Here is a 72,089-nt window from a genome sequence, read left to right on the forward strand (position 1 = left end):
ATGAACCGAGAGTTCACCGAAACGTGGTCGCAAACGTTAAAAACCACGTGGTTAACCCTTCCCCCCACCATAGCAATCTAATAAGCCACATAAGGCTTGCGAGTTGCAGGTGAACGCAAAACAAAGAATTTTTATATTAAATCGAAACATTAAAAAAATATATAAAAAAATATTAACGACGTCGTATATTAGCGACTTGTCCATTGCGGATACTATAATTGTACACGACCGATTCGTTTGATTATCTGGCAATTAATGTGTGGACAAAGTCTTAGTTGTTGTTGAATATATAATATTGTATACCAGAAATCGTGCTGATCGTGCGAAGATTTGGGCGAGATATCGGTCTCCGAGACGTCGAAATCTATACTCAAAAATCGACAGGCATAATAATATTAATGACAAAAATCAATAATACCAAAATGCATTCAAAAACGATTCCAGCGGTTTCGTGGGTACAATACTGTCCATTTTTTTATCACGATTTAGTATAGTGACTCACGCGAGTTTATCCTCATATTAGTCATAAACACTACGTGCTGTGTCACGCTCATAATATAATTTAATATGCAATAGGTATGGACTTTTATTTATATTCTCAAAAAGTATTCTATTACTATTTATATGTATATATTTTTATTTTACTCCTTAAAAAAATTCTCGACGAGGACTGAACACTTGAAGATTGGAAAAATAATTAGGCACGAAATTGAATTATCTGACCGGTAAAATATTTAAATAGGTAGGCACCATGCAGATGAACCAATGTTTTTTATTACAGAGTTCAAAACTTTTTTAATCATTTATATGATTGCGCGCAGAATTTAGTTTTCTTTCTGAACAGTGTAACAATTATCATAATAATAATATTAATATTTAATCTACAAGTCCACGATTTACCGTCAGTCTTGTTAGTTTGTCAAACATTCACCGACGGATTTACGTGAAACTCTGACATTTATTTTTTTCCCTCGTTCGTGTATGAAAAAAGTTGAACAATTAAAGCTATTTTTCAATCGACCTGAATTATTACACCCCTCGTTCGCTATTTTCCGACTGGAAATGCAATAAATTGTTACACCACTAAAAAAAAATCTGGTTTAAAAATCTGTGTACCGTGAAAAATGAAGAAAGAAATACACACCAAGTCGCAAATGTTATCGTTCGTGTTTGTTTTTTCACATTGCTTTTTTGGAAATCGATAAATATAAATTTTTCCAGAACGAAGTTAATTTCAAAACTTACTATGTATTTTATACAGTAAAGTACCAATATTCGAAAACGAAACATATTTCTGTGTGTCAATAATTTAACAAAAAATATATCAGTCGAAGTTTCTGTTCAAATATATATAATATGCAATAATATAATATGTATTTTATTTACGATACGATTACCGTATGGTTTGTTGTAAAATAAAGCACACCAATATTATTAAGGAAAAATAATAAATCATAAAATAATATTTAGGATAAAATTTCGATAAAACCCTAAGTATAGTAGGAAACTAGGATAGTAAAATACTATTAAATTTAAATTTAATCTATTTATCTTAGTCTTCATGGTTAATAATTAAACAATTTTAACATATTTTTCAATCAACATAATATTATTTTATTCAGAGAGAATGTTTCTATTTAAAAAAAAAATTGTATCTTCTTGGCCTTTTACATGCGTTATTGCTTATTGGAAAATAGTGATTGTTTTGAATTAATATAGAGTTAAAACAAATAGGTAGTCAAAATAATCACTAATCCAATTTCAGTTTTAGAGATACGATTTAAATTTATTAGGCACACCTCTTTTTAGGAAAACCCGAAAACAATTTCAGTTTATTTTTATTTTTCGATCCAAACGGTAGTAAAATGGTTTTATTTTATTTGATGGTGGAATGAAAACATGACAAATTTATGATCGTCCGTGATATTGATCGGGAGTAAAATTGAGAAGAGAATTAATACATCTTTGCAAATTTAATATTTATAATCGAAACCAAATCGGTATTGAGTAACTTTAGCTAAAAATGATTGTACCCAACTTATTGAAATACTATTTAATATTATGATTCTATTTGGAGAAAAGATAATTTCTGAGGTATCTCTTTTTGATATAAATATGGTCTGCAGTACTGATAAATGTACCTTAAGTAATAATTTTTTTTCAAAATTATTTTACCTAGACTATTACATTGTTTATTATAATATATGTTTTATATTCTATACTTATATCCTATACAAATTTAAAGAAATACAATAAAAAAATAATGTCTATCTACATAATAATAACACATAATAGATTAATAATAATTTCCACTGATATAATTTCAAGCACAGTTTAATTTATATCAGTTAGGTACTGATCACAAGTCTGCTTGGATGTTATTCAACCAAGTAGACTTAACTAAATCGGCGCCCTTCTCGCCAATCATGTAGGTCGGTGCAACAGTGTGGGCGCCCGTAATCGTGGGCATTATGGAGCAGTCTATCACCCTCAGTCTATTCACACCGTACACCTTCAGCTCAGAGTTAACTACGGCGTTTCGATCCCATTCCGGTCCCATTTTGCACGTGCCACACTGGTGGTGCATCTGCATTGTCATCGTCTCGACGCAACACTCCCAGTACGGATCGCTGCCGAATTCCAAATGCCTGCACCCGAGCAGGGGTGTTTTGTGTAACCGGGAACCGTACTTCTGAAACGCCTTGGTCTTGCTGAGCTCGATTGTCATTTTGATGCCTTCCACGATCCGTTTCAAATCCATACGGTCGGTGAAAAAGTTCGCGTTGATCACCGGCTTGTCGAATGGATTAGCACTGCGCAGCCTCACCTACACACGGACAACGTTTACACCGACGATTAATATTTTCGTACATACCAGCTAATATATTAATACATGTCAACAAAACATCATACCTGTCCCCTGCTCTCCGGGTACATCAACATAACCCAAATCGACCACGTGTCACGTGCCAAAGCGCCGTTATACGTCTCGTAGTACAGCCTGTCGGGTACACCCATCGATCTCCGTCCAATACTGGCGCCCAAACCCCCTTCACCCGCCAAACTGGTAGACAGGAATATATACTCGATATCGGGTATGTCTCCTACATCCGTGTTGTACTTGGTTTTCACGTAGCCAACACCTTCGGGTGGCAAGGTTGTCATGAAACTCTTTTTTTCGTTTATTTTAAATGCTTCGTTTATTAAGTTACGATATATTCTGTCCGGAACAAACGACACAGTTTCGTTCACTAGAAAAGCCAACCCGGCAAATGCTGGATGTTCTTGTAAGTTGTCCCCCACGCGTAAATCACTTATGGTCTTTATACCTAAAGGACCCAGATGTTCTTTAGGCCCAATACCTGACAACATTAACAGTTTAGCCGAGTTGAACGTGCCTGCTGATACTATCACCTCTTTTTTAGCCATAACTCTTCTTTTCTTTTTATTCTTCATAAACTCTACTCCATACGCCACTTTTGTTCGGTCGTCTATCAATATTTTTGTGACATACCCGAATTCGACTATATGCAGATTATTTAAGTTGTCGTGGAGATAAGCTCTTGCAGAAGTGATTCGTCTGCCACCCGATGTTGTACTTTGAACTCTGGAAAAGACAACATGACTACCCGGAGCGTTATAATCACCAACAGACATACCGACCTCAGGTGCTGACTCCAAGAACGCCTCGACCAGTTTCGACTTAAATTCAGGATAGTTAATTGGCAATGGTCCTTCAACCCCGTGATAGGGGGACCTCTTTAGTTCCGGTACGTTTATGTTTTCGTTTTTTATGAAATACGGTAGTATATCATTATAAGACCACCCTTGATTTCCTGCTTCCGCCCAACGATCGAAATCTCTTACATTACCCCTTGTGTACATATTGTTATTAATTATCGTGCTTCCTCCCAATCCTTTACCTGCTGGCCAAGGACAAGTCTTGTTTACAAGTCCTTTACAAGCATGTAATTCCTGTTCCGTGTGGTATGCCCAATTGTAATTAGTAAATTGTAAATAGTGAGCAATACTTGGAAGAGAAGTTATCAATGATTCTTCTCCGCCAGCTTCCAATAGTAGTATGTTCCATTTTGAGACCTCCGCTAACCGTCGGGCGACTGTCGCTCCTGCAGCACCAGCTCCTATCACTATAAAATCGTACTCATCTAATATTTTTTTATTTCCAAATTGAGGATCTTCGCGGAATTGAATTAAATTTTTACGATAAGCCTGACCCAAAAATCCAAAGATATTTATTGAAAAACATGGACTAGAAATTAGTAGAAAAATCCCGAGAACGATAAGTCTGACAGTCATGGTTGAAACTGTAGGTATCTGAAAATACAAAACACGTATGTTATAAGTTCAAAATTAGATTTGTTATGAAGCACTAATTTATATGATTTTACTTAAATTAATTATTTTGGTTGCAATAACACATATAATCACTGCATTATATTATAAATAATTGTAATATTAACCAGTTTTAAATGTTATTTAGAATATAATAAAAGCAGTATCTGTTTATACTATATTATGATATATTATGTTGTGTCTATAAGTTGCCATAAAATCAAAATAAATATTTATTATGGGTATATTTTAAAGTTATATAGTGAAGTGTGTAACGTGATTTATAAGGTATAGGGTCAGTTTCAAGCTGTTGTCATATTGTTTAAAAAAATTTTAATTTGTTGAACCTTATTTGAAAGTTATATGGATACTTTTTTGATGAATAACTCGAACACCCAGCTCAATGTCGTAACCATGCGCTCACTTATCATGTACATATTCATGACCATATTACGATAAACTTGAAAATAATATCACTACCGATTTAAGATGGGTATAAACTTACGTAAACTATCGGAAAAAATATGATTTAGTTTATCCTTTACGCATTGTTTGACTTATCGCATTTGATATTCGGACTTGAACTATACCTACATATATTTTCTTAAAGTTGGATACACATTCGGTAATAAATATTTTCTTAACGATTTAGTACAATTGTAAAGCTGATTCTTTTTTTTTTGAATGTAGGTATAAGGCATTTTTATAACTATGTATAACTTTTAATAACTATTTATTGCAGTATTCTTTGCTGATATTTATTTTTAATATATGAGTCAAAAGCCAACCTAGAACATCATAATAACTTATAAGAAATGTATTTTATCTTATTGTATTGAACTTTTTACAGTAATATAATACCTTATAACCAAACATAAAAACATTCTCAGATAGACGGCAGTGCTTATTTTCTTCACCAATTGAAATTGAAAAATAAATCAAATGTGTAAAAAAAAAAAATCATATTATCACTGATTGCTATCATTTCATAACAATAGCAATAAATTAAAAATCTTAAGGAATACTATGCTTCTCAATTATAATGAATAACTTGAAAAATATTTTTCTATTTTTGAATCATTATTTTATTTGTACTCATCACATTTATTTGACACTGCATGGTTCCCTTTACTTGATTGAATTATATTTAGTTTTAAATTATTATACAATACATATTTTATAGTGCATAATTATATTTAAAATTATAATATTCATCATAACGATAGCAAACAAAATATGAAATTATGGCTCGGCGCGGCGCAGTGGTTTAAATCAATCACGCGATTTTATTGAGGTAAGCAACGAACGCTGCCACTAGTTCTCGGATGGGTGACCACCCAGGTTCATAGTTCGCAAAACCCTTGTCATACATACACGTGTTCCTAACTGACCGTACCAAACATTCCAATCCTACTGTACCAACGCCCTACCAACCTACAGGCTAATGACTTCAGTCGTCGAAGCCTAAACCTCTTAAAAAAAAAAAAAAATATGAAATGGAAACCTATATTGACTTTTGAGTTTTATGATTGATAGACATAATCAATAGTAACATTATCTCCATAAAAATATCTATGTACCTGCTTAACGTCACTTGTCATAACATTCATAACTGTAATAATTTTAAACCGAAATTTTTAATGCATTTGTTAAATATTATACACATACAATTTATTAGTCTTGGATAAATTTATATTATCCGGCAAAAAATCTAAGAAATGCAATTCGCTGACTGTATTTAATATATAATATTATAGTATTAACTTTGTTTTATTTTTCTTTATTTCACTGTAGTAAAAATAATTTAAGCCACAATGTTGAATTTAAAAAGCGTAATTAAGATATAATTATTTCATTAAATTAAATTTTATTGTTTAAATAAGGAGTAGATTCAATTTTTTCTTAAGAACTTTCCTATGAAAAATAATTTTATAAATTTGAAAAAATATGATAAAAAATGTTGGTCAATATTGTTATCTAAGATAAATGCATAAAATGTATAATATCATAAAAAAAAGTCGATGTCGCTCTGCTGTACAATAGGTTACAAGTGAGTCACTGTAATGGATGGTGTTAAATTTAAATTCAATGAAATAATATCATTGTATAAGAAAAACGATTCCGGGCGAAAACAGTCAGTCAGCCTATGATATTACTAAGTATAGGTATTTGATGATATTATTGTAAATAAAGTAATTTATATATTTACTTATTTATGTAGAACTTTGTTTTAAATTTTCAATCATCAGCTATAAAAGTTGAAAATTTTATAAATTTTTAACTACAAAATAATTATTAAATTTTAAATTTGATAAATTTTGTCAAAATTCGAACTTTAAATGCTTATAAAAAAAAATTGTGAATATGGATTTTTTATATTTTCATTTTCTATTGAAACAATATACTAGGAGCCTTGTATTAAACTTTCAAGCTTTTTTAACCAACAAATAAAATTGTATTGATATTTATAGAAAAAAAAAAAAATGGAAACTGAAAATATTCGTAAACAGCTCAAAATAAGTCAAAATATTTGGAAAATGTTATAGTGTATAGAAAATGCTAATATAAACATTCCGTCAAAATTTCAGAATCTAAAAGCACAGTATACAGAAATTCAATAATAATATTACGTGCATTGGTTATATGATTAGGTAATAGATTTAATTTTCAACAAAAAACCATTAAAATAATATTAGTTGAATTTAAAATTTTATATTGCAGAATCTGATGGATAATATTATAAAATGTGTATTCTATATAATATATGGTAATTGGTAATATGTAAAATAAAACAAATTCCTCACATTAGAGGAATGTCATTTAAATACCAGTTTGAAATTAGAGTTTCAAAAGTATCTACAGTTTTAAATTTTTTAATTACAACAAAAAAACAAAAGATTACAATTTGCTGAAATCTTGTTTTGATCAAAAATCCCCGTTTCTTCTTATTATTTAAAAAGAGTTAGGAAATTTTAATTTTGTCCACCCATAATATCAACTATAGATCTGATTTTCTACCAAGAACCATCCTCAAAGTTACAGATTTAAGCATTTTTCTCTTACTAATATTTTCTATAATTTGTCTTCAGACTCCGTTTTTTTAAGTGCACTTAATAATTGTTATAAAATCAATTTGTAAAAATTCATTGATCCTCTCAAAATCTAAAATAGAAAAAAAAAATGTTGAAATTATTGAGAACAAAAAAGTAAACCTCCAAATTCACCAAATCATATATTATAATTACGTTGCAACACACGTATTAAGTAGTTAGAATTAAAATTTATATATTTTTTGACTGAAGCTAAAGAGATGCAAATTTGAAATTTTATTTTCATATTTTTTCAGACCATTCCGACCATGGAATATATTAATTAGCTTCTGTATATGGAATGTTTGTTACTATACTAGCAATGCTGATAAAATGTGATCAAGGTCCTATCCTTGTAAAAAAAATAGTTATACAAATTCCAGACAAGTGATTTCAGATACTCAGATAAGATAATTATTAAATACGATAGAAGCACTATACATCCATTATTGTGAACGCATAAATAATTTATTTTGTATATTCGTTTTTGATTAAAATCAATACGCTGACGAACTCAGAAAATTGAACATTCCACCCAACATGAACGAAGCATTAGGGCCAGGCATCGAAAACATATCAAACATATAAGCTTTCCTGAGGAAGACCAAACTATACAATAGAATTTAAACTTTTTTGTTAATAACAATCAGAAACCATCTTATTATGTATAAAAACTAATAACCTTTGTTATTGATGTTTTTTTTTTTGTTCAATAAAAAAAAAAAAATGGAACAAAAAAAAAATTAATTATTTTATGTTATATCTTAATTTTGGTTTTGTAATAATAATTGTAATACTTTGAAAACTAGTCATAACAAAGTCCGGTACCTATAGGCTCCATTTAAAGGTAGATTGTAGATATACATTAAATTTTAGAACAATCCAAACATATTACGCAACTACGCAAGTATTATTTAAAATCCTTTCTAATAGATATCGAGTCTAAATGAACATCTGAAAAGCCATCATTGTATTATTATGGCCTTATTTGTAATCATTTTATTTTTTTTTTTTTTTTATTCCTTTAATTATGATTTTAATAAAGTAATTTTAGACAACTATAATTGCCAATTTTAGCCATTATTATATAAAATTTTAATAATTTTAGCCATCGAATGCAGTATTCATAATTTTCAAAAAATGCAAAGTATAATAATATATATTATATTATTTATAAAAGAGGTTTAAAAATCTTTGTCAAAACGAGTAACGTGAATGATAAACTATTATCTGCACAGAGTCTTATAAATATTAGGTAAATTCTATTATAGTGGTTTTTACTTCATGATAAATTAATCAAAATCTGTATTTTATTTAAAATTAATCAACTACAAAGAGAAAACTTTTTAGAATTACTTTTGAATTTTCTAATTTTCTGAAAATTTACATTCATATATTTAAAGTAGTAGGTTTCCAATAATTCATTATAATTTATAAACCAGTAACTTTTTTGGGTAGAGTTTGCATTCCCGTAAATTCCTGGGAACGAACCTTGTAAGAAATATTCTGATTTCTGGGAATTCTTGGAAATTTTGGGTTTGGAAATTCTCAGAAATACCAAAAACTGTCAAAACCAAAAGTTTTCCTATAAACAGTCATATTTCTTGTATTTATTTTTACATAATCCTGATATTATATTATTAAAACCTATTATACGTTCCCATACTATAATAGAGTATAGACCATCATAGTTCTGGAAAGATATTCATCAGTTTAAGTTAAGCCATTATCGTTCGAAGAAAAAGAGGATAGTTATGTTCTGATAGTAAGTAGGTACCTATATGAATATAATAATATGAACTGCTCAACTACAGTTTGAAAATGGTTATCAATAATTATTTTTTGTTATCATAGGCAATCACATTTTTTTTTATGTGTTTATTTTTTTACATTTGAAATACCTACCTATACTAAATATAAGTATAACTGTATTATGTTTGATGTTATAATAATTTCAAGTTATGTAAATTATCAAATCATCCTATAGTACAGGATAGTTATTCATTATTAGACACAGACGTAGGTATAGTTAATATTTTTAGCATAAAAAAAATGATATTTTTAGAGCAAAAATCTATATTGCTATATGCATTGGTATATAGACGGGGGACGGAATTATGCCCTCCCACCATTTTCCGTATTATTATTATTATTTGCTTTTTTTTGGTATTTATCAACTGTAGTAAACTTATAAGCAAGGACATATCACCATACTGTTTCATATACTTGTTAACGGATTAGCTATATTATAACATATTGCCAACATAAACCAAAAACATGAATTTGACAAAATTTGAAGTTGTAGTTACAACAATATTCAAAAGCCTCACACAAACGTCTAAAATCACGATGCATGACAAAACAAAAATAAAATTGTATTTAATTGTATGATAAAACGTTATTTTTCTTCAAATAATAATATACTATTACCTATGTATATTTTTTTGTTTTATAAGAACTAATAAAGTCAAGCCTATATAGGTACTTTATTTTTCGTATCTTACCCCGTGAGTAATGAAAACTGTGAGTAATCGTTAATTTTTAAGCCCCCCACCTCTCTAACGAAAATTCTTCGTGGTTATATTATGTTACACTCGACTACAACTACCAGCATCATTTTTTTAGCTGTTTTACGATTCTGGTAGAAATGACGAAACCGGAAAAAACTTCAAACACATTTTTTATCGATTATTCATTGTTTGACTGCACTGGGAACGCCAACAAAATATTCATAGACATAAATAATAATACATCTAGTATAGAGCTTATACCATTTATTTTATCTGTTCACTATAGATACCATGGATGCCGGTGTGCAGTTATATACGTTTTACCTTGAGTTACGTAAATTATTTTAGGTGGGGCTATAATATTATGCAGGTTTAGGGTGCTCAGAAGTTCCGGTCTCCCGAAAACCTTTATCGGTATAATAATATCAATATGTCCCGGTAATTTAACTCGTATTATAAATTCGTATTTCATCATTTGAAAATGTATTGACATTATTCATTTATGTATTTATTTATTTATTTATTTACCTTTATTTACCTTTCTGTGGTATCTTCCGTTTTCGTCTAACTATTTATTAAACAGTTGGATTTTGATTGTTTAAAATTGTTTAAAATATTGAAGAAATAAAAAAAAAGTAAAATGTGTTAAAATGTAATTTAGTATATAAAATGTTTATTGTACGTTTGTTTATTAAACAAACACCATAGCACGCTACTCGATATTTGTCCTTTATATTTTAGGTTTTTAATAACAATTAACCAAGGCAACGATAACCATACGAAAAATCGGTGAGAAACTAAAAATCTTGTACCAGCCCTAACACATATTTATGTTTAAATTTATCAAAGAAATGTTATATTTAATTAAATACACCATGCATGATTTAGCCTTATTATGCCTGGACTACAGTTAGTTCCCGAAGTTTTTGTGTTCGACCCACGCGTTTCCGTGAATTTTTGGGAATTCGGAATTCGGAAAACGGGAATTCCCGCCACACTTAGCTATAGTGAGTTCCCGAGTATTGCCCACCCCTAACAGCTGTCAAGCTAAAATTATGGATCTTAAAAATATATTACCATACAATATGACGATAATCTTTACTTACATTACCACTTTATGTATTGTATACACAACTGCGTGAGACTTACATAATCTGGAACAAAGAATATTCAACAGCGATTAAGAAAAAAAAACAACTTTAAGCGCACAGCGGGCACATAATATGGCACGGTTAACGAAACATAGAGACAAATAACAATATATACCTCCTTGTTAACTCCTTCAGAAATGGCTGATTACTGCAACAACTTATCATCGAAAATGACCACATGCCCATGCGGAATCGGCGAATGTAATTATAGTAAAAACCAGTTTCTTTAAACCGACACAAGTTCAATACACCAACAACTGTGGACGGTTCGTTGACCTTCAAGATGGAACAAAGTTTCGTGGTTATACCGTTGTTTTGTGAACAATTATAGGTTAATGTAAATTTTACGATACATATATGATGCGATCGTACTAAATCTGTTTTAAAATAGTACCCACGTAGGCATCAATATATTTTATACTGTACCGGTACGATTTTATATTATATAATTATATAACTCGTTCGTAACAGTAACTGTGCAATGTATTATTATAACAACTAGGTAGTGGTTTTGACCTCGTCTCGTATTTGGATGTGCTATAAAATTAACCGGTCTGCCTCTAAGATTTACAATTTAAAAAAACCACGTGTAAACAAAAGTCTGAAATAATGTAAATGTTTTTTATTCTCCAGCGGATCCAACTGGACTATGTGCAAGAATGAAAATAATAAATAGGTTTATTACGATTAGACCAACATTTAGATGCATTCAAAGTTTTTTGAAATGAATTTGTTAAAATTATCAGCGCGAAGACCCTACACAACGCTGTAACCATTCTGCGATTCGACGAAAATTTGTTTTGGAAAAGTCCATTCTATCTTCAACTCCCGAGTGACGGACACGTAATTGGAATTTCCACAATTTGGAACCAATTTTTGTCAACTTCCACTTTAAAAATATATTAACTACTTACCTGAAATTTGAAAATTGTATACATGTTATTATAACGACAGAACGAGAAAAATAAATAAATGAGAAATACATTTTTTTTTAACGTCATGACTCTTTATACACCCTAACTTTGATTTATTTTTCCTCACATGAATAATATTACCGAATCAATTTAAATACAATATAATATAAACATTACATTTTTTAATAACTTTTATAAGTTAAAATCTTTCATTGTATAATTGTGTTTAAATCATCTGCTGAGTTCTTACTCTTGAATTCAGTATGAGTGAAAGGCCTATATGATATTTCGTTGTTCATCGCTCAAAAAACACTACTCTACCACCCTTAAAAAAGTCTATGGCTAGTGTATTTACAAAACTACACGTGAAGATTTTTACAATAATATGCAGTAATACATTGTTATCAAATATACTAATAGTTATTAGAGTACAATCTTAAAATGTCTCTCCGAAAACATCAATGCAGCAAAAATACACAAAACAAAAATAGTTTCAAAATATAAACTTAATTATATTTTTGAGTCTTTTTAGACGTTTTTATATCATCTGCATCGATAAAAAAATAATCATTTACTTACAACTTCGCACACAATCTTCTTGTCGATCATTTTTTGGACAAATGTGTATATCTATTTTCGCATATTATTAACTATTAAGGAATTTTGTCAAATTGTACGGAAAATAATCATTTATAGCACGTAAATAAAATATGTATTACGTTCCACTTATTTTGAGTTACTGCAGATAATTATAATTTATTTAAGTGATCCTGTAACATTAGTATTCTGTGGTAATTAATACTCTATTATCTTCTGTACGTTCACTAAAAAATATCAGTTTTTCCGAGGTCATTAAGGAATTATTACAGCAAAATAAAAAGCTTTCATGCTAATTTCAAATGTTAGCCATTATTGAGTAAACAACTAAAATGTTAGATAACAATATTATAAATTTAATATGAATGAACTTGAATCATGATCAGTTTTATTTACAAATATATACATAGAGAGTAGCAGAAAGACCTGACAAATAAAATAACATATTAATATTATTTTCTAGTCAATATTTTTTTATTTAATTTTTCTATATAATTTATTGACTCGTTTGCTACACATATAATGTAACATTGTATATATTTGTTTTCAAACTGAAAATAAAAAAATAAAATTAGCCAATTTGTAAATCCAGTTTTTAGACAACTTTTGATTGTAAAAACATTTATCTAGCTAAGTCAAGTTGTTTATTTTATGTAATTTTTTTTTTAATTTCAAATATAAAGTAAGGTTTATTAGTTGGAAAAGTAATACCTTTTAAAAAAAAATACTTAGATTTTAACAATAAGGTACATACATAATATTTAACAATTCTTATTTTTTAAAAAAGTTTCTACTTTTTGAATTTAAAATGTTTCTTACGACTGGATTAACTTAATTTAATTAAAATTATGAGATTCAAAAACTACATGACTATTAAATATATGTAAAATAAATCAAATATGCTTGTGAAGCGAGCGTATTAAAGTTATATGATATATAAAAAAATAAAAATAGCGATTAGAACAAAAGTTATTTCGTTTATTATAGATCTTTCTGTAACACTCTGTATATTATGAAAAATATTAAGCCGAAATTCCCCACCTTCTTACTCACACACAATTCCTATACTAACTGTGCGTCAAGATGAATTTCAAGAGGTTAGGTTGAATTAGTTACATATGTAACTAATTTATTCAGGGTCAATATTCAACATCGCTCTATTTTTAAATATCTATTACAATTAGGTATGGCGTTACGTTCACAATATTACTAAAAATTGCCATGAAATATAATTACCTATATATTTTAAATAGTTAGTGGAAATAATAATTTAACTGTTCTTGTTAATTATTATACCAACCATGTATTGGAATGTTTTGAGTTCTGAACTATAACATATAATTTAATGGATCGACAAGTCTATAGATAATATAGGTACCTAATAAATTGTGAAAATAATTTACCAAAATATTATAAACTCAACAGCGACACTGTTTATTAAAAAAAAAAAAATACAAAAATACATAAAACAATGAATCAAGATGTTCAATGAAATATAACATTACAGGTGAATGTATTATATTATTATAGTATGTCGCCGGAGGTACTCATATTTTGCCCACTCACACAATTTTCCCCTTCCCCACTGTACAATACATAATATTATCATTACATTAAATGAAAAAATAATGGTGGTGGAACATTGTCCTTCGTTGCTTAGCTCCTTAGACAAAGATTGGGGACTATTGATAGAGGGAAGAGGCGGTGATTAGTATTTATAAATGTTATAACTACTGCTTAATATACTGTTTAGATGTATGACCGACAAGCAGAGAGTGGTGACAGTAAACGGTTAGATTGTTGGCATTTACCAATCGATTCGGTAAATGTTGTAAATTGTTATAAATATCTCAAAATGAGGACATTTAACTGGTGTTTGTTTACAATATGCACAATTATAGTTATTTAGTGCACGTTGACATTTACGAATAAAAAACATAAAATTACAATTATTTGTCTATTAATAAGTAATTAGAGACACAAATTAATATAGATATAATATAATAGACAATCAATTAGATAAATAAATAACTATAGTTTAATATAGGCAATAACTAATTTATTATGATGTATACCAGCTAATTATATTTTATTAATTAGCATGGCATCTTACAAATTGTATAGGTAGGTACTGTCTAACTCGTAGGCAAGTAGAGTAACATCAGTTGTCAACTGACTAGCGTCCGTAAAATAATTTTAATAAGAGGAATATGAAAAAAGTCAGTTATTTGTAAACAATATTTAAAAATTAATTTATAAATCACCATGACTAGGAAAATCAAATGTTCAAAATAATGACCCAACGTGATGGCAGTGGCGCTAACCTAAGTAAAAAAAAGTTAGAAGACACTTACGTATATTACATGGCTTGAAACCGAAAATATTTTTTTCAATTTCGTTTTCGGTTTCGGTTATCATCGATATTTATTTTTACCGATTTTGATTTCGATTTTGATTACCGGTATTGATTTTTTTCAAATTTGTTTTCGGTTTTGATATAAATTTCAGTTTTTAATGGTTTAAACTGGTATTCAAAATCGGTATTCAATATGGGTTTCAAGTCCTGAATTATTATTATATTATTATAATGCCCCAGGCTTGAAACCGAAAATATTATTTTCCAATTTCGTTTTCGGTTTTGGATATCATCGGTATTTATTTTTTTCTTATTTCGTTTTTGGTTTTGAATACCGGTTTTATATTTTTTGATTTCGATTTTGTTTACGGTTTCGGTATCAATTTCGGTTTTTAATGACCAGGGCTTGAAACCGAAAATATATTTCCCGATATCGATTTCGGTTTCGGATATCATCGGTATTTATTTTTTCTGGTTTTGATTTTTAACGGTTTTAACCGGTATTCAAAACCGGTATCAAATATTAACTTCAAGCCCTGGTACAGAGTAGTGCACCATTGAAAAACCATGCTTATTTGTGCTAATCGATTGGCTCGCTCTATAGGACAGAAAGCTGAACATATAAGTTCATACAAGGTGTCAATTGATCTATTGTGCAGATGGGAATGGGGAACTCACAAGCAGATTGGTTGGATGGCTTAAAAATTACAACCAACGATGTTCAAGCACTTTTAAGTACGGTTTTTCGTACCTATGTGACGAAAATATCGTAAAATATAATATTGTCCCCCCCCCCCGAACTGCCGCTTATCCATCCCACTAGTCTCGTCAGCTGCGAAAATTAGTAATGCAATATAAATAATAGGAATATTAAAAGGAATAATTATATATAATATTATATTATTTATACAAACTTGAAGCACGTTATTACTTATTTATAGTCACATATAGCAATGACTTACAAATAATAAGATATCAAGAAAAAATTAGTGACAGATAACCACTCCGTCAAACTCAGTGTAAAAAAAACGGCTCTAAAATTAGTTGTGTCGTATATACGCCACGGTAACGCTTGGCGTATTTAACAGATATATTTCGATTTCCGATTCTCAAACCGTCAAACGAGTAAATTATCGATACCTGCTATAAAAGCTTATTTAAATTATCCATTTGGTGACCACGATAATGAGTACTGCACAAAAGGATAATTATTAAACAAAGTCAACAACTGACCACGATAACGGGTACTGAATGTTCAAGGGTGAAATATCTTTAACCTAGACAAAGTCTTACTCTTTCTTGACTGACCACAATAACGAGAAGTGGAAGAGAAAGTAAGTACTAAAGTGTCTCGCTACCTTTTCCAAAAGTGTTATTCAACACAAAATCCTGAAATAAAACGTAAGCACAATTTTCGGACAGAAACACTTCGCAAGCATGAAACAATCATAAAATAAAACACTTAGCCCGAGTTACAGCTGTTGTCGCTTACCCACGTGCAACCATCGCACCTACGCCTCCGCCGAGTTCCACGACGACGGCAATACTGTCTCGTGCCTGCGAATTAAGCGGTGTTATATGTACAAATATTATAGTGTCGCCTCAGCACATTTTAGCTTCGTTGGCCTGAGTAATAACTAATAATTTACTTATTTGCTTAATTATATTTCTAAATTAATACTATGTAAATATATTAATTTCTAAAGTAGAATACAGTTGTGATATAATTGTATAGCTAAGTCTTTGGACTACAGATATAATTTATAATAAAATAGTCTCCTAAATAATTGAACTTAGTCTAGCGACTTGAATTAAAAATTTGAAAATACTATAGAATAATTAGTACATATGCTACGTAATAATAATAGTCTACTATCATTGAAATAGGTCGCCAAGCTAAGTTCAATTATTTAGCAGACTATTTCTACATAAATGATAATTATAGTTTAAAGACTTAGCTATAAAATTATATCACAACTTTCAGATTTTTATACTAAGCGTTTTTTTTTTTTTACACGGAGTTTGGCGGAGTGTTTTGTTGGGATAATATATACAGACACCCAATACAGCAATACCCACGATAGACCATATAGTATGATAATATTAAGATAAACTATAGCAAAGTATAAAATATAGTTAATACATATGTATCTAGTCAAGCCCAGTTTGGAAAGTCGTTAGATGCAGTATCTGCTTTAAGATCCAAGTCAAACAAACGGCATTTGAAACATGTTTTCCATCCTTTTCCTAGTTAAATCTATAATTTTAAATTATTTTTATTTGCAAATAATATGTTACTTACTGGTATTCTAGCTTAGTTTTGAAATTCACTTGCAAAAATAAAAAATGTTCGAAAATGGCAAGAGCAAATGTCATCCCAGCACTTGAATAAAAAAAAAAAATGTCATTTTTGTTATTTTATTTGGAAACATCTTCATCGTTCTTTAAATGAATCGTTAAGCACAGTTTTGAAGGTGGTAAGTCGTTCCTTCTGCTTTAATATCTAAGTAACATAAACATCACCTGAAACACGATTTTCCATTTTTTTTTTTGCAAAAAATTACTAACCAGTGTCTTAAAGTTTCTAGCTTTGTTTTGAAATCCTCCCACCGCAAGATTCAAAAACAACTAAATAATACAAGGAAAAAAAACTAACTAGTAACATGTGTTTCACCAGCACCCATAAGTAAAAAAAAAAAATTCTTTTATAAACGTTTAGCTCGCGATTTATATGAATATTTAATTACTTGAATACAGTAAGTTCAATACCTATATATTAATGATTTACTGTTGGTATAGTTACTGGTAGATATTAGTTTATGCATTCTTCTTATTATTTATTATTTATTAACGGGTGAGCTCTTTACAACAATTTAATATTTAAATTACAATAATGAATACAATACATAAAATAAATACAAAATTCATTACATTAGATAGATTATAGTAAAATATAATAATAGTACCTAGCCTATTATAATAGTGATACCTAATTCCAACAGTATTAATGAGTGCTGCTCTTGTTGTATATCATACAATCTAAAGGATTATTCCTACCATAATTTGTAGTGTCGGCAGAAACTACATAAGGAACACGATATCTAGTAGGACGAGAAGGAACTTAAAGTTCACCAATGAAAGCAGGGAGGGAGCATCAACACGACCATCCACTAGCTTTCGCGAGAACTCTAAGTTAGCGTTTACTATTTTGTCTGCGGACGAGATAAGGTAACGTTCCCGCATAATTGGGGAATAGTCATGTAGAGGATGACACATTTTAAGTATAAAAGCTACAAAAGATAAAAAAAAATGGATAAAAATGTATTAAGTACATTACTGGTATTAGTATGCCTATCTATATTCTATATTATGATTAAGTGAACAAAAATTATAGTGTTATGTTATGTTATAAAATAGATACCTACTATTTTGTCTGATTTATCTACAGTAAAAAGGTCATTAGCGAACAATAAACTTATGTTATACTAAATATTTCAATTTTTAAGGTTACATTATAATAAGTTGATTTTCTAAGGAGGCAGACTGACTAGCAGTAAAAAAATTGAAGATGAGCTACCTATGAATTATAAAATATGACGCGCAAAACGAACGATTGGATACACACAATATTTTATACCTACTATATAATACTAAATGTAATAATGGCACCCGAGCGGGGAGCGATGCAATATATCATTGAAAAGGGAAATTCATTAGGTAGTTAATAAATTTCAATGGTTCCCGAAGGATCGCTATAACGCATTGTATTTATATATATATATATATATATATATATTATAATAATATAAGGCAATATAGGATGGATTACGATGGTCAATTCCTATTTGGATCTTTAGTAGCTGTATTGGTCACTACTCACTATTATATATTGTACCTCTCTACAAACATTGTAAGTTCAATGTTGATAGTTTGTTACAATGGTATGTCGTTTATACAATATAATAAAATATAAATATAATAAAAATAATAATAAAATAATATAATAAATATAATTATATCATATTAAAACAATCAAATATAGAACGTTTAATGCTCATTACAATTCTATAGGTGTTCATTATACATATCATTATACAACGCGATGGTATTTAATCACTTTTACAATAATATACAGGTGTACTTCAGACATATTTTCTTATAGGTTGAACATGTTTTTTTTTTTTTAGTACTAAAATGTAAATAGGTAGCTAGTTTGATAGTTTAAAAAATAATGTAAAAAATTTTGCATAAAAAATTGGCATAATGTCAAATAACCCGAGGTACCTATATTTTAGACATAATAGCCACATTTAATATATAACCTTTAAGTTTATGTTTATATAACGTACACCTACATCGTAAGTATCTTATCTATAGCTATTATGATCATGCAGTAATAGCGTTGAAAGTTGAAGTCAAGTTTTAGACAAATAATTGTATACAAAAATATTATTTATAAAAGAAACTATAATAGCATTAAAAAGGTTGTAAATAATATGTAAAAATGGCGACAATGCACTTTTGGAACTACATTTTAGTCATGCGATTCTTCAACACAAAATTAAAAATATTTCTCATGGCTATTATAATAACTTAAATAGTTTGAAGATGTTACCATGTATGGATAATGAAAATATAAAGACTTTGTGTAATTTCAAGAGTTTTCACTACGGATATTCGTTTTGGATATACAACAAAATATCAAAATCGAGACTTCGTAAAACAGAAAAAATTCTGATCTCGAAAATCAGAGCATTTTTACTACTTTAAATATTGCAGACCGACCGAAAAAAAACCCACACCATTGTAAATATAATAAATTCATTCGCTCTGCTCAGAATCTAAAAGTATCAACTATCCAACTAGAATCTATATTAAAAATATAGTAGAGTGCAGAAGCCGTGGTTATCTCTTGTACATTTTCAAAAATCTCAGGCCCCCAATTATATTAGAATTTAAGCAACCTTTTTATATTTTTGTTTTTATGATACAAAATAACTTACTATAATTTAACAACCCGGCACAAATGTTTAGTTAAATAATGAAGTTAGAAAACATAATAATAATCATATGTCGAGTTAGGATGTTGATGACTTTTACATTTTTTTTCCTTCGATTCTATACAATGCTATCCTAGCTAAAAATTTGTTTCATGCTCCCTTGATGCAGAATATTCTAATTTTATTTTGCTTTTTTTTGCATTTTTTGGCATTTTTAGCTATAAATGCATTTTTTTGTTTTTTAACGTCATTTTTCAACATTTTAAAGTCATTTTTTCATCTTTTAGGATATTTTTTGTACTTTTTGTACAATGTGGGGCATTTTTCTCAAATTATAGATTTTATGGCAAATGTTACACCCAAGTTTGGAAACGTTTGAATAAGTAGTAAAAGATAATTTTAATATTATTATTGTGTGGTTTTGTTGTGATTACATTTATCGAGATTTACTCTTTGAGTGTTTTATATTAATGAAACAATTGTACAGTGCAACAACCCAATTTGAATATTATTATCACATCAGTATCCTAACTCTATAATTTTTTTTCATTTATATTTTACTTTTTAATTTATTTTTAATATTCAAATTTATTTATAAATTATTTAAATGTTTAATATATTTGAGGGGCGACATTTCAAAACGTACTATTTCCATTTTACACTTTTTTCAGAAATCACGATTTTCTGTTCCGGATTACTCGGAACTCGTGGAAATATCGTAAAAACATCAAAAAATTAATAACAATTCGGCGATTTTATTTATGATATCGTTTTTGGTTAAAATTTTAATTTTAATGAAGTAATTCATAATTTAAATTACTGAATTGCATCATAACGTCCTATTTCCAACAAATAGTACGTTTTGGTCTGATTTATGGAAATAGTTCGTTTTGCTTTCTATATTTCTATATTCTACCATAACGTACTATTTCCTGGAATATGATATTTTATATTGATTTCATATCATCAACATTCAATATACATGATTATTTACCCTTTATTAAAATTATTTTACTGGGAACCTATCTTATAACATGTAACATAATAATTGTCATTGTGATATAAAAATTAATGAAAAAATACTTTAACATCTTGTTAAATAAAACCTTGTTTATTCATAAAATGTATAAATCATAAAAGTTAATAAAAATAATAATGTTGCATAATAATACATTTTATAATTCATATTTTAAATTACTATTATCCATATCTCTAATAAAAATATTATTCATAAATACGTTTTTCCACTTACTTAATTAGTTTATTAGATAATTTTTAAGGTCATCTTTTGAAGTTTTTAGGGCATTTTTGCACTTTTTAGGACATTTTCACATTTTTTTTACGGCATTTTTGTGTGTTTTTTAGGTCATCAACATCCTAACTCTAATCATATGATATTGATTAAACTATAACAATATAATATACAAATAAGTAGGTAGATATTTGGAAAATAATATTTTTTTTCAGATTTCTATGTTATATTTTATTAGAGCTTTTTTCATTTATTAGTTATTACGCATATGCCTATTATATTCTACCTCTGTGCCAATGACTATTTCCATTAAATATAATCACAAACCGTTAATTACAACGTATTATGTTCAGTAAAAATTGTATTTAATAAATAATTTTCATTAGAGCAAGTAAGTCGCTGTTGAAAAATTAAAAATAATAATTTATCACTCGTACTTTTAGATTCGGTATGGTGAAGGAAGAATGATTTGAACTACCTCATTGTGTCTGTGCGTCCGTTCAACTCTGTTGTGACTTTCGTTGACATGTTTCTCTAATCTCTACGCCATTGTTTATTTTATAAAAATACGATTTTACAGTACAGTCAAAACTTACAATTCTTAGAGTCATTGTGTTTGAAATATTAAAATCATTTTTTTTTTTTTTTTTTTTTATCATAGAATTTATAAAAGCGTAAACAATTGTTTTGTCCTTCTAGTTACATTATTTTCCAAACAATATTCATAAACGTGTATAGTTAAGAAGTGTTTACTATTATGTTATAGTCCTGGATATTTGAAAATATTGAATAAAATAATTTCATACATTATGTAGATATTATATAGGTACAATGATTAAATTATTTTTTTTTACATTAATAAACGACATTTATTACATTTCATATTTGATTTCTAGTTGAAACATTGTTTAAACACCAATGATTTTAAATATACAAATTTGGATACACTTTTAAAATTTGTGTGTTACATTAATTTATAATACAATCTTTAAATTACCTAATTTTTTTACAATGAGTACAAGCGCTGTGGGAGTTGATGGGTTGGAGGCTTGAGAGAAGAATCCATCCAGTGATGGAACTTCTTGACAGATTTAATTTTTTTTTTATATATATATCTACATAGGAAAACTATTAATACTGTACAAACGCTTTTCAGGGGTTTTAAATAGGCAATTTAAGACAAAATTAATGTATTTATTTAAGTACAGTAACATTAATGTATTATTCTATCTCAAAAATAAAAACGCTGATTGACGGACGAATTTTTTTTTTTGCATTAATATTTAAAATTATTTTTAAAATTAATCTATTACCTTTATGTTTTATTAGCAAATAAAACTCGTCGGAAACTTAAAATCTACGAGCAACTAAACCAATGAGTGATAAAGCACCTATAAAACTGCAGATAAGTTGTATGATATTTTCTTATAAATTATACACAACAATTAACTGTGCCACAAGCATAGGCGCAAATAGTGGGGCTTTAGAGGCTATAAGCACTCCCAAAAATGTCCATAGCCCCCCCAAACATTTCCTACATTTTGTCTTAAGCTTCTTCAATATTATCAAAATAAGGCTTTAGCCCCCCCTCCAAATCCCAAACGATATTTGCACCTATGACCACAAGTAAAAGTTATAATATTTTTTTTCTAAATGTGTGAAATATGACTATTATTAAAATATTTTAAAGCTCAGCATTAGTTTTTATGACTTGTCAGTTAAATGTAATATATTTTTATTCGTATCCAACAAGACAGTATAATACTTTCAAATATATAATATAGTTTTTATTCAATAATAATCATTTATTTATTTAACATCATGACAAGTGACAACGACATATTTAGTTGCCTAACTTGTGATAAATGGGCGTCACCATGATTGAAAAACGTAGAAAAAATGTATTTATTTTAAATAATAATATTATATTATTTTCCAAATAACTAATAAAATACTTTGATATTTACTTAAAAAACGAATATGAAAAATAATCTTTAAGAATAATTTCACCAATTCTATGAAACTACCTCACATCTTAATTTTTAATTATTCATAATATTGTAGTAAATGTTTTGTGGTATACTGTTATTTATAATAATATTATAATATAAGACTGTTTGCTTATCAATAATTCAGTTTAAATAACTGTTATGCGATATAATGAATTCCAGATATTTTATGCTTAACAAATTGTTATAATTTTATGGGGTAGGTAGATAAGTACAGACATGAAATCAGGCAACTGATTGTCACTCAAAACAATATTTTTGTTTGCACGTTAATTCAATTTTTTTAGGTGTTCGAGGACGATGAAAAGATAAAATAGAACATGGACTCCCTGTAGAGTCCTCTTTCTACTTGAAATTATAATAACAGACTACTCTAAAAATATTACACTATTGCGTAGATCTAAAGAAAACGTACATTTTTAGTCTTCAAATGTTCAACACATAATACAAAACCTATTTGGAATAATAATTAATACAGAACGGTGCGTTTGCAAGTCACAAGGGTGCGGTTTTCGCAACACGGCAACAAATCAGTGTAGGTGACGGAATGGTGACGGAAATTCATCCCTTTTTACCGTCGGTATTATGTCGGTATCATGATGTCTCGTTCGTGTACTCGACGTGTAGCGTAATTTGATCGAGTCCCGGACGAAAAGTCCAAACACACTTTTTGAGTCAGAAAAAAATCCAAAGTAATCCATTAACGAAATTTTAATTTTAACATTCTTAGTAGTCGCTCGATCTTAAGTGATTAGAAAAATAAAATAATTAATGTATAGACTAAAGATTTATCGATTTTCCACCGCCACCAGGTCCTGGTCAAAGGAACTGAGACACTTTCTTGGATCTTAACTAAATTGTTTTAACATCCCCAAACTAAGGCTAAAAATTACCCTATTGTTTCCCTGCAAAAAAAAAATGAAAGTGGTAATGTGTACAAGAATAATAATGCTATTTCGGGAAAAATATGAATATATTGAGATTGCAAATTTAGATATAGGTAATTTAATCAAAAAATTTTTTTTTCATTTTAAATTGTTGGCCATTGACTGGAACTGAGTAAAACTATGTACCAACTAACTATTTCCTAATAATAAGACCTACTCATTTTGAAAATATAATAATTATTACGAATTTCATTGTTGTTATCAGAATATAATATTTCTCCACAAGTTATTTTCGCACTTAAAAAAATGTAGTGCTGTGCATTGTTGTCTTCGCAAATGTATATGCATGTTAGAACGTAGTGACAACGTAATATCTTTCATAGACATTTTGTACTATAATAACAATCGACTTTTTCTTGACACGAGACATACTTAAGCTCTTACCACCACTACCAAATAAAACCAAAATTTCTTCTAAATAAGTTATTATTAATGCCGATTTGGGCGTGTGGCTTATGAATAATATGAGACGACACTAAGCCTTCAAATATCCGTAAAATCCAATCCAAAAAAAGTCTATCACCATACAAACGACAACTGAAACCCCTGCGTCTATGCCACCAAACACAAATTACACAATATTATTAAATTTTGATTTCCGGAAATCATCTTAAATATTAGAACGGTGGCGGTCGTAGAGGTTATAAATAAGAACAACAAATAATTAAAAACTGTCGATAAATATGACGTTATGATTGATTTACGTTATTTTTAAAAAAATTAACTGCTTTGTCTATTATTATTTCAATTATTATTATATATCATACAATTATTATTTATATGTTCGTATACGTATATATTTCAATATACGCGTCATGTTGCATGTTTTATGTTACTCAGTGCATGCAGATTTATATGTCTGTAAATTTTTTTTTTTCATTCATATTCATATTTATATACCTATGACCTATATTGTATTTATCAATGAATTTAATTTTACATTTTAATAATTATACATTTCAGTAAAAAAATTAAAATGTAGACACATGCTGTAAAATAAAAAAAGTAAGCTAATATTGTAATTGTTGGTAACGCTTGTGTACCTATATAATAGTAATTAAATAACATGTACAAATCAAAAATATTATGTATTTTTTTTTTACGTCAAATAATGTTCATTAATATTGTAATTATTGTCGTAATTGTTATTCACATTTTATGTACTATAACTGATGTAGGTTCGGTGAACTTATGAGGTGAATCCCAATTATTGTAATTTAAAGTGTAACGCAGAAAACCAAAGTTAATATTTAGATGGGGCACAAATTACATATTCTTTTTTTTGTATTTCCTGCCAATTACACACGTATTTAAATGTACCTATTTATGCAGACCCAAATTACAAGTAGGTAGGTACTCAAATTTTCGCAAAATAGCATCTCTCATGGTCATGGCTGCAGAGGCTTCGTTACTTTGTCCTACAAAATTGATTCTAATTAATAATAATTAATAGATTAGCAATTAAGATTATTCGGTAAAATGTTATTATTTTAAAATTTAAATGAATGATTTTCTAAAACTTCAATCGTTCTATTCAGCATAATATTAAACTATATATTTTTATACCATATTTAAATAATTATATACTTGCAAGCGAAGCGATCGCCTTTTTTTAAATGTAAAAATCACCTATCCGTCCCTGTAGATGGTAAATTGGCAAATGTCGACATTGGTCTCGGAGTCAGCGATCGAAGATTACAGACGATATTACCAAGTATAAATACTTAATATGCATATGAGTACCATAGGTATTTTATGAACCTTATAATATTATGATGTACCTTGTAGCTTATAACAATAGGTATTTGATACTTAGAATTTTGCGATTTGTTATTAATACTAATTGGTATGACGTACTCTCAGTTTCTAACTAAATTACAATAATCAGGTATCACAGCTTAAAATGGTTTTTTTTTTCAACATGGATATGTCTTTGTGCTGAGTACAACTTTTTTTTCTAACCTGCAATATTCACGAGACCGATTTTCGTAACATTTTGTACGTTGTAAAACTGTTTAACCGTCTTGTACAATTGTAAACTAATTATCTTTGTCGTCGATGTTTTAAATGATCAATACAAAAAGTTATAATTATGAATATAACGGAACTATATTAAAAACGGGACAAAAACGGTTCACGTTCGAAGTTTGTGGGGGGGGGGGGGGGTGGGGGCCGGGCAACTACTGAAAAAGAGACAATCTAGCTTAACTTCCGTTGGAATGTATAACACCAAGGTATCCTACCTTAACCGGGAAGTAGGCAGTTTTTGCCGTCGACTACCACAAATCACAACGGCCAAGACGTCTACGAGCGGTTCGTCCTCACAGTGACTGCAGCCTTTGGATGATTTTCGGAGTTCTCAACTATGCTGATGGCTCCAGACGACGATTTGCAAAATGTTTCGTGATATAGAGAACTCAAATTAAAAATTTTATTTTGCTTTTTCTTGCATATTTTTCGATTTTTTAGTTTTCAGTGCTTTTTTTGGATTTTTTGAGATTTTTTTGGATTTTTACCTATTATGAATCGAAATCGGTCATATTTTATGAAATTATATTTTAGTAAACGTGTTTTTGGATTTTCTTCAATCGTATTATTACGATAATTTCGTATTAGGTATTTGATTCTTTGAAACTTTTAATTTTTGTTATCTGCTGATTTTGTTGGGTTTTTTTGTCAATTTCTACTGTGATTATTAATCGCCGATTATCAACAAACGAGCGTTGAATGCGTTGTATAGTTAATTCATTTGGATTCTAATTAGAATGACCAAATTATTTCAAATCTTAAGTAACTACCTATAATAATTTATAAGTGATTAAAAAATTATTAATTAATAAATTTTCTTTTTTTTGCATATTTTGTTGTTTTTATTGCATATTTTTAGCGCATATTTAGCGATATTCAAGGTAATATTATAGCGCATGTTTGTGTAATTTTAAATGCTATAAAATCCCAACCCTGGTTATTACTAACCCGGGAGTAAAATTATTATTAGTAAGTTAATCTTATACAGTTATACCATAGAGTAACAATAATAATGCGGCCAGCATTAGAATTTCGGGCCCGTTTGTTTTTCCAAACACCTATTATTGATATACTATTATTATTATTATCTGCGTATAGGTATAATATAATACTATCATAATACCTTAACGCAGGTTTAAAATATTTAAATAAACGCGTAATCGTAATATACAGAGTGATTTTTACTCACTCTTATTTTAGAACGAAGTGATAAATATGTATATTTATTTTATAATGATGTGAGTATTTTTTTTTGTTTGTCATCTTCACTTTGCAAAAATCAGTTCAGGGGGGTCGATTCCACTATTGAATTAGTGCGTGTTATAGTCGTGTTATTATTTTATGTCATGCTTTGTGCTATTCTACTAATTCGTGATGAGCAGACGTGATAGAATATGCACTAATAATTACGCCGGAAAAAATAATTTGTCGTTTTACACGTTTGTGATGTAATATCGCCTATAAAGCGGATTCTTTATCAATAATTAGTATATTGTTTTTGTTTTTCAGTATTGATATCATAATAATAAATATGCCTACAATATTTTCAAATATTTATTGTTTTTGAGATTTTTTTTATTAAATGTATGGTTGTTTCATATTTGAAACGTGAAACGCAGTAATTTTATTGTATTATTTTGTGAAAAATTTCAAAAATAATTTATTTATCACAAAATCAACATCATATTTGAATTTCTAGCATAAATTCCCACCTGTTTCAGTCAAAAGAAATACTTAACATTTTAAATTAATTAAAAAAATTACAAAAGCACAAATGCTTAATTCCCCAAAAAATGATTTTTTTTTTAGTTAAGTTTTGCTTTTTCCAATAGCAAGGCAGAATAATACTATTCATTAAATAGTAAACTGTATTTCGTACAGCCCACAGACAACAATATTGATGTTTAGTCAAACATTTACTTACAATTTTATGAAATAAAATTGCCATAAATTTTCATATTATAAAAAAAAAATTAAAAAATAAGCACATGCCTTACTCACATAAATATTTTTATAAAATTGTGCAGGTCGTGCCTAAAGAATTCATAACGCATGTCGATCATTAAAATTATAATATTATGTGAACCTTTAAACATATTAAATTTAATTAGACATTATGTATTAATTCATTAGTAATAACGATGTATACGCACATTTTTAATGCATTAATTTTAATTTTCTCGTTCTCATAATATTTTGACCTTGATATTCTTAACAACGGAAATCAGCCACTCCTCATACCACGTGACTTGCAGCAATTTAGACATTATTACTTGAAATGAGTTTTAAGAGATCCCTAGTTACTATACTGTCTAATGCCTGTTATTTAATATTTTACACGATGTTATTATCTGCTCTACTAAGAGTGTCTTATGATGTAGAACACATATTTATACGTTAATGTAGTAAAAATTAAAAAAAACCATAATAATTAACACTAGTTGCAAAATATGGATACTCTTAGTTTCTGTGTTGGGTTAATAACAATAATTATAATCGTATTCAAATCTGATGTCGTGGTAGATAATTCTACATCGTCTTTAAGAAATACAGCAACGCTAAGCACTGACTGAGTTGTGATTATCAATTAATGCGGTGGTTGTAAAAAATAAGACTGATGACAGTTTGAAAATTCATTATAAAATAATAATATTATATATTATTTAGTTTGCATTAATCTGGCCGAGTAATTGTTTTTAAATTAATTGGGCAAGCGAAGCATAATCAAGAAATTCATTAGGCCAAACCGGTGTGCGAAGCGGTGTCTTCCATTGATTAGGTTCATTACCCCGGTGCAAATTTTTTTTACACTGGTTTGGACCTAAGGATTTCTTGAATATTATTCATTAAATAACAGGTGTCTACACACTACGGTATGTATTGGTATAGCTGTATGATAGCAGCTGGTGGTTGAAATCGAAATAAACGGAATGCCAATAAGAATCTAACGGTATATTGTCAACATCTATACGGTAATTATATAAACAACGACCGGTGTAAACGTGGAAAAAAGTGAGACACGGAGCGACAGGTAGTCGATCAAATTGTTATGTATTTGTTATTTGTTAAATAATTTATTAATCAAGTATTCAGCATCTTCTCGAACTGGCTCATTACGGTCTGATTGATTTTTTGCGTTGCTATCGTTTTTTGGCTAAAGGTTTGGCCACCTATATGTTGCCACATCTTCGATTTCTCTGGCAAGACATATTATATTTTATTTATTTATTTATGTAAATTAATATCGAACAGATTACTGGGTCTCACTGAGAAAGACCCGTGTAGATGCTTTGCGTTATTTTACTTTATAAATAAGTCTTATTGATATTGATACATATTATAATATTATGTTTTTGAATAAAAATAAGTATGTAGTTTTTTCATAATAAATCACATAAATAATTACGGTAACAGCGTTATTTAATATGTTACATTGTTACAACAATATTAAGTTTTAGTCATCTTATCCATATCGGAGCAAGTGGAAAATTTTCTTTTTTTTAAATATATATAATAATATATTGAATAATATTAAACAATATTATATTACTATATAATAATGTTATAAATAAAAAATATAATAAATACAATATAGCTAATATTAATATTTTTTTTTTGAAGATTTTACACATGTTAAATTGACGATAGATCACTAAATAATAATTATCTATATCCAATCATAATGATAATTTTATTTTCTGTAACCAATGGCAACAATATGAATTGACAAAACATATTCGATATCCGTTTGTCGAATAAAAATCTTCGTGTGGGCCCATTATAAATTTAAAATTTCTATAAATAATTTATGGGTACCCATATTGTGGTAAGGAGGTACCATGAAAAATTAAAGTCTCTAGATACCAAATAATTTTGGCTGTACCTACGCTGGTTAGTCAGTTAGGATATCTTATTTGTTTGTGTAGGTGAGAAATCATTCTTAATAATTACTCAATGACAGTACAAAGGCCAAATTTAATCAATGCGCCCTTTGGATATAAATGAATATAAATTTCAAGTTTCACGAAGATTGGTCCGGTAGTTTTGGAGGAGATGGCAATTACAAATTGCGTCACACTGCAGGATAGAAGTGCTATACGTTTCGCCCTGTCCAATAAATAATAATTATCGTATCAAATCACGTCCATCGATACACATCGAGAGAAATACTTTGACGCTGCCGACGCACCGTATACGGCCAACAAATATTTAAGTATTGAGAAAAAAATTGTCTTAATACATGTTATTAAAATTATTCAGTCGGTCGTCTTCAATTGAAACTCACGTTTTCCACGATACTTACTCAAGTGCTTACATTATGTGCTACCCGTTTACAGCTGGTGCCATATAACATTGCTATAATAGGGACACAGCAGTGACGCGAGAATAATATTATTATTATGTCAATTGTACAGTGTTGCAGTAGACGACACTGCAGCCGAACCATAAATTGTTCATAGGTTTTATTTTTTTATACACAATTATAATGTATATTCCTGTACTTGCGTAATGTTATATGATGTGGAATTTTTTCTTCTTCACATGATTGTGACGAAGCGCGATAGGCACCTATATTGGTCACACGCAATCATATTGCATTTGCCGAACACTTTCGTTTTTGTTTTTATCATACGATATAATATTATATCAATACGCGTCTTAAGGGGATAAGTTATAAGTTATAACTTTTTACGGAGTTCGACATAGGCACTACTTGTATATTGAACAATATGAGAGTACGAGCTGATTTCTGTTTTGTATATGTATAGTTAATGACAATCCTATCATGAAAAATTATTTCAGCACGCACTACGTCACTACCATTATGCTGACACGTTTGGGGGGTTTTGATTTCATTAAATAAATTATTGAAATTCATTATATTTTAAGATCTCAAAACAAAATGACTTATTAGAGGTTAAAATTTACATTTTAAAAATTGAAACGTCGTCATCGAGTGAAATTATAGACAATTATATTATATCGACCGTTTACAATCCCGGTAGTGTATATAGAATTACACATATCACGTCTGCTTGCTTTTTGGATATCTGCGATCAAATGGATTCGTAAAATGTAACAGGTAGTTTGTGTCTTAATATTTTTTATTGGAAACCCTTTTAAGACGTGTATAATTATATTTAACAAAACTCGGATTTTTTATGATTTTATTACGTCCAAGTGCTTATAAGTATAGGTACTATTATATAGTGAACGCGTGACGAATGCGTATAAAATAATTGACATCTATCCGCATTATACAATATTCCTTCAATGTTTAACATACTATAAAACAATAACATTAAAAAATACGCGGTCACGGTAGTTTTGATACTTAACGTAATAATAATAATGATAATAATAAAAGACACATATTATTATCTTTAGGTCCTAATGACGTGGGTCACGATTCACGACTTATATGGTAGGTAATATATTGTAAGTAGCGTAAATACATCGCGTAATCAACGTTAACATTATTCACAATTTCAACGTAGAGATACATCTTAAAGTGGGTAATAATTGCAGGGAAGCGGAACTCAAGATGATAATGTAAAACGATATATCGTCGTTTCCAAATTCATTGGGTCATTGCGGTCGAAATTAATTTTTTTTGTTTTGTTTGAAAAAATTTGATACACAACGAATATTGTATTCGTTTATTATCCTTAGTATTTAGTAATATTACTAATAGTGTTCGGATTTATATGCATTCGAAATTGGTATAACACCATTTTTTCCAACGTAATTTTAAAAATGTTTCTAGTAGTGTACGTGAAATATACAAAATAATATAATATATAAATATTTTGACAATTATTATAATTATAATAATAATAATGTTGAAACAAATGTCCCATTTTTTATTTATGTATATACTATAACTGTAGAAACGATAAATACCTACATAATATGTTACGTGGTATATTTGCAAAATAAGTATTGTAAAATTATCAAAATGACCAAACTATCATATTAAACGCCTACCTACCTATAATTTGAATTTCAGTGATTTTTTCATTGAAGAAACCCATTTAATAGTGTATAATTATTTTTAAAATGCTAAGGATTAGTATGATCGTATATGAATAGTATAACCACAACAGCAAATATTAACTTATATAATAATTAATTTACTTTATTTATTTATTCTAAAATTATAATAATGTGATTATAATCATTCATTTATTGAAGGTTTGAAAATTATTTGTTTGGTTCACTTTGTAAATTGTATTATATTTTTATTGAATATTTTAGCATATTCTATAAAAATCAAATGCATATATCCTGTCCCTAATAATCACATACTATTTTATTATGTTGAAAATATTATCTGATTTTAAAATGTATAATAAGGCACCAAAACCATTTACACATTGTACAACGATTGTATTTTATCTTTTAATTCTTTAATATATTAATGTTTTGATTCCATCGAAATAAATTATGCACAACTAAAATAAGAAAACGACGACGTAGGACACGTATAGGTACCAATAGCGTAGACCGTAAAAGGACGATTTTCTGAGAAGAAATCAAAAATAATAATATCAATTGAAGAAATGCGCTCGCCGTTTCATTTTAAATTTTCAACGGTTGTAAAACATCGTTGCGAAACCGACGGTGGACATAAGCCAAGAAAGCATCTAACCGACCAATAATAATTTTGTATTCTTATTTGCTGAAAATCCTAAGGAAGGTACCAAGTGCAGTATAGTATCCAGACAAGGAGGATTTTCGGAGAAGAAATCAAAAATAATAATAATAACTCAGGAAACGCGGGAGCTAGTTAGTTTTAAATTTTCAACGGTTGTAAAACGTCGTTGCGAAACCCGATGGTGGACATTAGCCAAGAAAGCGTCTAACCGACCTATATTGTTTGTATTCTTATTTGCTGAAAATCTTAAGGAAGGTACCAAGTGTAGCATATTATAGTATCCGGACAAGGAGGATTTTCTGAGAAGAAATCAAAAATAATAATAACAATAATTCAGGAAACGCGCGAGCTGTTTAATTTTAAATTTTCAACGGTTGTTATAGCCAATAGGTATATCTAAGTCACGTCGTTGCGAAACCCGCCGACGGACATCAACTAGGAAAGCGTCTGACCGTTAAACTGTAATATTTTTGTATTCTTGTTGCCGAAAATCCTAATGCGATCACGTAACGACGTGTAAGATAATAATGATTTTACCACGCACGTGCTCAAACGTGATTGCCGCCCAAAATGAAAGCAATAAATATTCTGGAAATACATAGACATAAGCCTACCGGCTCGCAATTGGCCTGCCACGCGTCGTGTACAACACCCAAACAATTATATAGTTTCCGTAGGTGTACATTATATAGTATACAGGACGATTCACAAAGCACGCTCACTCCCTTTTTTCTTTCTTCAATAGTGCAGTCACCTGTTCAAAATCTGAATTTTGGAACCTAGACAATATATTATACCCGTACCTACCTAGGTATATAATACTTACGGGGAATACATTTTCAAGTTCTCGAGACTTATCGTGTAGGTACTACTCGATGAGCGTCCCGTGGAGTTACAAATCTCTATTTTGCCCACACCCGCGCTTTTCTGTTGTAAATTATTTAGCAGCCGATGGTAATAAGTTTCAAATTTCGACGATATAAAATGGAGGCCATCGTGGTGATTTGACAATTCCAGCAATAACAATATTAAACTATGAACATATTTACAATTAATTTAAAAATGGCCAAAGTTATTAGATCCGATATTAAATATATTTTATGTTTTATGTAAAACCATTTTTAAGGACTATACTATTCTCAGTATAAACATTTTTAATAACCGAGAAACCATACTCGTACGGAGTAATTTATTTTTAATGAAGTGTATCAATATTTTCAAAAAATAAAAATGATCCATTAAATAATGTGTGTGGCGAAAGATGATGGTTCTCATTTGAAAAACCGAAGTTTTTATGACCACAAAAGAACACTCACGAAGTAATACAAAAAATCTCTAGAATTCAAAAATTCTTTCTTTGAGGTATATGGTATAAGGTATATGGTATAAGGTATAAGGTCTTTGAGTATATTGGAAAATGTCAAAAATTATTATTCGAGGAAAAAATGGGTGTTAACACGCTTGGTGAATTACTCTGTATATAATACTATAATGTAATTAAGTTTTACTGAATTCGTGCGTCACTCAAACAGCATAATATATTATGATTATTTTAAACCGTTTACGGATCACTATCGTGTTTTATTCCTGGTGAATCGATAGGTACCTATCATAATAGTATACATTATAATTTGGTGGCTAGTGGCTATCTACGTGCGATTAGGGACACCCGTAATAAGTGCCTGTATAATAGTATTATAATAATAATATAATACAATAATATTATTATTATCGCCAACGGGTATAATATTGTAACCTATTCATTGTACATCGCGCGGAAATAATTTGAACGCGCGTTGTGAAAATCGAGTTACCTGCACAATATATAACTCACAAACAGACATTATCATATTATTAAACGTGTGCATAGTGATATTATATGTAATCACAATGTAGCCATTATTGAGGCAATAATAGCTGTCCGAACAGGAAAACTGAAAACGATGTACAGCAGCGTAGTTGTAGCCCGTAAGTGGTAGTGAATAATAAATGACCGTTTTAAAGCTATCAAAGTGAACTATAATAATATTTAGGTAAGTACAACAACATTTGGACGCGTTTGACGCATTCTAAAATAATATGTGTTTTATACCTAGGTTATAGGTACTTACGTATCGACGACAATAATTAGATGAGTACATGACAATAATCTCGTTCATTGTTTTGGCTTGGTGTGGAGCGGTCAGCACACTCAACTGCGGAAATGCTCCGAGTGTACGTATCGGCCGGTGTTGCTAGCACCCGGATGGGTGACCACCCGAGATTTTTAGCTTCATATCCTTGCCACATATACAAATGTGTTTCAACCAACCGTTCCAACCGTTCCTCCCTGCCCCCCACAAACAAAAAAAACAGCTTATGGCCAGTGGCGGCGCCTTAGAAACCCCTGGCCCACCCGTTGGCCCGCCTAAAAATTTTGATTAAATTTAATAGTTGAAATTATTATTTTAAGTACGTGAATAGAACATATCCCTGTAATTTCGTGGTCTGGTTTTCCTAAATCACCCACAGCTATAATACATGGATATAATATAGATTGTTTACGTTTTATATTTGGTGCGGTTGTTCGCGGAAACGGCTTGGACGGGATTACGACAATATTATTGTATAAATCTAATTTTAGATAATTCTGAAATATGACTGTTAGTCATAAATCATAAGGAATAGATTACAATCATCAATTCTCATGGCAATCGTAGAATAATTTTAAAATAAGTTAAAATATGATTATTACCTTAGGTAATTCCGTTTACCTATTATTTATTTAGTTACATAATTGTCTAATATAATAATTATATTGTACAAGTATTTAATAGTTGTTTTATATTTCATTATGTACCTAGTTATGGTTTGTTAATGTATTAATATGTATTCAATTATAAACTTTGAAATCAAAATTTTTTAGATATATAATATTATGTTGTTTATTTAATAAAGAAAATATAAAGGATTGCAGTTTTATGTATTTCATTTTACTTTTCTTTTTAAATAAGTATCTGATAAATAAATAACCCAACTCACCAAAACTCCTGGTCACTGAGACTGTAACTCAACTACCATTTTTCAAGGGGGGAGGTCAAAGACCTTAAGAAATTAAATAAACAATTTTTATTACAAAAGTACTTATAGGTACTTATGTATGTAGATTCAAAGGTGGGTATTCCAAAAAAGGACACTCCGGTCCCTGTCACCCCCCCCCCCCCGTTGATTAAACTACCATACGTCCAAACAACTGTGCCTGCCCAAATATATGTTGGCCTCCCTTTGGCCCGCCCTGGGAAAAATTCCTGGCGCCGCCATTGCTTATGGCTATAGTCGCCGGACTTAAGGTCAATAAAAAAACATAAAAATAATAATTTCGTTATTAAATCATCTATTTGAGGCACCATAATGTGGCGCGTGATCTATATAGTCAACTGATACATACGTCGGAAATATACATTCAGCAGGATTTCTACAGGATTATTCGAAATTAATTGTCCGATGATCCGACTTCCTATAGATAACCTGATCATACGTCATCTTAATATGTGACTGCTAATTCTTTTGGTGATATTAATATTTTATATGTTAAAGATACTTCAGCTGTGTAATTCACATATTATCACCGTTATCATTAACCACAGAGGACCTGAAAAAAACTAGCGGACATATCGAATATGCAATAATTTGAATTCGAGTGCCGACTATAATATTATGATGTTGTCCGTGTGACCAAGGGAAACCACATATTATAGAACATTAATTATAAGTAGTTACCATTAAATAAATATGGAATATTATTGTAATAATATTATTTCATTTAAAACTATCATATTACTCAAAAACTAAAAATATAATATTAACATTTGAAATTAGACGAATCGTTTTGAATAACCCTGCTACTGCGTTATAAGAGATATTTATTATTTACATTATAATTATTATAATTTTGAATTTTCTTATTACAATTAAATAGTATCTTGTACCTACCACAACGATTCTGCAACGATAACGCAACACAGATCTGAAGGTTTCCAAGAGTCTTTAACTATTTTACATTATTCATATTATAATAATATTAATATATAGGTAGGTACTGCTATTTTTATCATGTCTGCAATATCAATACCATAATTTTTCCAATTATGATAATCGAGTATACCATATTTTATGATAATTGATACAATAGGTTAATACTAAAATGAACGATGTGTTAGAACGCGTTCGTTTTGTGTGAGCTGCACATGAACGCGTTCAATTCTCCAGTAATAAACTTGAAAATGACACATTACTTCTTATTTTGAATGAACGCAGTTTTTTCATTCTTTTGTCGACAATTTGACTCGCATATACCATTTTTGTCACTGTAATATTAACATGTAATAATAATATCTTCTATATTATGTGTAGGTAGTATAAATTGGCTTGAATATACCTACATTTTCCACAAATAACCATGCAGGATAAACAAAATATATAACTTATTGTTGATTTAAAATTTAAATATTCACTATATTATAAACACGCTTAAGAAACATAAATCATTTTAAGTTTGTAACAAATTATCCATCAAATATTTTCATATCTTTTCTAATTTATTGTTTAACATTGAAGAGGACTATTTGAATTTTATATATTTATTTGACGAGGTACCTAGGTATAGAAAAAACGATATGGCGAGTGCTAAATTTATGTATTTTCAATTTTTATTAAAGTATAGCTTCAATCATAGATAAAAGATAATGCTACAAATTAATATTTAAAATTTAGAATTTATTATATTATAAATAATATATTTCACGGGTCGTTGGTATATAGCTGAGTATTTGATCGAAGTTATTTTTAAAATATTCTTAATTAGAAAAATGAATTTATATATTTTACCGTTCAGTGTTTAGTATTTTAAATATTTGTACACCTGAACAAAACCCTTCACTTGCGATAAGTACCTATTTTCAATTTTGTTATTGACCATACACACTATGTTAAATACTATAAATACTTACTAATTATTAGTTAGCTACTATGCTTTTAAAACTGTTCCATTGAAACGAATATGTCATAATTCATAGATATTATATTTTGCTACTGTAGTGGTATAATATCGATATTATTAAAATATATCGAGAAATACTAGAATATACTAAAATTTTAACTAGTGTCCATTTTAATTAATGTTTACAACTTGAACTTGAACTAGTTTGTTTTTAGAAAGAACTTTCCCCATCACTGACTAAAATTGCCTTTTACAAATTAATTAAGATATAAGGAATATTTTCATTAGACACGTGTAACAAAACGAAAACCTATATAAGCCGATCACGCGAAACAATGGTGACACAATCGATGTTACAATGGAGAATACGTTTCTTCGGTTGGGTTAAGTTAGATGTGGTGAAAATAATTTTGTTAAATATTCTCATCGAGCGACCGTCAACCGGACAAATACCTATTTAACATATTGATATAATAATTATACGAACACAACTAACATAAAATCTCAGGTCAAAATAAATAAATACCTAATAATAGTTCCAATGAAATATAAGATATATACAAAAACGCTATAGATAGTAGATACTAGAGGCATTTAAATACAAGGATACATCCGAAAAATCTCGAGTTTGAAAATTAGCGTACTCGTGTTAATAATATTATGATACCGATGGATCGTTAAAGTGTCATTGAGAAAATCACGAAATAATGTTTCCGTGATCGTATTATATGAGTACGAAAAGTAATATGATATTATATAATATACTAATCTAAACACCTTAATATGATGGTTTAGCTGAAGAATTCATTTTTTTATTTTTAATCTTATTTTAATAATATTCGTATAATATTGTGTTTTCATGTTATGCAGTTAATTACTAAATACATTATATTCGAGTCCCAGAACAATATGATATACTCAAGTACGAACAATTACTCACCGAGTATATTATTATGTTTAATAGCCCATAGTCCAGACTCAGTGAATAATATATTTACGAATCAACATTTTTACTTAACTCTTTGCTGAAAATAAAATACTATGGAAAATTCATAACTAAAACAGATATATTGTTAAAATATGGACAATTATAATGTATGACATTGATTTTTTTATGTACCTACAAGTGTTTTTTATACATTTTGTATGTACATCAGTATACGCTGAAGGCGTGAAGGTCATTCTTAAGACAATTTAATATATGACTTCTTTGTCGGGAAAATTGTGAAAAAATATTTTTTAATTTTTAGTGATAAATTAGTTAACATATAATATTTAATTACTTAAAATGAATATTAATATTTTAAATTGTTAAGTTACTTGTACAGATTAAAATAATAAAATATGTTTCTCTAACATAGGTAGGTGCGTACTAACTTATAGAAATGTTATAATAAATAATTAATAATTATTATGTTTGCACGGTAATTATTATAATGTCAATAATGTATTAATAAAGTTTTTAAATTCATTATTATAAGTACAAGGTGATTGTCTTAAAAGTACACATTCATTTTTTGAAAAGTATTAACGTGTTAGGACATACTTTTTTTTAGATAAAATAATGTCATTAGAAATCAACAATTTCATATTCCAAAGCACAACATTTTGAAAGTTTCAATATAATATGAAAATAAAAATTGTGATTGTGAGATTAGTTTGCTAAAGACTATAAATCTAGAGATAGGATGTTGATAACCTAAATAACACACAAAAATAGCCTGAGATAAGTGTAAAAACTTGTGCTGTCGAAGAATGTGTCCTGGTAGGCTTGAAAAAGGTTTTTTTGCCGGGTGGTCCTAGGATGTTTGGCCACCGATTTGGTGCTGTTTCGTTTCGTGCCATTATTCTACAGTTTTTAAGTGGAGCTTTGAGATGACTGGGCAACAAAGACACTACTAGGCAGGGGAGACCACGAGAAGGTACAGCATCACCTTCCCATATTTTTTGATTTTTCCTGCATATTTCTCTGTGAAATGGATTAGATATTATGCTTTAAACGTTAAGCCAATGTTCTTCATCTTCTACAAAAATATTATTTTTGAGTTATCTCATTCTCTCAAAAAAAAAAAAAACCAACAAAAAAAACACCAGTTATAATTTTATATCAAGTTTCGTCTTGAACATGTTTCCTTAAAAAAAAAAAATACAGCCTCCACTATTAATTTGTATTCTAATGCCACATTCTGTTTTTGCAACTTTCAAATATTGGAACTCCAGGCCAATGCAGTTAAACTATGTGTGGTAACGTACGACCCACAATAACAAAGTGCGTTGGCGCAAGTATTTTCGATTGAAACCTGTTTTGATTGTTGGATAGGTACTAATGAGAACTGCATGAACCAATAAATAAATTGCCCAAAGAACAACACTAATGCACTGTATTTAAAATTCGGCTTCAAAATCATCTAAGTGTGAGTTCACTCATCAAATATGGTACGAAATAGAGTTTTTTCTGCCGTAGTACATCTACGAGCTGTACGTGTGAGTATTCGTCGACAAAAAAACCGGTCGTCACTCGTTGGCCTGTTGTATATAAATTGATGAACTAAAATTGTTCAAACGTATATCGTAATATAATAATATATTATAAATGATATTAACTGAAATAGTCTAAAGACAATTTGATGTGATGTTCTCATAATTGAAGACATCAACGAATTAGTTAAAAATTAAAACGTAACATATTATTCTAGGCAGTAATTTATTTTTGTACCAACTCTTAAAGTATTACGTATATTTGTACAGTACCTATCATTAATAATAATGATGCAAACATTAATAGTTTTTTGTGTTGTATTTTATAAAATGGGTTTCGTACCTACCCAGGCCTTCTAGCCTTTTTTTTACTCGGCCCTTGAGCTATATATTTTGTAATTTTTAATAATTTTTCGTATCCCCCACCGTAATAGCGTGATCGTTGCCGATGGCCAAAAACGATGGAAACAACAAAATTTACGAAAATAGAACAACTGGGACACCAGTCGCGAAGTCTATGCAAATTATTAGTATATTATTATCAATTGTTTTAATTATCTAATGATATGTCTATCATTGTCATAACATTGATGAATCATATTCTTATCTATATATTCTTTATTTTCATTCATGATACTACTGCGGACTTTAAGATATAATATCTATAGTTCTTGGTACCTACTACAAATCTTGTCCACGATAGTTCGACTAATATAAATTACCCAGACAGCAATTTTTTGTTTAATAATATTATTATAACATTATAATAACGAATAATATTATTATAACGTTATTATAATACTATTATAATATTATCATTACAAAATGCTGTCTGGGTTACCGTCAATAATTATGAGTTATTTCCAAATTCTTTGTATTTACTACCTACTGTAACGTTTATTACTATTCCGAATTCTTTGTGTCGTTACTATTTACTACTGTAAAGTTTATAACTATTCCGAATTCCGCTCATTTGTTCTTGACGCGTTGGTGTGTTTGGTGTCTCATTGTTTACACAAAAGCTTACAGGTAAATACAAAATGTATTATTACTTTCTTTTTAAGAATTTTTTATTTTTCTCAAGTTTTGAAAATGAAGCTGAAAAGTTTTAAGTTACAATGCAAGTGCCTAGTTGTTACTTGTTAAAGTAATACCAACAAAAACACTCCGCTAAACTCCGTGTAAGAAATCGGTAGGCAAGTTTAAAAAAAGTGAACAGCTCTAAAAGTTGTGATATAATTTTATAGCTAAGTCTTTGAACAATTAATATAATTTATGTTAAGACAGTCTGCTAATAATTGAACTTAGCTTGGCGACTTTAAAAGTTTAAGACCTTTGATTGGTAAGTGGTAACACACTTTATGAAATGATATTATCATAACTTTTAGGGTTAGTTTTTTTTATACTTAGTGTTTTTTACATGCAGTTTGGCGATTTTTGTTTGTTTTCAGTGTGTATCACTCATAATATTATATTGTTGTATTATTATTAATAATTAAATAACAGATGTTCAGAGAGTGGATAGTCGGGTCCGACTGTCGGCCAATCAGATTCTTTTTTTCAAATAATTTGGACTCGTGTATGTGAAAAATTAAAAACGTTATGATATTTATTTTTCAAGTAATTTTGTTTTATTTGTATTATAAAAGGTCAACATATCAATATTCACGACAAAATAAATAGGTATGTCAGCAATATCTACGTTTACAACAGATTCCGTGAAAACATGGCTGTTGGTGTTTGGCTCTTCTCATTGGACTAAACATAGTTAAAATATATGCGATAACGTGATAGTGTGATAATGATACAATAGCAATTGATAAATAGGCGAACGACGTACGCCATTTTGTCAGTATCAGAAAGTTGCCGACATACCTACCTATTTATTTTGTCGTGGTAATATTCAAGTAGCTTGTTTTATTTTATTACAATATTACGTATGTTAAACTTTTTTAGATCTCTGACATTTTTTTTGCCAATTCCTTACAAAGTTATTTTATTTATAATAAAAATTGTAACGCGAGTCGATTGTTAGTCGTTTTTGCAGATTAGGTCAGCTTAAGGTCTCCTAAAAACTTACCTGCCTAGCTGGGCCGTCAGATCCTCAGCCTATCTCTGGCCTAACTAACCTAACCCGCGTCGATATAGCTTGTACTATCGACTCAAATATACTACTATACTCAAAGATTTCAAAATTATTATTAAAAAATATTATGCGCTTTTATTGTACAACGCATATTTTTATAACTTCCTCGTTTACAGACTATAAATCTGTACCTAATATTGTGATACACAGATGCAAGTCGTATATTATTATTATTCACTAGAATATTTTACAAACTCAATAATAATATAATGCATTAAGGATGTGAAATAACTAGGAAACTATCATACTCATTGGCCATAATATACAGCGGCGTGTGTAATTATTGGAAAATTCAAGGATTAGCGCGATTTTCTAAAAATAAATTAAAATGTTCAATATTGTTATTGAATATTACGAAAATAGTATAGGTACCTAGGTTATATAATTATATCTAGATTACATCGAGTCGTATGATACGGGGAGTAAATATAGTTTACACCACAATAATATAATACTATGAGATTTTATACACAAATTATATGGTAGCATAACTACGTCATGTTATAAGATATATTATAGAAGCAGATATTTTTAATGGAACTTAAAAAATACGTTTTAATGCATTCAATGAAAACAAATTACCGCAACACATACCTACCTAAAAGGTATGCGTTTAAAAAAAATGTTCTAAAGTTGCAAATACCTACGGCGTATAGTATACTTATAAATAATATTGTGTTTTTGTTTTTGTTTATAACGCGTACGGAATATGTGCGATTAGTTTAAATGTTATATTATATTAGAGCTACTGAAATTGAATAAATTAGGTATAATTATTTTAATGTAAATAATTATATACAAAATAAAATGTCCGTGAGTTATATAGTTTACATTGCATTAAATATTATTTTGTCTAGGTGGGATATTAATGAAGAACGAAATGGTGAATTAGATAAGGCCGATCATACGGCCATAGCGATTTTTACACACCCATTACAACACATCGTAAAAAAAAAAATAAATAAATAACTATCACTTCCAGCGTCCACGTTAGGTTTTTTATCAAACGTATTCAGTAACGATCGGTTTCACGCACGCGATTCATACTTGTTTTTAAAAGTGAAAACTATACACATGTGTTTGATATTTTTTAACAAGTCGGACGGCGGTGCGCTTGTAAAGTGAATTTCATTCCGTAAACATATTATTATTTTATATTTACATTTGATTCTCATTCAAACATTACTGCACGTTTCCGAATTCGCTTTAAAACAGGTAAATTTGTGTTTATATATATTGTAATATTAATATTAACAACTATTCCAAAAAAAACCTTGTTAACACGGAATGGTTCAGATTTTAATAAATAATGCATTTTCATTGATACCTAGCTAAAAAAATGACGTTTTGAGTGAGGTATTAGGAGGTATTATTATTATTAACGAATCTGAGAATAATACGATGAGTTTTCCAGAAACCACTTGTGGATTTCCTAGATATTAAATGGAACATTATGAATCATACCTGTTTAATGTTTACTATTTTGTGAAATAGATTCAATATACATAAAAGAGTTTGCACAAAACCTTTGGAGAGTACCTCATACCCGTACATTTTGTTTATCAAAAATATTATTAAATTCTTATTGAAAAACACAGTTGCCTTGATTTGAAAATAATAAACACAAACCGTTTGATATTTTTTTTTTTTTTTATTAAAATTTAAAATCGATGCAATTTTTCGTACGCAATTATCGACGGATATCAAGAATATTCAAACATAATATTATTTCAATATGATTGTACCAATTATACAACGTGTTTAAAATGTGTTCGCATAACTCATAAAATAAATTTGAGGAAAATCCTCAACGACATTAATTATTATTTATCGTTATCACACATGACGTCCGTGCATGACACGCAGAATCGCTGCACAAAAGACCACATTTTGCAAATCTGCATGCCTACCTATTATTCACGCACACTAAAAAATATTGCGTACACCTATACCATAATAATATAACATAATGACTGTATAATCGTTACTTGAAGTAGGCAGTCAATGATGTCAATGGACACCCCCTTCAATCAAGCCTGCAGGTTGGCCGTGTGTCATTATTAATATTTTTTTTTTCTATATACTTATTGCTTATTGTACCACATTTAATATATTATGTGTACAGATTGTAAAATCTAATATTATTCTCTTACTTAATAATGAAAACATTTTTTTTTTTTCGGTAATCGGTATAACAGCCCGTACGTAATGATATTATATTATATAGGTAATAACATGTTATACTAGCTACACGTCTGACATTAATCCAAAAACTTGACCAAAATATTTTTATTTTTCTATTTCCCGTTAGTTTTGCATATTTTATAGTATTAACTATAACATTTGCTCTGCGACATTAAAAGGTATTTTCCACGATAATAACGGCTGCTACGACTGAGGTGGCAGTTTTTAAGTTCATTATGATATGGTATTATATTATGTATCATAATATTATATGAATAATTATTGCACCGAATTTTAGAAAAGTTTTCGCGTCCGTCGTTTTCAAACTTCACTTGTTGATCACAAAGGCACTATAGAACCTACGAGAACCGATCGAATCGAAAAATTAATTCATATTCTGAAATACATTTTTATCACCGAAATGAACCACAGCCTCCGGGGTCCTAAATAATTATGTTATTACGAAATCGAATTTGTACATGAGATATATCACCATGTTAATAGGAATGTTATTTTTTTCTAACACATCTGCAGTCGGTACCTATATTAAATATTGCACAATCAACGAGAAAACTAAAACAGTACCTATACTTGTAGTTATTTTCGTTTTGAATATAAAAGAAGCGGGTAAGTGGATGTCACTCTGCTGTTCAGTAGGTTATAAGTGGGTCAATGTATAATGGATTGTATTAAACTTGAATTCCATGGTATAATATCATTGTATAAGAAAAACGATTCTGAACGGAGACGGTTTATCAGTTTGGATTTTTTATATTATTATATTATAGCTTTTAAGTTGAATTAATATTATAATATTAACATTTTTATTCGTTGCTATGGTGATAACAAAGCGTTAGAAATTCAAATTTTTGTAATTTGTCGGTAGTTTTTCCCGTGGCATTAAGTAACTAAAGGCATTAAGAAAATGGAAAAATGACCTTTCTAAAGTACCATTTTGATCCTATTCGCTAAAAGATAAGGTACTATATGCAGAAATTGAAGCGCTCCTTTTGGTAAAAATGTTGTATACAGGATAAAAAATAAATACCATTGTAAAACCACTAGCTTCCTCACTCCGCTCAGAATTTAAAATATTATTTTTAAAATAATTTATTGTAATCAATGTTCAATATTATCTATAAAAAAACATAGATTTCTGGTGGTCTTTGTCTAGCATAATATGTTTATTATTATAAAAAATGTATATAGTTTCTGTAACCTTCTTAAAGTTTTACCATAATTATTTTGATGAATTAAAATAATAAATTTTCGATATTCATATATTATATGAAATTTTATCGAACAAAGTATGACCGTACTGTATTATTAATGCAAATACAATAATATATTAATTTCAAATAAATGCATGTTATATAATTTTGAACATTTTATACCTATGGCTTCCACCGAAAAGTATATCTATACTCGCTTTGTGATCCACTTTTTACTTTATCGCTTCGAAGAATTATTAAAATATGTGTAATAAGTGGATATTTAAAAACAAATAAAGGTGAAATAGTTTATTAGCTGACCTTTCTATTCCAATATCCTATTGATCTGACCTCAGTCTTAATATATTATCATGGATAATTAATAATATTCACGATTAAATTTGTTGGGTGTATACGTATTTAATTACATAAAATTGTATTAATTGCATTAAATAATTAACATATGAGACGTGACAAAAAAAGAGTCACCACATGTCTTCATACATTTTATAAAAAAAATTAGTAGATAATGAGTTTGATCGCGGATTTGTATGCATTTCCATATATTATTTTATTCTTGTTTAGCGTATGATATGCAAATAAAGCACAACATTTATTTCATGACTTAAAAACGATTTAAGCTGTGAAACGTTTATGGTCAGTACATATTTTGAAATTTGACCATTTTTTTTTTTGTTATTTTAGACATCATATTATAGATATGGTATACATATCGTATAGAAAAAATAAATATTATATTTTTTATAATTTCGATTAATAAATAATATTTAAATTAATAAATAGCTGGTAGCTATAAATGGTTCCCCGAATATATTTGGGAATTCATTTTTTTTTTATAGACCCTGCTGTCTATTAGACACAGATATTTAAAAATAAATTATTTTTAATAGTGTTTCATACATTTTAAGTTTATTGTTTTAATTAAATTTTAAGAGAATAAATGTCTTTCTTGCTAATTTTTGAGTGCATATTTGAACATTTTAGTGCATATCTTGGTATTTATTTATGCGTATTTAAGATTTTTTAGCGCATAAATGGTTTTTATGCATACAAATTCACGCTCTAACTAATGACCATAGTATGAAAAAATTATATAACACGTTCTAGAAAAATAAAACGTAGTTGTTACTAATATAAGTTTGAAAAATAAATCAAAACGTACTTTTTCAAAAATTATTATTAGGTACGGAACGTTTTTTAAGTAATAATTATGAGTTATTTTCATTATAGTTATAATTATTGACAAAGGTGAATTTTTAAAATGTTGTTAAATATTATTTACCATGACGTATTAGACTTTTGCTAATACATTTTCGTTTTTTGTTAAAAATCTCTTGTAGTAGTTCCACTTGAGGTTTTTAGCTAGGTATAAAACGTATAATCTATTATTCAACAAGCACACAAACTATAATTATACAATTCTAATCCATAAAAAAAAAATTGAAATTGAAAAAACTTAATTTTAATATCATAGATATATATATATATATATATCACGTAAACCGGATTATTTTTATAAATATCTGCTCAAGTGTTAAGCATAGATAATTTAATTTTAAATGCAACACATGATATTAATTTAAATTTTGTATTCACTAAATACAAAATATAATTATTCTTTACTATCACGCATTATTTAAATTTCACATCATTTATAAATGTTGCTTCTTTAATAAATTTCTCCATGTTGTTACCAGCGGTAGTATCGTGTGCCCATATAGTTTATATATATATATATTATGTATGTTTTTCTTATACAACTTACCATTTTAACCAATCACATAATAATATTATTTGTCTTAATAATTTAAGTAATAATTGTTATATAAAAGATCGTAAAAGGTCACATACTTCCTATAGGTAGTTAACAAACAAAACGGGTTTTTCATTTATCATTATTGATTATTATATCATCAGGTGTGCAGAGATAGATATAATTTTTACAAAATAATATATACTTACTATTATAATAGGCAATTTAAAAACCCGACATATTATTAGTTAGATAAAAACGTCTCGCGTAAGCTATTATAGTTATAATAGCTAATTTATACCTAGGTAAGTAATAACGATGAAAAACTACTCTGTATAGTTAAATATTCATTATTTTGTATATAATATTATCAATTATTATATAATATCGTTTTCATGTCCAATCGCGTTGTACCTCATCGTCGTTTAATAAAACGGTTTTCACATTTGTGGGATTTCCGCATAGCGCTCAAATGTATTGCAATTTAATTTGATTTACCCAGATTTTGGGGTATTTTGCAGTACTGGGCGCAGTATCCCCAAAATAACACCCCCGACGGCAAATGATATTGTAAATGCAAATGCACATAATATTATATACCTATAGTGTATTGGCAGTGAAATATAAAAAAACATTGTTCTCGTTCTATTAACTATTAGTTATTATTATTATTCCGATTGACAACAGCGAAAGCTACTTCGTACCGTATGCAAACACGTCTCTTACACCATCGATTGAGTATAATAATATTGTAATTCCATGTCAAAACCGATATTTTAGAGACATCGATGCAGCCGAGATTGCGGGACGAGCGCGCCGACTGTCTAGAACAATATGAAATTATTATTATTATTGTTATGGCGATCATTCGTGCACGACCATTATTGATAATGGTGTTGTGGCAATCGCTGTCCGTTTGTATCGGTGGACATTTAAATATTTCATATACACGCGTCAGAGTCAGGATTCGTAAACGGGGTACGGAGCTTTTATACCCATAATTGCGTGAACGCATGTCGCCAATTCAATGATAATGTTATAATACGGTAATTATTATACTCTGTAGTCAGAGTAAGAACAGTCCACCTTCGCGTATCGGTGATTGGCACCAGTGATCGTTCATTGGTCGAAAACAAAATGTCGTGTTTTTAAATTTATAAGGATCGTTTATAATATTAACTATATCCAATTTTATTATTTTATCCATAAAATCATAAAAATTAGGATGACGAGTAGAAAAGCTTTTGATAGAACTACTGTGAAAAGATTTGCAGGCATTATAGTTGTCCAAGTTAATGTTTCGGAAGCCGATGCCCAAATATTTGGAGGAAAATATACTCTATATGAGAATAAGAACAGACCGCATTCGCTCATCGACTTACAATTATGTAAAATAATATCTTAAAAGTCATTAATGTTTTCGAAGATAATTAGTGTCTATTACAACACATGGATCACTGGCCAGTATGGTTCGGTATTGGCTTTTTGGCTTCTTCTCATTTTATTCGTATGAATGTTTTACGTTGGGGAAACAAGCACATATTATGTTCTTTATCATATTTTAGTTTTTGAGTTAATGATATACAACAATTTTAGACTTTGTATTTTAATGTACATTAGAGTGGGGTGTATCATTTCCACCCACTATAGTTTGTCTCCGTTCAAGGTTAAAGTCTGGTTTCCAAAGTTATGGTTTGAGATCTGATAGCCACAGTGTAAACATTTTGACATTATGCAAAATTATGCACCCAATGTGCGGTCAAATTTTAGAGATATTTATTCAAAACAACAATTGATTGTAAATCATCCCATGCACATTTCAAGAAACAACTTTCTACAAATTACAATTGTTATTTTTAGTTTTTTTTTTCAGAAGGCCACCTTTATGTTTCATTTGGTAAAAATATATTAAAAAAATTAAGACGTACATAAAACATTAAAAAAAATTGTTTTCTTTAACTCGGACCTACTTTCAACCTATGTTAAGACCACAATATTTTGAGAGATTTAATGCGTTTAATATTATGTGGAAACGAAACGGGACTGCATAATAAAATAGTTAGGATTGTCAAATAAATTTTAAATGCCGTCGACCGTCGTCACTTATTAGTTGTAGTAACTACGCTGTCTAATTATTATATTGTACGCATCATAGCTGCATTCAAGTCTCCTGCGACTATACATTTGCGAGCGCATGGTTAAAAGTCAAACTCGTTATTAACATAATTTTTATGTTATGATATAGGTAGGCAATGTGCGATGTACGCAACGGTTGCTGTACACACCGCGTATTCATGAAATATTAATCTCGGGAACTTGAAACCTTTATCCATTCCGTTTTGATCATTTTATACGATGCACAGCGCAACTTTTAAAATATTTAGACTATTATTCTAAGCTATTTATAATATTATCACTATTTTCACACATCGATCTACGACGAGTGGTATCGAATCACTAATTAATAACGATAATAGGTAATATTATAGTCATTATACGATATTATACTATCATAATATTGGTGAAACGGAACCGTATCATAAAATAGTTACGATCGTCAAACACTGGCGTAGACAAGGGGGGGACGTGGGGGTCAGATCCCCCCATTAGATTTATTTTTTTGTTTTTGCTTACATTATGTAGTATGCACTATGATGGAATATTTTGTTATATTATGATCTATCGAGCTATTGAATTTTGACAATTTTGTCAACATACTGAATACCATTATAATTTTATTTTCGTTTATTTATTGCAAAGTAAATAGTAATATTTATTTGGTTGAAATGGTCGATGACGATTGACGACTATGGTTATAATTTATTATAATTTATAGCTTATCTTATTATTTATAGAGACCTGAGACAACACTATATAGTAAGTATATTATATATATAAAATGTATGACGTATGTGGGCTCGACTAAATGGACTATACTTCCACAGTTCCACTGAGTGTCTGTGTTTAAAATGTTATCGGATATTATCGTTATTAAGTTATGAGAAATCATTATCGCCACGGCATCTACGGATTTAGTTCACCGCGTATACATCACGATTATAAAGAACTTTTTTTTAAAGTTCTTTATAATCGTGGTATACATACAACTAATTTAACTGAAATCTAAATAAAGAAACACTCATGGGATTATTGATAATTGATTTCACCTATCAATTATCATAGAGAAACGTAAAATATAAGAAACGTGATAAATTAAAAATGTATTTATTACAAGAACGGCTAAATGGCCTAACACTTATGGCAGTTTATAGAAATATTTCTATTAAAGCAGAAGAAGTTTTAGATGAACTAGCAAAAAAAAAAGAGAAAACTAGATTTGTTAATTAAGTTATTATTTATTTTATTTAATGATGTAGCATTTTGTAATAAAGAAGTTTTTACTTTATAGAATATGGAGTATTGGAGTGGATAATCTTCCATATTGTGTTTAATGCAGGAATGGAAAACGTTTATAAAAAAACGTTATTAAACGGAAAAAAACAAAAAAACGAAAACAATTAATAAAACGAAAACGAAAAAAAACGAAAATAATTAATAAAAAAAAAAAACTGAAAAACGATAACAAAAAATCCTAAAAACCGAAAAAATAATAACGAAATCAAAAACGAAAACGAAAGTAAATTATAGTATTATAAATTATTAAATTATTAAATTATTTATACCACGAAAAAAAAAAAATGTTTTTAAAAATTACACTTGTCTTTACTTTTAATCTTTAACTTTGAAAACATTTTAATTTCAAATCAGAAATTTTGAATTTCTTAATTTTTATAAAAATTATAATTTTGATTTAAAATTTAAATATTAAGAATAATTAATTTTTATTTTTAACTTTAAGTGCATTTCTATATTGCGCGCTACTGTTATAACTTAAAAGTTAAAAGTTATAAATTATAAAAATATAATATAAAAAAAATATACATTATCAAAAACGTTATTTGGAAACAATAGGAAAATAACGTTTTTAAAAACGGAAATCAAAAACGTTTAAAAACGTTAAACAAAAACCATATTTTTAAATCATTAAAACTTAACGAAAACGAAAAAATTAAAAACGTTTTCCATCCCTGGTTTAATGTGAGTTTTGAATCAATTCAAATTATATTCATTGTTCCTATTGTTAAATATTTTACTAGGTACCTTAAAAAAAGTTTTGAGAGGGTGAAGATTTTCCAATTTTCACCTCCCATTTAGCTGTCGTATTTTTTTTTTTGATCCCCTCCCCCCTTTCAGAAATCATGTCTACGCCACTGTCGTCAAATAACTTCTAACTGCCGTCTTCACTTATTAGCTGTCGTAACAACGCTGTCTAATTATTGTACGAATCTTAGCAGCGTTCAAGTCTCCTGCCTCAATAATTGGCGAGCGCATAGCTATAAAAGTTAAGCTCGTTATTAACATTATTTTTATGTTATGGTATAGACAATCGTGCGATGTATATTACTATCAGAGTTACGAGTGTCATATAACTTCTAACTGCCGTCGTCACTTATTAGTGTTCGTGACGACGGTGCCTAATACATTAGTATCCACGTAGTATATAGTTATAAATCAAACTTTTTATTTCTTTTTATGTGATGAATTTATGATATAATGTACAATGTACGCAACAGCTGTAGTTGTACACGATCAGTAAAATATTAATCGCGTGGTCTTGAAACATTTCTCTCTTATTAATTTATAACGATAACAATATAGGTACAATATATGTATTATTGTCATGATATCGACGAACCGAGATCGCATAATAAAATGTGTTTATGGTTATAAAATCTATAAAACGAATGAGGTGTCATGATCTATAAGTGACCAACCTCTAATTCTAAATAGTGTCATAGTGAATAGTTCCATCAATATAATATAGACACACTTTACACTAACACTCTGAAATTTAGTAAATTTAATTTAATTTACTTTATTTTAATACCTATACCAATACACTATATGAATCCATTAATGATGAATTGGTTGTGCTCATTGTACTACTCAATCATGTATAATGCTGCTAGATATTTTCCCTCTGCAAGGAAAATCGAGGAATCACATATATGTTTTCGGGCATTATTCAGTGGAAAAATATCTAAAAATATCTACTACCATGCTACAATTTGTTAGGAATTTAATTTAATAATATATTATATATTTATATATATAATTTTGTTTATCATTGATTAGCATTTCTATGGCAATAAACAAAGCATTACAAAAATCAACCTCACGAAAATCAGTTAGAAAAAAAAAGTTGTATCCAGCCCAATTTTACATTTGTTAAAAAAAAAATGGTTATCAAATAATTTTTGTAACTGCCGTCGTAACTTATTATTCATTTTCGTAACGAGTAAACAACACTATCTTTGTACGCATCTTAACAGTGTTTATAAATTGGCGAGTGAGGTTAAAAGTCAAACTTGTTGTTTCTGTTTATGCTATGATATTTTTCTAATGTGCAACGTATACGCAACCGCTGTTATACACGCCACAATTTTATGCGATCAGTAAAATATTAATCTGGGGGTCATGAAAATTTTCTCCTGGCCGAGTTTTATCATTTTCTACGCTGCACAGTGCAACTTTAAAAATATTTAGACTAATTATTTTAAGCTATCTATATCGCACGATCCTATGCATAGCGTTCTACTATGTACGGTATTGACCTATATAATATTTATTTCAATATATTATCCGACATACGGTCCATTGGTGTAGTGGAGGGTACACGCGGGTACACAGCACGTAATAATTCGGGTGATTACCAATCCAGTGACACTGGTCGGTGCTTGCACTTAGAACACGTTTTGTAACTGAATGCAACCACAGCCCCAATCAAGCCACAAAATATAGTAATATTGATGATATGGATAAAACATTTTTCGTCCATGCAATATGATTTAAAATTGTTTATTAAATTCAAATTTAAAACATCCAATAATTATAGAATCATTTTGAAATTTTGGTACTTATATATGTTATTAACAATCTATATTTCATATTTGCATACTTGTTCACATTATCATAATATTTCAACAATAATAGTAAAACTTTTACACTAAATCTATAATAGGAATGAATTATAACCGATATTCTTCTGATATATTATTATAATATTATAATAATATAAATATTTTATTTTAATTACTATATATGGGTACTTACTTAGATTTTAATTTGAATATGAAATTTATCAAGGGCAAAACCTTCCAAAACAACGAAGCCTAGGCAAGTCAGTGATAATTTGTAATTGAGTTAAGTTAACTTGATAGAAAACAGTAAAAAACGTTTAGATATAACAGTTATCTTAATTCATTTTTTAACTCAGTTATGTAAAAAGTTATATGGAAACTTACAATTAACTTAAGTTAGGTTATTTTTTTTAAATATATTATAAATATAGCCAGTTATATGGTTAAAAATACCTGTCATCACCTTTTGTATCCATAAAAATGCTTTAATTTACCAATTCAACATCTTTTTTTGGTATAAAAGTGAACCTATCTGTTCATTTTGAGTGTCAAAAGTATTAAGTTTTCAAAAGATTCGAACAGAGCAAAAAAGCAATTTAAGAAAAAACAACCAATTTTGACGTAAAACCATTTTTTGAAAAAATTGATTTTGTTTTTTTTTTTGTGTGTGTAATTTAGAAACAAATAACCGATAAAATAGTCGAAATGTCCACTTAATATATTTTGTATTATAATTTTCTATACATGGTATAATTTTAAAAATATTTTGACTTTTTTTCTATCAATGTCGATAAAAATATTTTTGTTCATCAATAAGCTTAAAAATTGAACAACAAATTCTTCATAAGTGACTAAAAAAAAATTCAAGAAAATATATATATTCGCCCAATATTTTTATATTGACATTTGAAGTTCAAATTTGGACGAAATTACATATTATTATTCATACGAAGAATATCGACGTTGTTTATTTCGTTGTAATTCAAAAATATTTTTCGTGGGAAACTTTTACGTACATACCTAATAACTATTTTACTATACGCAACGACATTTATAAAATAATGCTTTTTATATAACCTATTCACATTGTAGGTTCAACGGCAAGGTGGTATTAACCAAAATATACCTAATAACAATAATATTATCTGATACAAAATATTATACAATCTATAATAATAGTGAAATATTAATAATATGATATTAAATTAAATGTTTCCGGCAAAAATTAAATTATCCTACCGTACTTTATTGTAATGGTAAAAAAAAATTGATTTAATAACAATAACAAAAACCTATCATAAGAAATAGGTACGTACTTGATATTGACTGACTGACTGTCTCCGCCCAGAATTTATTTTCATATTATGCTTTAATGATATATGGTTGCATTCAAATTTAACACATCCATTACAGTGACCCTACTACTTGAAATCTAAATACCTACCTACAAGCAGAAACGTGCCCATTTACCGATCTTTTTTTTTGTTTATATAAATGTCCGTCAAAATCCTTGTAAATTGAATGCAAGGTTCCTTGTCGATATACCAATTTAATATATTAAAAACACATATTGTTCGATATATTATTTTGTGTTCGTTTTAAGTTAGAAATCCGTAAGATTTTTAATATTAATACCCTGCAGGTTTTTAAATTGTAATACAAGGTTCTTAATAAGTTGTTATTGTTTGAATTTAAAATAAATGCCCTACAACTTTTTGAAACAACTGTGAAAAAACAATAAAAATAAATTTCTCACAAAATTCACCAAAATCGTAAACATTTTCAATGAAATGTTCAATTCGTATAGCTAATTAGGCTTACAAATTTAAAACAAGGAGTCTCATTAACTAGCGTACATTGGCACACTGATACCAAATAATCTGGAAAATATAATATAAACACGCATTTTTTTTTATAGAGATTTTAAGTTAAAATTTGAACATAATCAGATATTTAAAAACTTAAACAAAGAATAACTATTTTAATTATTCTGTTGTAATTCAAACATTTTTTCGTGGGGATTCGAAACATTTAAGTATGAACTCAAAATTTAAGAACTATAATGTAAATAAATGTATAATATACCTATATGAGTCACCACTCACCAGTCGAGATAACTTGAAAAACTAGACGACTCGATTTTATATTCCCCTCGACTCTTGAGGTTTGGTTAGATTAAATTCGAGTTAAAATTATCTCCAATAATAAATAATATCTCGAAGCCATTTTTTTTCTCCCTTTAACGTCGATTGTTATTGCGAATCGAATGTATTATAATAAGATATTAATAATGCAATGTTTACGGAAATTATGTATTTAACTTAGTACTTTTAACATTACTTAGTACCTACTAATAGTAAAATTAATTACTTACAGCACTTATTACTTAGTAATATCTATTTAGTTTCTGTACTCAATATCCAATGACGACCTGACACCAGGCACGGCTCCAAGGGGGGGAGGCATTGGGGCCATGCCCCCGGGGTCTTTTCAAAAATTTTTATTTTTCACATATTTGTCCTTGTGAACTGTTAAATCCTGATTTTAATAACCTACGTACCTAACAATTTTATTTGGCGGGCTAAAAAAAACATAAGACATTAATATGAGTCGTGTATCATAATATAGGAACGTAGTCGGACTCTGTACTAATTTGGGGAAACAACTATTATCAGTGAATACTCAATTACAGTCATAAACTCGTAACATTTTAATACGTAAATTGTCGACGGACGGTTTATGTACCTATATAATTTAGTCAATTTATTATAGTCCTTATAAAAGAATAATACTATAAATAAACGTGTTTACACGAATCGACTATCTATGTTTCATGGCATACGACATTACCACGAAAAACCCGAGCCCCCAGTATTCTAAAAATAATCAAAATATTATTCATCAATGTGTCCGCGTCAAACATACGATAAACTGTTATCGATCATTAGTAATGGCGAATCTGTAGTCTATTGTCTATACGGTGGACTGTAGTGTATCTCACTGGAGTAGGTACTGGACGACGTATGTTCAGCCGTCAGCAATATAATGAATATTAAGGAGAAATTAAGTAAATTTGTATTCGTCTCTAATTGTAATAAATTAAGTATCTACCTCTAATATCATTATTCATTTTCATTAACTTTTTTTAATCATAAGTAGTTATTGGACTTGAAAGTAGGTAGTGTAAAAAATAGATTTATTATAATTGGAATTTTTTAACCAAATATAATGTGTAAATACAAGACATTATTTATCGACAAACTTACAGGTTCCAAGTTAGAATATTCTCCAAGTCCCCTTTGCAATTTAGTGATAGTTGAAAAAAATGCCCCCTCCTTTTTGTATGTCTCTAAAGCCGCGCCTGCCCGACACTTACTGTACACTAAGAGTGGCTATCTACTATCCCCCTTTTTTAGAAATGGTTTTCAACGAACAAATTTATAACAATATATTTCAAAATTAAAATTCTATTTTACTCGATTAAAAACTGTTGATGAACACAACAATAACTTAATATGAGCTATTTAATAATACCATGTTTGTTTCAAAGCATTATGTGTGTGATGTATCTAATTACACGGAAAGAATTCCTTAGCAAAATGGTTGGTAAGTGAGAAACTGCGCACAATTGTAATTTTTTTTTGTTTTTGTTTTTTTTTTTTAAAAAACGTTTGTTGAACATTACCAACGACGAGCTGGTTATTAGCAGATTAAGTTTTACATTAAGAATATAATTTATTATACTCTAAATTAGTTGACCAACATCGGCTTATTTTATAAATTATTTAATTATACATAGGTAGGACTGGTGGGTATGTGTATTATAAATTGACTGCTTTGCTAATTGTTGAAGGTTGGCGAGGTTTTTTTTACAGAGTTTCGTGAAGTCGATGTCTTTTGTATTTATCTGGTATAGTATTCCCGGAATTCGAGAGATAAGAGTTGGACAGAGATGGGTATAAAATTGACAAATTTCATTGGCCATGAGGTGTTTGGTGTTTTGTTAGTTTAACCATTAAACTGTGGTCTTATGGTTAAAATATTAGCCCTCGTGTAATATGCTACCTCCCACTGCTTTGTTGGAGTAGTATGCTATCGAAAAGCTTTACGAGTGTTTACCGTATTTTCCCTTCTGATCTTTGGTGGTCAAACGAATAGTGATGGGGTGGAGGGGAGAAGTGAGGGGATACTCTCAGGTCAAACGTGTCAAACCGTAACGAATAATATTAGATCCTTACATTTGAAAAACTCAACTTTGAAAAATATACATTATTCAATTCAATAATAAGATATGGATAAGTACGTCGTAATATGTAAGTATGTTTGCTGCATTCATCTATCGAAATACCTAACTATAATGATAATAACCCCTAATAGTTATTTTGGATCGAAAACAAACAAATCGTATTATTTAGTCGGTTCGTCTGTCGATGTTTAATTGGTAAGTATAATAGGTATTATAATGTTAATAACGCTTTATGAGAAAGTCACGTCTGCCTTAGGCCTCTTAAAACTCAAACGCGCAAACACAATTCGCACAGCGTCCTTTTTATAGGTACACAATAATCTTATGCATGTATATAACACCATACTATGTATACCTAATATATATATACACCCACGCGAGATTCAAGTTTTCTAAAAATAACTAAGTACTAATATCCGTGAGCAAAGCAAATATTAATAACCAAGTTTATTACAAACGTGGTTGGAGAGTAAACTGCATCACTATACTATAATATTGTATATAATATATTATAAGATAGATATTATAATATTATATCGTCTTCTTGAGAGTAAACGCTCACTACAAAATAACTATAGATTCAATTTCCACGGTTTAAAACACAACTTTAAGAATATGAAATATTAAGTTTGCCCTTCGTCGAGTTTTTCGTTACTATAAAATCATGATAATGTCATATTATGTTATTTGTTAAAATATATACGCGGGGCTGAGCTCTTTTTACATATTTGGGTGTCTGTGTAAAAAAACATATCTATGAGGAAGACGCATATTAAAAACAATTAAAATACCTATACCCAACAAGATATCATTATACGATGATACAATATATAAGATCGAGATATAACAAAACAACACATTGGTAGACATTGTCTTAATCGGTGTGTACAAAACAATTAAAAATTAAAAACTAAAAGTGGGGTCCGTATTCTTACATTGATTTAACGCAATAAAATGTACAGAAGAGATGCATAAAATTAATTGTAGATCTCCAAGTAGTGTGAAAATGCGCATCTCTTAATTTATAACAATTTGTCGGTTAGACGATTTTTTATTTTTTTTTGTCATCGTCTTATATAATATAATATATATTATATATTAATATAAATATAATATAATATATATTATATATTAAATAATTTATTTATTGCGATGAAATTATATTCCTCGATCCTGTGAAAACTGGATAGCAATGCACAATTTAATAAAGAGTTCCAATATATTGTTACAATGACAGTTGAAAAATATTTAAAATACATAGTTAGTTTTTTTTTTTTTATAATAATTTAAAGATGGAATTTTGACAAAATACGTAAAATTATTTATAATATTGCAATTTAAAAATATTATTCGTCTTGGATATATTAATATTATGAAATTTTTAGAGTACCTATATATTGTTATATTTTATACACACAATGACATTTTCAAATCTAATTTAATTTGGCAAAAATAAATTCAACCTACTGTAGTAGGTACTAATGCCTAGTGCTAAAATTAATTAGGTATACTTTAATCAAAATGATACCTATCGTAAAATTTACCTACTTGGTAATATATGTATAGGCTGGCAAACCGTCTACGCTCAGAATAGTTTTTCTTATACAATGGTTTTATATCGTTGAATTCAAATTTAACACCACCGATTACAGTGACTCACTTGTAACTTACTGTACAGCAGAGCGATATCCGCTTACCAGTTTTTATTTGTTTTTTTATTATTTCAATTTAAGAAAGTAATTAAAAATCTTGACTTTATTTTACCTGTAAAATGCCTTATAATATTAAAATAAATTGTATTATTCATATTACATACTCCTAAGTGATTAGTATAAAATATACATAATATTATATATGTCCTATGTATTATTTTAATTATTTTGTATTTTAGTCAAATATGCGTTAGTAAAGGGTTCATACATTAATAGAATCGAAGTATGTAAACTAATTTAATTAAAAATATATTCATAATATAGATAATTAGTTAATTGATGGAAATAGAACGTTCTGTAAAGATTTTATTCGAAACGTACTATTTACAATCATAAAAGTTAATAAATTGTATTATTGGCTGGGAATAGTACACGAAAAAAAATTATTTTGAAATACTTTTGCATAGGTATCTACACAATTTAAATAAACACATTTTTTTTAAAAATCTATTTTCAACTATTTTCTTAACATTTTTACCTCATTATTGAATGCACAACAGAATGTTCTCTCAAACTTTCTCAAAAATGTTTTTCCTGAAACATTTTTAAAACTCCATTAGTGTGTTGTTATTCATCAACAATGCATCGTGCCGAAATCGTCGAATTCACTATAAACTAGGGAATTAAGAAAAAGTAACGAATATTTTCATATTAATATTACGAAGATGGTTTATTTTTGCAATACCTTAAAGACAACGTACCAAAGTATCAAAAATAACGAAATAATTGACCACTTTATTTTAAAAGCTACCATTGCATAGTTATTTAGTATAAAATCAAGGATGGATGATAACTGATGCGACTGTAAGTATAAATAGTTTTAAATAAAAATATCGTTTTCTATAAATATATAGTTGACTTGTTATTAACCTAAATATTATTCACATTGTTACCTGCGTGTGTTCCGCCAAAAGTATTTACTGATTTCATTTAAATATAACCTACATAAAATAGTTTTTTTTTTAAGAAGCCAGTTAATTATACATACCTACAATATTAACACTCATAAATATACTTAAAAAGCGTAAAGAATATTTTAAATTTAATGTTTTCGTAGAAAAACCACTATGCATATTTTATTTATTCATATTAATTTTATTATTTAAAATGAATGCCATTTGTTCTTTTTTTTGTGTATACGACAATAAATTGCCGTGATTATATGAAAACACGCTTCATAGTATATTGCATCGATGATTTTCGAATCAATTTCCACATTAAAAAATCTTCTATGCTATAAATTGTATCTAGTCATGCGCCCAACTTGTTCCACCTCGTCACTATCATACTTTCTGAGTGACAAATATATTCCTATAAGAATATATTTCATAACGAAAACCAATTAATTTTAAATACGTAATCTTAAGTAATTGTTTTAACATGACGACGGCAGTAATGGCACCCGATACAACAAGTGTTTGTTTAATAATATTAACTATTATTTATTATTATCATTATGATTACTATATTATTGCATACCTTAATGATGTTTATTCGTTGATTATTTATTTATTAATTTATATATTAAATGAACATTGAACACCATTTGGCTTTTTAATAATAGTAGTAGAGGTATATGTGAAATATCACTGAATTAACAAACTTAACAGAACACAATGAACAGGGACAATATTATATTATTATTTACATTCTGTAGAACAATGTGGCCTTGGCACGAACGGGAGATTATAAATTAGTTGTTATTGGCTATATAATGGACATCGTTCTCATTGTGGGGGGGGGGGGGGGCATTTTTTTTCACAAAAATTGAACCAACTTGTCAGTAGTGATGGGCACTATCGAATAGTTTACACTATCGAATAGTATTCGATAGTTTTTTTAATCTATCGAATACTATTCGAATGTTTTTAAGTATAACCGATTAGTAGTTTTTCAATAAAAACTATCGAATACTCTGATAAGCTATCGAATAGTCTATTCGAATAGCACTATCGAATAGTCTATTCGAATAGCACTATCGAATAGTTTATTCGAATAGTTTATTCGAATAGCACTATTGAATAGTCTATTCGAATAGCACTATTGAATAGTCTATTCGAATAGCACTATCGAATAGTTTATTTGAATAGTTTGATATTCTATTCGAATAACACTATCGAATAGTTTTTTATTATACGGACTATTTGGAATTTTGATATTTCAAATTTTAATTCACAATTTATTTCTTGACCACCTGAGATTTTACTTTTTAGCGATGAATCATTGTCCCCACATAAACACGTATTCCAATTTTCAAATATAAGCTGTAGAAAATTATCTTTACAAATTAGTAGGTAATTAATAATTATACATTAAAATTTTGAAAGTAAATAAACTTGTTGTTCATAGAGATATTTGAAGAACTCTAAAATTCAAATCTGATGTAATTTCTTCTATGGATAAAAATACATTATTATTTTTATGTATCAAATATATAAGATAAAAAACTAACAAGTTACAAGTTAAAAGTTACAACCAATCAAAATTCGAATTTCGAATGAATAAAAAATAAAAATTATTCGATTAACTAAACTATTGAATGAAAAATTGAAAACATTGAAAACTATTCGATAAACTAATATATTATAAACTTTCGAAATAAATAAACATTCGATAAAACTATTCGATAAAACTATTCGATAGACTATTCGAATAAAAACTATTCGAATAAAAACTATAATTCGATAAGCTATTCGAATGAAAACTATTCGATAAACTATTGGAATGACAACAATTCGATAAAACTATTCGATTAACTATTCGAATGAAAACTATTCGATAAAACTATTCGATAAACTATTCGAATAAAAACTATTCGAATGAAAACTATTCGATAAACTATTCGAATAGTTTTAAAGCTATCGAATACATGGTGACTATTCGAATGTTCGATAGTTATGGAATTACTATCGAATAGTTCGAATAGTGAACTACTATCGAATAGTTCGATAGTGACTATTCGATAGTTCCCATCACTACTTGTCAGTAAGTAATAGGACTCCTGAAACCTACAGGTACTACTTGGGACATGAATGTAAATTTGCTCTAGCAATACGTGTGGTGCATCCAACTGACCTTAAATTATTTATCTCTGGGTAAAGTTAAAAACGTAATCTGATTCGTCGTTCGCTCTCGTATAAAAACCATTTTAGTATCAATATAAATATATTTTTATTTTATCATTGAATTGAATACTAGTACATATTATAATTATACTTTTCTGTAATCGTTTAAAAAATGTAAATACACAACGAGAAAAAAAAAAATTTACTCCCATAATAATATTATGGCCGCCCAATGCAAACGTTTAACACGAACGTTATCAAATTTCATAAAATACTTACTTGCCATGACATAAAAATAGTAGTAGGTACTTGAAAATTATATTAAAATACTGATCCAAAATTTAAGTTGTAAATATATTTGTCGATCTACTCGGTCTGGACGTCAACATTATAATTCTTTTTTTAAACAATCAAAATGTTATATGTAAATATTTTTATTCGAATTCATTGTATGTCCCGACTTGCTGTGTATTTTTAATCATAAATTATTCTACCAATTCATTTGTGTAACCTACTTCACAATAGAACATTTTTACTACTCATAAAATATCAAATATCAAATTTTAAAATCAACATCTATTATTTTCTAAAGTTATTATTATTGTTATTATTATTTTTTTTTTTATATAGATATGTTTGTAGGATGGTTATATTTTTTTTCTAACCAATTTTCGTAACGCTTTGTTTATTGTCATAGAAACGCAAATAAACATTAAAAATTTAAATTTTATTAAAAATGTAATCAAATTCCTAACAAAATATAGGATGCTACTATATGCTACTATCTATAGATACGTTTACACTGCATTATGGTTACCCAAAAATGTATCTAAGATTCCTTATTTATCCTTGCAGAAGAAAAATATCTAAAGGCATGATATTTATAATATATACGAATTATTATTTTTTTAATGATATTTACAAGTCGTACGGATAGGTATGAACAAATAAAATGTGTAAAAAGAGAATAGATAATATTCTGACTAGTTATGTTATGGGGACGAACCTCTGGCGACACGCTTTACCGTTTTAAAATGAATAAGTAAATTAAATTAATATTATTTTTGGTCAAGAGAAAAAAATATTCGGCATCAAATTCATTTAGAGTTGATTTTTTACAAAAAAAAATTTTATATTTTTAATGTGGGTGGCATTTTTTTTTATTTACATAAAATAAGGAAAATACAATAAAATATTAAACTTTAAATAATATTGATGATGTTACAACTTCCACGCGAGTTACTGGCATTTTTGAATAGTTATTTTCTATAGGTACTCATAAATTACTTGTGTAGAGAGTAGCTCGTGCAGGACACTGCGAAACACATTAATTTGATATATAACGCTATACATACTTTAGACGTTGAATTTAGATTAGTCGAATCGAGGCGGTTTTTTTGATAACATGGTTTAAAAATTGAAACACTATTATTGATACGGTTAAATGACACTTTAATATTAAGCATTTGTTATTATTTAACATTTAATAGCTTCTGGTTGGGAATGACTTAGATAATAATATGTCCTCTGCGATGGTATCGATCGTATGGCAACGATGGACGCAAGTGGGCACTGAAAGTGAGAGGTGTAATGGCTGCCAGTTTAGAGTTGACGTGACTATAATATTAACAATTTTTTTTCTAAATATAGGCCTGCTATTTATTCTAATAAAATTTAATAACTATGCCGAATAGTTAATGTTATTATGTCACCTTCGTCGGGAACAGTGTATTTCTGTTTATTAATCGCTGCACTAGGTACATTTATGCCGGGTTGCACGAACGATCTCACTAAACATTTAATGAATCAGTGGCGAGCTCTTAAACAACGATTTAGTGGGGCCCATATATGATTGGCCAATTAAATTTTATTGAATAATTAAATCAATCAATTTTTCACGCTACCCGCGGCATATTGTATATTATTTCAAACTACGTATTCGTATTGTTGCACGTACACCATCTATAATTATAGGTGTATTAGGATTTATATTATAGTAAAAGACTAACACATATTATAATTATCTGATAACGATCATGTGATTAAATATAATCACACAAAATTGGTTTCAATGAGCGCAAGTAAACTTATATCATTGTCAAATTTGACAAAAAAGTTCAAATACAATTCAAATACAAAAAAAAAAACACAATTTAATATAATTCATTTTGTAATCATGCTCTTGTTATTACTGATCAGTACCTACCTGCCTTATCTAACTGCTAGCTACCAATATTAGAAATATTATGTTATAAGTCAGTTTCTTATAAGTAGTTAGCACTGCAACGGATATGTTAAATTTGAACTCAACGAAATAAAATCATTGAATACGAAAAACGATTATGAGCGAAGACGGTCTGTCAGCCTAAGAATATTTTATGATAATATTGCTGTTAAAGTAAGACGTTAATAATACAGAAGGCTTAATTAAATTTTGCCAAGAAAACATCGTTGTGTGTGTGTGTAATATGATAATATATCTAGGTACTTACTCTAAAAGTTTCAAGTACCTACTCACGAATAATATTTTTAAATTAAAAAAAAAATAATTAAAAACGTTATTCTTCGTTTGAATATCTAATTTTTGTTCAAATTTTAACTGAAAATATCTATTAAGAAAAACTGTGTTAATATATTTTATAGATTTTATGAGAAGCATTGTTTTAAAGATTCAATGCATATAGCTATAAACTTGAACATTTTATAAAGTTTTAACTACCAAATAATATGAAGATTTTCGAGATGAATTTTGAACTATAAATGCTTATAAAAAATAAATCGTGTCTTAAATATTTAATAGTTTTCAACTGTTATTATAAAACATATGAGGAACCTTGTATTACGTTTTCAAGCTTTTTAACCCAACGAAAAACTTTAATTGAAATTTATATGAAAAAAATCTAAGAAAATTTCAAATGTTTATAAATTGCTCATAACGATATATTATACAAATAGATTATAATATAAAATGATACATTAAACATTTGGCGAATATTTAAAGTATCAACGATTATTCGTGTTTGAATTAAAACAATATAATAAAATCGTTTTTACCCGATTTGTTAATTTACCGGATGTTCAAACGCTCATAAAAATATCACTTGACATTCCGGTAGAACTTTTTATTGTTTAAGGCAGGAAATCGTATGAGGAATCTTGTAATCGATCTAGTAATATATCTAACAATCAATGAAAAAACATTCGAATGCATAGAAATCCTATACCACTAGACTGATGACACAAACAATAATTGTAATAAACCCACATCATTGTTACATCAATACAGTTATCGATCCGCTCAGAATCTAAAATTATTTTATGGCAAATGAGAATGTACGCTGAGTGAAATACAAAATTATTAAATTATTCGTCGCACCCAATTAACCAAGATTTTATTTTTATTATTTAGGCGATTCGGTATTGACCGTTTTTATGATAAAAACATAATATTATACCATAGGTATACATATATTTTGTAAATTTCGTCGATAAACCGTGTTTCAAGAATTAATATGAAAATATATTTATTTTTTTTAAGACGTTTAATTTAGTTCAAACTCATCCCCAATAACTTAAATCTTATATTTCACTTAAATTTGACTTTAATTGTGGTACCTACTTTTTTCGAAAAAAAACAGTGTACAATAGAACGTTACACATTCATAAACCATACTCTGGTAATACAATTATTTGCGTACTCTCGAGGGACCTATCCGCTATATATTTAAGTATTTTACGCTACAAGGACTAAGGATGAGCCTTAACGAGTTTAAAGTTAAAGTTAAGTTTAAAAGTTTATTTTATTTTATCATTTCATCTTAGCTAGTTACTGTTGGTTTTCAGTTAATTTAACTACTAGGTTAACTCAATTATTGTATGTTAATAAACGTAAAGTCAACGAATTATTAAGTTTACTTAAATATGGCGTCAAGTTAATTTAGTTTTGTTTTCAATTTTATTTTATTAGATTTCAAAAACAATAATTGACTTTTATTCAACTTATAAAAAAGTAAAAAAAAAATTGTGTATTACTAATTTGCTTGAATACACGTGAACCGTGTAAACATAGGTAACTGAACAGGCTAGAAATGATCCCCCGGAGACTGTCCGGCGCTTTTTCGTGTGTAAAAAAATCTCAAGTCGAAAGCCGTGCTTAAGTTTAGTAGGACCAGCAAGTCAACCATCACCAGCGTAAGACGATAGTACCTACACCAAATTGAGTAATATTCGACCGTTTAGAAAGTCGGTCGCTTTGAGCTAAAATCGATTAACGTTCAGCTTAGTCACCTAGAAATTAATTTTTGCCAAAGACATTGTATTTTAAAATGTCATCATTGCCTGTATGAAATGTAACAATATACATACCTACGTTAAAAGATTCAAGTACCTACGAATAATGTTATTAATTCACAACATTTGACTTCAATCATCGTTCACCGTTATGATTAAAATATCCAATTTCATCAAAATGTCTATAAAAATAAACTGTTTTTATAATATATTTTTTATATTTTATGGTTGTATTATTAATTACTTATTTTTACCCTGGAATACATATCATTCAAGCCACAGCTATAACTATGGAACATTTTACACATTTACAAATTATCGTAATATTGACAAATTTTGACATAATTTGAACTTTCAATATTTATAAAAAAAAATTGGGGGACGGAGTGGCCGACGCCGGCTCGATTCCTCGGTCGCGGGCGGCATTTTTCTTCAGTCGAGTCATGGCGGCTGTTGAGAATTGCCGCCATCCCCCACCCGGGCATGGCAGATACCTACGGCTGCCCACTTGAAAATTCTGCCAAACAATAAAAAATGTGTGTTCTCCCCTACCGTTCCAAAAACCTACAATACCTACAGCTAATGGCCTTAGTTGCCGGGCTTAAGACCAATAAAAAAAAAAAAAATTGTGTCTACGGATTTTTAATGTTTATTAACAGTTTGATAACAACTTATCGAGCCTTTATGGAGAACCTAGTATTAAATTTTCAAGTTTTTGACCAAGCAAAACATTTTATATTAACATTTATTTCAATAATATAATCAACTATTTCACATGGCTCAAATAAATAGCTAAAAAAAAGTCAAAATATTTAGAAAATTATATCATATTATGTAGTAAATAATAATATTAATATTAATAGAAAAATTAATTCATCTAAAATTATGCGTTTATATTAGAACAGAACAAGGAAATCGTTTAATAAGAAATCGTTATTTTAGACGTGCAATGTGAATATCGATAATTTCATCAAAATGTATACTTCTGACGCTCATTAAAAAATATTTATGGATTTATACTCATACATTTTTTTTTTCATTCCTACAATAACAACTAAATAATGTCGAACATTGTATTACATTTTTAAAGCTTTGGTATGATTATTAAACATCGTACGCATTTTTCTTATAAAAAAGTAAAATGTATCTTCGGTATTTTTTATTTGGTATATATAAACAACTATGAAAAACCTTGGATTCAATTTTCAAGGTATTTGATTGAGCAAACAATTTTTACGGAAATTTATAGGAAAAAACTAAAAATAACTAATCAAAAAAAGGTCTTTACTATTATGCAGCTTAAAAATTGTTAAAATAAATTGAAAATTTGACGGTGCATAGAAAATACTGATATAACTATTTGGTGAAAATTTCAAGTAACTAAGGTTATTCGTTTTTGAATTCGGTATACCAAAAACATTTTATCTATTTTTTCGAAGGCACCAAATGAATTTGCGTAAAAAATTCCTTCTTATTATAATTTTTTTTCTTCCATGAACTTTAAATGTTTTTATCTTGTAATGCAGTATTTCGATGCAAAAGTTTTAAACTGTTCTTTTTACTTAAGAAATTTTCCACCAGAAACCACTCTCACAAGACATCGAAAAAACATCAGAACCATCATTCCAAAATCAAATCGTTCATTGATAGGTATTATTTGTTTGTTTTGTTTATTTCAATAAACGATGGGAACCAGAGGAGAAGTAATGCTAACTTGGTCCCTCCTCTCGTTCTCGTTACCAAAACATGGTATTATTTTATTGTTAATTCAAAATTAAACTGTAATTTACAAGAGCTTTTCAGATTACAATCTGTAACCAATTGTAACCGACCATTTACCAGCAAAATAAAAAATTGTTATTATTTCCTTCATGAATCATAAAATGGTAGAGCATAATATATTTAAATTGTGAATTTCACAATAATCATTCTTAGTGTTTACATACATCGTGAATTCTTCGTCTGACAACGTTCCAAGTCTCAATTATAGTTTAGACGTTGATTCTCCGTTAGTCAGTCATTAATTTATTCTGTAAATCAGAGAAAAGTCACTAATATACACGGAGAGAATATAATATTTTTAGGCAGGTAACAGTTGAAACATAATAATCAATAATTATTATGTTATATAATAATATATATTATGTTATTATTTTATAATTATGATATTTTTAGGAAATAATTGAAACATATTATTATTATAATTTATAATACAATCATAAATGCGTTTAAATCACGCTTAATGTTCTACTTATGATAGTAAGTAATAATTGTTTTAAACATTTCAACAGGTTTTATTAATTTTCAAGTCTGTGCTAGTGTAAAAAATAATATAGGATTATAGGAAAAACTGCACAGTTATCATAAAATATTAATAAATAATTAGTGTAGGTACTGAAATATTCTTCTTACTGTTGTGTCGCGCCGTTTATGACAGTTTAGTAATAAATTATGCTAATTGTGATACAGTGTAAAAAATAATAATAAATAAAATGAATTTGAACAACTATATAACAAATAACAAAATGTAACCAGATACCAGTAACCGTCCAGCAACTGAACGAATGCTCAAACATACGAGCAGTTCAGTTCAGTTATCTAGTGACAGCGTGCAACATTAGTGGTTTAACTCTTCTGCAGGTACACGATTCGTTTATTCATTATAATATAAAGTTTTAAATATTTAGCGATGTGTGATAATATTATATTTAACGTATATTTATTCGTCGTTTGTTCATTGATAATATTGATTAAATGTTAAACTGAACAAATTGTAATCGACAAAAATAAAATAACGTGCGATATTGTAACATAATAATTATTATACAAGGTGATCCGTTTGAGCATCTAGACGTCTACAACAACACATCGTCATTTCAAGAGGTCTTAATAACTATTGTTTACAAAACACAACTTATGTCATTGCAAGACGACATTTTTTTTTAAAACGTTATCCTCATAATTTTTTTGCGTTTTTAATTTATTGAATTTCGATTATGTACATTTTTAATTTATAGTTCATTACAAAACAAACAATAGTTTTACGGAGTATTACGATACATATAAATCAAATTTAAAACAGTGATTTTTAAAATTATTTATAAGTATGATTTGATGAAATAAGTAAGTGTCAGGACTACTGGAAAATCCCGCGACGGAATATTCCGGAAATTCAAAATATTGTAAAAAATATTTAAATGTTCATTTATTATCAGTGTTGGGAAAAGATAACCAAAAAAATCATCTGGATAAGATAACAGATAATTCATTCGAAATTTATCCAGATGAGATAAAATATAACATTATTTTTTATTATCCAGATAAAGATAAAAATACACATAAATTTATTTAGATAAAAAAAATTGATAATTTGTTTTAAAATTATATTATAAATAGGTAATGTCATTTATTAGTAGTTACTAATTAGGTAATATTTATTAGTTAATAAATCCTTAATGTTATTTTTCAACTAAAATAATATACAATTTTAATTTTTAATACAACTTGAATAAAAATAAAACTGACAATATTTCAGTAAATATTTCTTTTTTTAACTATAATAATATTGGTTTTTGGAATCACTACTCGATTCTCGTAAATTATTGGCTATTTCAGTATTTAAAAATATTCTTATAATTATATTATTTATTTAGATAAATTACCACAGATAACCATTACATTTATTTAAATCAGATAATAAGATGATTTAATTATTTTTATCTAGATAAGATAATTAAAAAAATAATTTTATCTAAATTTATTACCAATATTGGTTATTATTGACAGTCATATTTTTTGATTCGTATACATATTTTTTACATAAGTATTAAATATATTATTTCATATGTTTTAAAAGTTTAAAAATGTATTAGAAATTCTTATTATAGTATAGAAGAGAAGCCGAGTAGGATAGTTATTGATCATTAGGTACAGTTCATATGTCATATTATTAGTTTGAAAAAGAGTGATTTTGTTCAGAGTAAGTACCTATATAGTATTATATACTACTTAATTACTGATAACATATTATCAATTAGTTTTTAGATTCTAAAGGGACAAGAAAATGTAAAAAAAATCGAATAATAGTCACATAAATGTTTTGTTTATAGATATTAATAATTGTTTGTGTTTATAGATTATGTTTATACGGACTAGCGGTGTATTCCGAATTTGTAATGTTTATTTTGATGTTCTAAAATATTACTCAATAGATTTGTGTATTAATGAATTTATAGTAAATAATATGCTAATTCAATACAATATTACACACTAGATTTCGTACGGCTTAAAACCAGTTTGTTTCATTAAATTACAGATCAAATTAAAAGAAGTAGTCAATAATTTTTTTTTTTTTTGATTTGTTTTTTTTAGAAAATAGGTACTTAAAACGATTACATCAACGTGTGTTTAATTTTAATCGATTATGAACGATAAGCAACTAACAAAAAAAAAAAAAAATTACCTTGTTTTATTAAGAATTCAAATTCCAAATACCTGCACGATTCACTAATATTTTGGATTCAAGTAAAAACAGGTGGGCAAGTGGATGTCACTATGCTGTGCAGTAGGTTACAAGTGGGTCACTGTATAATGGATGGTATTAAATTTGAATTCAATGATTTAATATCATTGTATAAGAAAAACGATTCTGAGCGGAGACGGTATGTCAGTCTAGGTATAAGACATATTATATACTTATATCTATGATATTAAAAAAAAAATTAACTATAATATACACAGAAATATCACAACATCCATTAGGTACTTATAACGCGTTATACATCAACAACAAACCGTGGTACTATCATAGATATATAATAGTATACTTTAGAAGTTTCAAGTACCCACGAATAATATTATACAATCATAACAAAATAACTAAAATAGTTATTCTAGGTTTTTTAATATGTAATTTCGTCCAAATAATTTGAACTTAAATTAATATAAAAATAAACTGTGCTTATGTATTTTTTAGATTTTCTGGTAACAGAATTAACTACTTACGTGGAATCTTTTTTTAAATTTTCAATCCTTAGATATAAAAGTTGAACATTTTATGAATTTTTAACTACAAAATAATTATTCAATTTTAAATTTAATAAATTTTTTCAAAATTCGATCTTTAAATGCTTATGAAAAAAAATTGTGCCTATGTATTTT

The 72,089-nt window shown here is 28.3% G+C and overlaps 2 protein-coding genes across 4 annotated transcripts in view; one reads left to right on the plus strand and one right to left on the minus strand.

Annotated features, from left to right (window-relative positions):
• Nucleotides 1-1,362: 1,362 nt before the first annotated feature.
• On the minus strand, nt 1,363-11,433 carry LOC100159828 (glucose dehydrogenase [FAD, quinone]). The gene is made up of 4 exons (XM_003242811.4): nt 11,219-11,433; nt 11,059-11,106; nt 2,914-4,335; nt 1,363-2,827 (listed from the first exon to the last, which is right to left on the minus strand). Exons 3-4 carry the CDS (start codon nt 4,315-4,317, stop codon nt 2,360-2,362), a joined length of 1,872 nt encoding a protein of 623 aa, XP_003242859.1. The 5' UTR covers nt 4,318-4,335; nt 11,059-11,106; nt 11,219-11,433; the 3' UTR covers nt 1,363-2,359.
• A 32,025-nt stretch (nt 11,434-43,458) lies between these two features.
• LOC100168708 (glucose dehydrogenase [FAD, quinone]) overlaps nt 43,459-72,089 on the plus strand; it is a 33,794-nt gene continuing 5,163 nt past the window's right edge. Inside the window, exon 1 of one of the 3 annotated variants that reach the window (XM_001952630.5) lies at nt 43,459-43,681. The gene's annotated coding sequence lies outside the window, so the exon portion shown is untranslated. Of the gene's footprint in view, nt 43,682-69,449; nt 69,570-69,626; nt 69,813-72,089 lie in introns of those variants that run through there. The other 2 variants (XM_003242810.4, XM_016802448.2) reach the window with 2 other exon arrangements.

This window comes from Acyrthosiphon pisum, chromosome A2, assembly GCF_005508785.2.
Source record: "Acyrthosiphon pisum isolate AL4f chromosome A2, pea_aphid_22Mar2018_4r6ur, whole genome shotgun sequence".
NCBI classification, from domain to species: domain Eukaryota; kingdom Metazoa; phylum Arthropoda; class Insecta; order Hemiptera; family Aphididae; genus Acyrthosiphon; species Acyrthosiphon pisum.

Coding starts and splice junctions, on each gene's coding strand:
- LOC100159828 (XM_003242811.4), bottom strand. CDS start 4,317: ATGACTGTCAGACTTATCGTTCTCGGGATTTTTCTACTAATTTCTAGT. Junction 2,828..2,913: donor ACCCGGAGAGCAGGGGACAG/GTATGATGTTTT, acceptor GTCCGTGTGTAG/GTGAGGCTGCGCAGTGCTAA.